Below are 72089 nucleotides of genomic sequence, written 5' to 3'. Positions count from 1 at the left end.
GCCTTAGCACAGCAGATTGTAACACATGATGTAATACATGTTAATGCCCATGCGTTACCGCACTGCAGATGTGTGAACCAAGGCTAAGAGTTAAACAACTTACAGTTTGTTGGCGGCTGGTTTCCACAGCTCAATCACTGGTCTCGTATCTTGGTTACCATGCCACCAACACAATACAATGTAACCTAGTTATGGGAAGGGAAGTGACTCGAGAGAGAAATTGCAGTAAAGCACCACAGTCTACAGAGAACAGGGAGTCAGACCAAAGGCTAACAGCTAGCTACTGTAGAACTGGATTATGTGCAGAATTTTCATTCAGTGTTTGTCTCTTTCCGTAAAAAAATATTTTTGCTCTACTAAGGTGCAAGTTCATTTCTGTCATCCTATTGATGCTGCCATGAAAAATAACATTACAAATTGCGTATTTATCTTGTGACAACTCTTTTAACATCACAAATTTGCTGCAGAAATTGCCAAGGGCCCAATGCAAGAATGCCCAAATAAGCAATCAGATAATAAATTCTAAGCTCCAATTTTCTCAAATCATATCCTCCCATGTCCCAAACCCCTGCACTTCTTTCCACGGTATTCTATCCACTCTGTTTTTGAGAGTAACCAGGAATGTGTGGGTACTGTTTGCCCTAGGTCCTATCTAAACTAACATCCTTGGCAATGATATATATTTCCAACCAGGAGGCCCACCACTACTTCTACCTGGCTCCAATTCAAGATATGCAATGTAACATTATCCACCCTGGGCTATTGGAAAAGAGCTTATACTGTACATACAGTCATATTACTACTCTGGTCTATAATATTAGGGCAAAAATAATAAATTATGTGCTCCATTAAAACCTTGGTATGGTGTTTGTACACCCACTCCCAAAGACAATCTGGTACCTATCATTTTATATGTTAAAACTTACCAAAAATCTTTTGAAAATTATATTCATGTTCTGTATAAAGTTTAACAGTAACAGAGTTCTATTCTGACATCACTAAATCTTATGCAGTCTTCATGCACGTGCACACCTGCGCATCTCCTGTCCTATAGTTGGTCTGGCTGAAAAAAGACAGAAGGCCATCCAGTTCAACCACAAAGAAAAGCACCATTATTACGCATTTATATATTTCCTCTGGATATTTGGACCCCTGTAAATCCCTGTAAGGTATCCTTCAGGCAAATTCAATGCCCTAGAGCTCATTACTTAAAAGTATCCTTCCACAGACCTTGAATGCTTGAAGTATGGTTTAGGGAAAGCAAACTGATAATGAGGCAAAAATGTTAAGTACTTTATTACCACTCGCTGGATGAAAAAAAAAATCATAAATATCCATCCACTTCAGCATACCCTTGGTTTTGGCACTGCACTTACACCATTGTGTATAATACTCTGTAGAACTAGTTCCTAATGACAATCCTCTCCCATCTATAGAGCTTGGTGTTGAAATTCACAACATACTTGGTGTAAAACATTTATTAGAATAAGTGCAAAAAACAAAGGGTGTAGATGCCTTGAGCTCTAATGTAGGACTTGATACATTTAAACTGTGAGGAAGTGTGTGTGTGTGTTTGGGGGGGGGGGGATACTGGAAATAAATCAGATCAAATATGTTATTATGTTACCATATACCAATACAACAGTCTGCATTCTGAGGCTCAGCACCTATTTGTGTTGGGGCACAGGGGAGTGGATAATATAAAAGGAAATATTGCCTGGAAAAGTAGTTTAATGTTAAAATAACTAAATCACAAATAACAAAAGATAGCTGCAAAAGTGAGTCATGACTTTGCAAAAAATATCCAATCATGCAGAATGAAAAAAAGAACAGTACGTTTGCTTGCATATGATTGGATCAAAGAATTCTGCAGAGCTTTACCTCATTTACAAACTTAAGGAAAAATTCTGACTGAAAGTTATCTTGCAAAGTGAACAGCACTATTGTCTTAATAAATCAACCCCACAGTTGAATTCTGGAGGATCCAAAATGGCATGAGCATTATATAATGGCCAAAGTATGAGACCATTTTGCTGGAGCAGCTGCACCTGAATGTGCAAACATTCTTTTCTCATGTTGCTCCATTGTTCCAGAATTAGGCACCTTCCTATAAACTGCAAAGTGAAGAGTGGTTTCATTAGCAAATGATGAAGTAAAATGTCTTTCGTGGCCTCCTTAGTCTTTACATCTAAACCTTTATGGGATGTTCTGACTCTCAGAGTGTGACATAGATTTCAACATCATTTATCGCTTGAGGAATCAGGGATTTTTCTTCTAGAAAAACAATGTAAAAATCCAATAGTTTAGAATCTGTATGACAGCATTCTAAGAAAAAATAAAGCATCACTGAAGGCAACTGATGACCCTACTTCTAATTAGGGCCTTAATATTAATACATTGTGCATTGCCTATATTACACTGCTCAAAAAAAATTAAAGGAACACTTTGAAAACACATCAGATCTCAATGGGGAAAAATATCATACTGGATATCTATACTGATATAGACTGGGTAATCTGTTAGGAATAAAAAGATGCCTCATCGTTTGATGGAAATTAAAATTATCAACCTACGGAAGTCTGAATTCAAAGCCACCCCAAATATCAAAGTAAAAAAAAAAATGATGCAGCAATCTTGTCCATTTTGCTGAAATTTCATTGCAGCAACTCAAAATGGTACTTAGTACCGTATTTTTCGCCATATAAGACGCACTTTTTCTTCCCCAAAACTGGGGGGGAAATGTCAGTGCGTCTTATAAGGCGAATATGGAGCGGCCGGTCCGGTATTTCCACCGCAGCCGTGTCAGAATACCGGGCCGGCTGCTCAGCTCTGCAGCGGGACCTCACCTGTTCCTCTATCCAGCGGCGTGCTGTCTTTCCCGGCTTCTGTAGTGTGGGCACTGGGCATGACAGCCGGGTGCCAAGTGCGCATGCGCAAGAAGCGGTGCTTTTTGTGAATGGTAAGGCGGTACCTGGGACACATGACAGATCCCAGAAGCCGCCGGACCAATCACAAAGCGCAAGTGCTTCTTGCTCATGCGCACTGGGCACCCGGCTGTCATGCCGAGCGCCATTACAGAAGCAGGGAAGACAGCGCGCGGCTGGATCGCGGAACAGGTAAGATCAAACAAAAACTCTGCGGAAGTAAGAGCGGGTACCTGTCAAATTCAGGTACCCGCTCCCCACCTCCCAAAAGGTCAGCCGTCATCTGTACTGTCCGCAGTCTCTGGTCATCCCTGTGCTGTCCGCAGTCTCTGGTCATCCCTGTGCTGTCCACAGTCTCTGGTCATCCCTGTGCTGTCCGCAGTCTCTGGTCATCCCTGTGCTGTCCGCAGTCTCTGGTCATCTCCTGTACTGTGTCTGCAGTCCATTAGTTCAGAATTTTTTTTCCTGTTTTCTGCCTCTAAAACCTAGGTGCGTCTTATGGTCAGGTGCGTCTTATACGGCGAAAAATACGGTAGTTTGTATGGCCCCCACGTGCTAGTATGAATGCCTGAAAAACGTTGGCGCATGCTCCTAATGAGACGACAGATGGTGCCCTGGGGTATTTCCTCCCAGATCTGAACCAGGGCATCAAGGAGCTCCTGGACACTCTGAGGTGCAACCTGGTGGTGTCAGATGGACCCAAACATGATATCCCAGAGGTGTTATATTGGATTTAGGTTAGGCGAGCGTGGGGGCCATTCAATGGTATCAATTCCTTCATCCTTCAAGAACTGTCTGCATACTCTCACCATCTGAGGCTGGGCATTGTCGTGCACCAGGAGGAACCCAGGACCCACTGCACCAGTGTAGGGTCTGACAAAGGGTCCAAGGATTTCATCACGATACCTACTTGCAGTCAGTGTGCCATGGTCTAGCCTGTAGAGGTCTGTGCACCCCTCCATGAATATGCCTCCCCAGACCATCAATGACTGACTTCAAAACAGTCATGCTGAAGGATGTACAGGCAGCATAATGTTCTCCATGGCTTCTCCAGACCTTTTCACATCTATCACGTGTTCAGGGTGAACCTGCTCTCATTTGTGAAAAGCACAGGGTGCTAGTGGTGTTTAAATGGCAAATACCAATCAAGCTCTATGGTGCTGGGCAGTGAGCACAGGGTCCCCTAGAGGACATCAGGCCCTCAGACCTCCCTCATGAAGTCTGTTTCTGATTGTTTAGTCAGAGACATTCACACCAGTAGCCTGCAGGAGGTCATTTTGTAGGGCTCTAGCAGTGCTCATTCTGTTCCTCCTTGCACAAAATAGCAGATACCGGTCCTGCTGATGGTTTATGGACCTTCTACTGCCCAGTCCAGCTCTCCTAGAGTAACTGCCTGTCTCCTGGAATCTTCTCCATGCTCTTGAGACTGTGCTTGGAGACACAGCAAACTTTCTGGCAATGGCACGTATTAGATGTGCCATCCTGGAGGAGTTGGACTGCCTTTGCAAACTCTGTAGGGTCAGAAAAGATGAGTAGGGAAAAAAAATGTCAGTGGCCTCCACCTGTAAAACCATTCCTGTTTTGGGGGTCATCTCATTGTTGCCCTTCTAGCACACCTGTTAAATTCATTAACACCAAAGCAGCTGAAACTGATTAACAATCCCCTCTGCCACTTACCTGATCAGATCAATATCCCTGGAGTTTAATTGACTTGATGCTATACTCTGATTAAAAAGTGTTTTTTGTATTTTGCCCACCTTAACATATATACTCACCTGGGTGGATACAGCATCGGTCTGATGCTGAATCTGTCCCCTCAAAAGTTGCTTTCATCAGAAAAGAGGACTTTGGACCACTGAGCAACAGACCAGGTCTGTTTTTCTTTAACCCAGGTAAGTCGCTTCTGATGTTTAAAAAATATGGGTGAATACTTGTGAGCTACTATGACTGAGGTGTAACTATAATTATTGATAGTAGTAAACTGCCTAGGTGTAATACTGGGTGCGCTGACACATTCACAAACTCACTTGGTATTGTGTCTAATGATCAATAAATATATATTTATAGTGCCGCGCTCCTATTACAGGTTTTTTATTACATATAGTGTGTCACTCATCTAAATAAATAAATAAATAAAATAAATAAAATAATGATAATTAATAATAAGTGGTTGATGTGACATATAAATCAATATTGGAATTATACCAATAAAAGTGCTAACTTATGTGCTCGGTCAATAATAATATTACAATCAATAGTGCAAGTATAATTCATATAGTGCATAAATAAATAAAAAAGTCTTTTTTATATATAAATTGGTGCAATATGCAATGTGCAGGTGAACTCCTTAATCCCACTTTCCAGGTGCCGTGTGATCTCAATATGCGCTCACCTTTATATTTGCCCAAATGAATTTAGGCAAATAAACTTTTTGTCCTTCCAGGACTGGTGGGATGATGCTCCTATATACGGTATTCCAAATGAGAGTGAAGGTCTGCTCAGATCCTCTTTTTATCTCCTCTCACTCCATATACATAGTCACTCATGGATGAATCTTTGGATCATATGTGAATCTCTCCTATTTCCCCTCCTGGGGACACCTCCTCCTCTTATCCACCTTTCCTCAGAATTGGTGATGCAAATCAAATGAAGAAAAGAAAAACCATGGTGTCTTATCCTTTTGTATGAAAGTAGTTTATTGCTGCCAGAAGCGGTGATATAGCAGATTATGGCACTTATCTGTTACAGATATATAGGAGCTGATAATGCTCTCTGCCTCTCTGTCTGCCTCTGCTGGAATCGCCGATCCTCTCCAATGCAACATCGTGACGTCAGAGCCCCTCCCCTACGCGTTGCGTCACAGGGTCACGTGACTTCATCAGGGGGAATATGATTGAACGAATCATATTCCCCCTGATGAAGTCACATGACCCTGTGACGCAACGCGTAGGGGAGGGGCTCTGACGTCACGACGTTGCATTGGAGAGGATCGGTGATTCCAGCAGAGGCAGACAGAGAGGCAGAGAGCATTATCAGCTCCTATATATCTGTAACAGATAAGTGCCATAATCTGCTATATCACCGCTTCTGGCAGCAATAAACTAATTTCATACAAAAGGATAAGACACCATGGTTTTTCTTTTCTTCATTTGATTTGCATCACCAATTCTGAGGAAAGGTGGATAAGAGGAGGAGGTGTCCCCAGGAGGGAAAATAGGAGAGATTCACATATGATCCAAAGATTCATCCATGAGTGACTATGTATATGGAGTGAGAGGAGATAAAAAGAGGATCTGAGCAGACCTTCACTCTCATTTGGAATACCGTATATAGGAGCATTATCCCACCAGTCCTGGAAGGACAAAAAGTTTATTTGCCTAAATTCATTTGGGCAAATATAAAGGTGAGCGCATATTGAGATCACACGGCACCTGGAAAGTGGGATTAAGGAGTTCACCTGCACATTGCATATTGCACCAATTTATATATAAAAAAGACTTTTTTATTTATTTATGCACTATATGAATTATACTTGCACTATTGATTGTAATATTATTATTGACCGAGCACATAAGTTAGCACTTTTATTGGTATAATTCCAATATTGATTTATATGTCACATCAACCACTTATTATTAATTATCATTATTTTATTTATTTTATTTATTTATTTATTTAGATGAGTGACACACTATATGTAATAAAAAACCTGTAATAGGAGCGTCGCTTCTGATGTTGTTTGTTGTTCAGGAGCGGCTTGACAAGAGGAATACGACATTTGAAGCCCATGTCCAGGATCCGTCTGTGTGTGGTGGCTCTTGCTGCACTGACTCCAGCCTCAGTCCACTCCTTGTGACAGTCCCCAACACTTTTGAATGTCCTTTTCCTGACAATCCTTTGCAGGCTGCGGTCATACCTGCTGCTTGTGCACCTTTTTCTTCCACACTTTTCCCTTCCACATAACTTTCTATTAATTTGCTTTGATACAGCACTTTGGGAACATCCAACTTCTTTTGCAATTACCTTTTGAGGCTTTTCCTCCTTATGGAGGGTGTCAATGATGGTTTTCTGCACAACTGCCAGGTCAGCAGTCTTTCCCATGATTGTGATTCCTACTGAACCAGACTGAGAGACCATTTAAAGGCTCAGGAACCCTTTGCAGGTGTTATGGCTTAATTACTTGCCAACCGCAGATAGCCAAATGACGGCTACACTGTGGACGGCCAGTTCTGGGAGGGCGTCATATGACGTCCTCCCAGAACGCGCTCTCCTGGCGCGATCTCCGTGATCGCTGTGTCCTACGGACACAGTTGATCACGTGATGTGGTAAAAGGCCAATCACAATGGCCTTTTACCATGTGATCAGCCGTGTCCAATAACCCGCTGATCACCGGGAAATGCAATTGCCGGTTCTCGGCTGCACTTTCCTCACGCTGTCAGAGCACGAGGAAAGTACTGCCGAGAACCAGCAGTTGTCAGAGCAGGGATCAGCACCGATCATCAGGGCACTGATGATCAGTGCCCTGATGATCGGTGCCCAGCAGTGCCACCCACCAGTTCCACCCACCTGTGCCTAGCAGTGCGCCCACCAACAATCAGCTCCAGGAAGATCAAAGAAGGTCTAAAGTTACCTGTGAGTACTGTTACAATTAGAAAACGCCTATGTGAAGCCAAGCTATCTGCAAGAAGCCCCCGCAAAGTCCCACTGTTGAAAAAAAGACATATGCTGAAGAGGTTACAATTTGCCAAAGAGCACATTGACTGGCCTAAAGACAAATGGCCCAACATTTTGTGGACTGATGAAAGTAAGATTGTTCTTTTTGGGTCTAGTGGCCGCAGACAGTTTGTCAGACGACCCCCAAACACTAAATTCAAGCCACAGTACACTGTGAAGACAGTGAAGCATGGTTGCGCAAGCATCATGATATGGGGATGTTTCTCATACTATGGTGTTGGGCCTATTTATCACATACCAGGGATCATGGATCAGTTTGAATACATCAGAATACTTGAAGAGGTCATGCTGCCTTATGCTGAAGAGGAAATGCCCTTGAAATGGGTGTTCCAACAAGACAACGACCCCAAACACACCAGTAAACGTGCAACATCTTGGTTCCAGACCAACAAGATTGACGTTATGGAGTGGCCAGCCCAATCCCCGGATCTTAATCCAATAGAAAACTAGTGGGGTGACATCAAAAATGCAGTTTCTGAGGCAAAACCAAGAAATAGAGAAGAACTGTGGAATGTAGTCCAATGATCCTGGGCTGGAATACCTGTTCACAGATGCCAGAAGTTGGTTGACTCCATGCAACACAGATGTACAGCAGTTCTCAGAAACAGTGCTTATACAACTAAATATTAATTAAGTGATTCAAAGGAAAGCAAAATCTTCAAACATTTTTCAGTTTATATAGTGAATGTTTGAGTTTGTAAAGAAGAATACAAACACTGCTATTTTTTTGAACAGTCTAATATTCACTTTTCTTCAATTCTTTTAGAGGAACAACACAAATTTGATATATTTTTCTTCATGTTTTGATTTGTAATAGAATGTGTAGTGTTTCCAATGCATTTGTGTGTATGGAAATAAAAGCTAGTAGAAGGATTTTGAGCTTTATTCACTTTTTTCAACACACTGCTATTATTTTGAACACAACTGTAATATATATATATATATATATATATATATATATATATATATTTCTACTAATGAATGTTTACATATCATTATTGATAGTGGAGCACAACACCTAGCTTTTTGATTTAACAAACTAGTATAAGTATGTGTATAGTGTAGGCGACCCATTCATTTATTCAATATTTCACACACCAGCTCATTTGTTTTAGATTTCATTGCATTTATTTTTATTTTTTACCAAACACATGGTGATATTTCATTAACCTATTGATTCTTTATACATCCACTTTATTTAAATTTTACTTATATTATACACCATAGTAGCTCACAAGAATCACGTTTATTATACAACCAAAAGTACTTTATTTTAGAAGCTCAATTCATGTTCATCCTCATAACCAGCAGTGACTTTGCAGCCTGGCAATTTTCTAATCTCTAAGACCTCATGTACACTGCTGCTACTAAATGCGAGTTTAGGAGCTTTTGGCATTTTTTTTTGCCAAAGCCCCTGAACTCAACTCAATAAAAGCCTATGTGTCCACGTATACATATGCTTTTACCAGAGTTTAGGAGCAGTTAAACTTTCCGCTCCTGAATGCAGAGGAATCATGTTTAGTAGAGGAACGTTTTGGCCAAATAAAGCTTAGGACTCATGTACACATGAACTCACCTAGTCGTTAAACTCTCATGGCAGCAGAAAACCACTAAACGCATTTAGCCACGTTTAGCGCTTGGGCGTTTATTCATGTCAAATGAAAATACTCTGATCAATCAAATGAATATAGATGTCCTTACACAGTTCATGATATTGCTTTGTGTTTTGATTTTTATTCACTTCTTTTGAGGTTGCTCGCTTCTTAAATGCATTATGTGATGGTTTTTATGTCGGTTTCTTTTCTCCCCTTTTTCTTTGCCTCTCACCTTGAGAGAGTCCCTCTCCTTTGCCTTTTTGTGGCCTCGCTGTACTTTTGTTTATTCCTTGATGCTCACCGTCCCTGCCATTTTTATCTATGGTTACGTGTTTGGGCTATGCTTGCTGATTAGTGGGGCCCCATAATGATATTGCCGTACAGTTTCTCTCAGTGCAAGCCTACAATTATAGCTGTCAGAAATGAAAACTCTGAGAAAGATTTTACGAAAGGAATTGAAAGAGTTTACACAAAAATAAAATTAGCGAGGATTCACTTCAATAATCCAATCATGAGCAGATGAAATAAGCAAGACTTTGTTTTCACCTAACTAGATGCATGAAGGGAAGTGTCACTTTTTTGTGTGAATATTGTCAGTTCCCTTAATAAATCAGACTGTGTATTAACTGAAGGATTTGAGAATGTTCACCCCATAAATTGTGTGAATATTCACTTCAAATTATCCCAATCATCTAAATCAAAGATTTTCTTTTAAATGATTAAAGACTAGATAACTGAAGTGAATCTTTACACAATTTATAGTATGAACATTCTCAACTGCTGTAATATCACACAAGAGAAAATCCACGCAATGGGGTTGATTTATTATGCTAAAACTGGAGAGTGCAAAATCTGATGCATCTGTGCATAGAAACCAAGCAACTTCCATTTTTTTTTTCCAAAGCGTAATTGAACAAGCTGAAGTTAGAAGCAGATTGGCTACAATGCACTATTTTGTATAGCAGTTTTAGTAAATCAAACCCATTGCAATTTTAAGAACATAATGGAAATGGAGAAAAGCATGCAATTATAATGTGAAAGCTGCAAAGTTGACCTGTTTTATGGTAGCCAATTTTTCCAAGTACCAAGGGTTACGGAGTTGATCCTCAGCCCTCCTTCACATCACAGTTCTCCCTTTAAAGCAGTCCCACAATTACCTCAGTTCCTCTTCACATCACAGCCCTCTTTACATTAACCTCTTCACACTGGTACCTCCTGACCCTTTAAGGGGTTTTTAGATGCCAGGAGGCATGGCGAGGTTTTTAGGGTCATGTGACCACCGTGATTCGCTATCACGGCAGTCACATGATCGGAAAAGGTCCCAATCACAAGGTAAGATCGAGACCTTTCCATGAGACACCGACACATGCGCGCGCGGCCAGTACATGTGTTTTCAAATGGTTTCAAGACCCAGCTGCCAATAGGCCACATATTTGCTTACGGTCAGCGTCAAGGAGTTAATGTAAAGGGGGCAGGTCACTGTGATATAAAAAGGGGACTGCATGGATTACAGGGACCTGTTACAGTGCAGTCCCCTTTACATTACAGTGCACCTAGCAGTCACAACCCCTCCTCCATAATGATGACCCCCCCCCCCTTTTCTCTCCTACATCACATTGCCCCCTTCCAAACTCTGCCTCCCCTGCACAGTCCTAACTTTGGCAAGACAGAGGCAGCTATCAGCATGTGTATCCTCTCCCAGGTCTCTCACCCCACCAATGATGTCATCCTAACAACAGGGCAGGGACCAGGAGGAGGTGCAGGTCTGGAAGCAAGGTGGGATGTTAAAAGAGCGGATAACACCCTATGAAAAGTTTCTTGCTTCCTACCCTGCTGATAGGATCTTCTTTGTGCTGAAGACTGCACTGGACTAACTGGATCAGTCACTGCTCATAGGTGGGTGGTTGCATGGGTGGGTAGGGAGCAGTCACTCCAGTCAATTGTTCCCAATGGTGGATATTGGCGGTAAAACCCCTTAGGGTTTGGGCTGCTGCCTCTCTGGTACAGCCTTGAGGTTGTTTCCCCATGTATACTTGGAATAGTCGAAAAGAAGGAGCCCCTGAAATGACAGTGGTCACTCTGTCATTTGTTTCCTCTGAAACCTGGAAAATATAACCAAGGTGGGAATTTTTCCCATTTAATAGCATGCAGCAACAACTCTGAAGAAGGGAGAGTCTTTACTCCCAAAACATTGGCTTGATGTACTTGTCATTACTCTCAATAAATAGCTCCTAATCTACCATCAAAAGTGCATTTTTTGGACATCGAGCACACCTTTTCTGCTGATAGGATGACATAGTCAACAGGGTGGGAGACCAGGGAGAGGGCACACAGGCTGCTAAGTGGCACAGCAGCAGTCCGGGTAGGACTGTCATGGACCTCAGCTGTCACTTACCTCCTGCTGTGCAGCCTGATTATCAACAGGCCACGGATCAATAGTAGTCCAAGGCCTGGGTGTTGGGGACCACTGCTTTACACAACAGAGAAATATACAATTCTGTAGAGTTTACCAGAAAAAAAAACGGCTCACAGGAGATCTCTCCAACTGAGATGTGCAGAGAAGCTGTTGACTTTACCCATGCTCTTGGTCATGTAGTATCAAAATCAATGCCACTGTTTATTTCATGCAGAATATATTTCATTTCTTTACTAAACAAAGTATAGATTTAAAAAATATATAATTTATAAATATTGTAATTTTATTTTATACCATTAACCATTTTCACAGCTCCTTTTCACATATTTTCATTTATCTCTTTGCAGCATGTTAAAATTAGCTTAACAGACCTCAACTAAAGCTGGATAATAAACTCCTATATTATACGGCTCAGTTCAAAATCTAAGTCAAACAATGTTTCAAAGCAATGTGCATTTACTTTGCTTTTTAGCTAACCCATACTGCTCTTGGAATTCTATGTAATGGAAATGTATTTAAAAAAAAAAAAAAAAAAAAAAATAATTATCGTTAAACAACTATTATAGCTTTCAAAAAAAAAAAAAAAAACACCTCAGGAGCAAGAGTGTTTTACTGTGTGAAACAAAACACTTTTTACACAATTTTAAAAGTACAAATAATAGCAAATATATGTGTATATCTTTTGTTATTGTGTGGGAGATCTTTGACATTTGCCAGCCACAATTCAGAATGGCCTGTTTATAGTTTGGAGTATTAGGTCAGTTGCTAAACTAATGAAAAATTGGGGGTGGAATGAGCCACTACTGGGTCACGTAAAATCATTTTTACCTACAACTTTCCCACATGCCAAAAAAAACTCTGCACTTTGGTTTTTTTACTGTGTTCTTTGTCTTTTTTTGTGACAGGCCAACATTACATTGAGCATTTTCCTTTTAGGCTATCCTGTTTTAGAGGACATACCATGAAGAATTATTTTACAGTTCTGTGGTGATAGTAAAATCTTTCTGATTTTTAAAGCTTTTATGTATGAACAAAATTGGAGTGGTTTTATTTTACTAAAATTTAAATGGCTCCTGAGAGTTATGAACGCTCCTTGTTACTATCCTTGACCTGGCCTTTTATTATCCAAGAATGTTAAATAGTGTAAAAAAAAACACTATTGCTGTATATTAACAATTGCATTTGCTGCTCACATTTTTTTTTAGCACTGCCTGTTTCTTGCCCTGATATGGTTTTTGCTGTTTCTTTGTCTAATGTATTGACAAAATAGCACAGTTTTTTGGAGGGTCATATTACTATAGTGTAATCCCCTGCAGGCCTGTCAAACTTTGCTGCTAATGGTTATTCCCCCATTAATTTTCCCCTTTGCAAATTAGTTTTTTTTCCTGGCAACCAAAATGGTGAAATTAGAGGCCAATTTCATTGAAAATTTGTAATGGTTGAGCAAGACCCAAAACATGCAGTCCAAAAGAGCTTGCTAGCGATCTCAGGTGTGGCTCAGTTTTTGATATCCACAATAAGAAATAGCTATGAAACTCTATTTTTCATATATGTTTATACAGCCAAAAACAGAAAGTGTAGGAAAATAACCATAGTTGAAATTTCAATTAGCAAAATGGACTCGTCAGTACAACAATCAATCATACAGATTCAACAAACTTTTATGTTGTTTGGGGAAAAAAAAGAAAAGAAGAGCAGATCTTTTTTGGAATGTAATTTTATTTATATTGTTTATCCTGAAATCCGGTAAAACACTGAGTGCAGCATATAATGTATAGATATATATATTTTTTATATTTATATATGCAGTATAACAGATATATAAAATCCAGAAAACAGAGCAGAAACACATAAATGCAGGCTTGGCCTGCCAATATCAAACCCACAAGACTATTATCGCCAGCTAGGCACCAATTTCGACACACAATAATGATTTCAGTTAAACACAAACATTTGAAAAAGACAAAACAAACCCACCCCCAATCCATGCAAGAAAAAACAAAATAAAATATAATATATATATATTATTAACATAATAATTATAAAATACATTTTATTATTTGTTTTTGAAACAGAGGAATCCTTCATTCCCATTTGAGAGAGGTGTCAACTTGAGAATCTTTATGCTAAAATATTTAGGACCTGTGTTTTGGGAATATGTCATTTTCAAGAATGTAATGCATCTATGACAAACCATTACAACATTTTTTTGTATTCATTGCATGTGCTCATTTTGAATCTTGTACCATCTTTAAAAGAAAAATATTAGATTAGCTGTAGATTTGGAAACTAGATTAAAAAATAAATTACCTAAGCATCTCAGTTACTCAGATCTTTAAAAGGACAATGCAATTGTTTTGAAATTGTCAAATTTCAACTTGTGTGTTACATAATGTGGTAAAACAAGCCTTTTCTTGTGGGTTTCCTGCAACGCACAATAACATACAAAACATGGTACAGTCTGAACGGCACCCCAAGACACAACAGTGCATGAATTCCATTCCAGCATTCCACAAAACACATAAGGTGCACCAAGATGTGTTTATAATTGCATTGGCAAATCATTTCAAAGAAAAGACTGCCCCTATTGCATTGCACCACAAATGTGTGAATCAGCCTTATGGACTCAATGTATGATCCTGCCATTTACATACAGCCTTCTTCAAAAGTCCTGGCTGCTTATACTGAGCCACAACGTATGCCCTCCATGTCCCCTGTTCCTTCCTATGGATAAGTCCATACCTATGCTCCAAAATAGAAAGTAGAGCTGTCCATAGGAATGTACAGGAATTGTGCAAATGCATTAGATGCCAAACAGGAAGGAGCAGAAAGTAACTCAGCTGGGTCCATAAAGGACAAAAGTGATGTCTCTTAAAGTGGTTCTAAAGGTATAAGGTTTTTTTACCCTAATGCATTCTATGTATTAAAGGTAAAAAAAACCCTTTCAACATCTGCTCCCCCCAGCCCCCCTAAATATTTACCTGGTTCCTCTTTCTATCCAGCGCTGTGCCCAAGAATAGCAGCGCTGCTCTCACTTTCTTCTCCCAGGCACAGAGGCAGCTTCCCAAAGCCATTGGCTCCTGCTGCTATCAATCAAATCCTGTGAGGAGGGGGAAGGGGAGGAGGAGGGCCAGGTTGTGCATGTCTATGGACACAAACACTGCCCGGCTCGGGAGTGAGCCCGCAAGTCTGCTTCCCTAGGAAATGGCTTGCTATGGTGGCAGACACCAAAGAGAAGGAGCCAGGAGAGGGGACCTCAGAGCAAGTAAGTAGAACATGTTATTTTCAGAAAAAATGCTGAGACTTTACAATTTCTTTAAATATATGTTTAACAGATGTTCAGGTGTGCATATTAACACAATAAATGGAACATGTGAAGTGATGGACATGTTTCGAGGCAGCTCAAAACTGTGGAGGATCCTAATGCATTGGATGAATGGCTTTAAAAGTTGAGCAACAAGACTGACCATCTACAGTTGGCACTGCAAATAAAAGTACTAAGAGCAAAAAAAATCTGTTAAAAAATAGCATATCACAATACAAATTAGACTTGTCAACAGGCTTTGAAAGCTAAATGATCAAAGTCCATACAGGTGGATAACTTAACCAAGATAAAAATAAAGCTAATTTTGTGTACTCCTTTTGACTAGCATATTCATAACTGGGTTGAAGTTACTATTCCTCTTCCTTCATCAGCTACCACCAACACTGCGCACCCACTCTGAATGAGGCATGCAGATAGCAGCAAAATATAGCGGTTGATTTACTAAAGGTAAATAGGCTATTCATTTTGCAAAGAAATTTTCACTTTGCTGGGGAATTTTCCCTTACTTCAGTAAATTAGGTGGCACTCTGACTTCCATTATTCAATCATATGCAAGCAAAAATGTTTTTTATACCTTTATATTTTCCTTGCCCATGATGGGGTATGGTTTGTAAAGTGAGTTTTAACCACAATCACAAAGTTGAAAGGGAAAAACCCATTGTGAAAGTGAACACCCTATTTGATTTTATGGAATCAACCCCGTAAAGTCAACTTTCATCATTGTACATTAAAAACAAATATGGCAGTGTCCTCTCAAGTAAATACACATGAAAAGCATAGGACACAGAAGAAAAACAAAATGTTTAATGTCAATACATTTCTAATAGACTGTACCCCCCTTCAAAAGGAGACATGTATTAAACCAGCCAGGTTCGAAAAGGTTCTGTACATTATGCAATTTGTGCATTACTGTAAGGTAGAATTGCACTTTAACTTTTGCAATGTCTGCAGTTTTTTTTTCCTTACAAAAATGTCACACCTGACCCCAATTTTTCTGTATATCTATAAAATATATTGACAGGATGGGCAAGCTGTACACCTTTATTTTAGCTCAGTAAAATAGCATGTCTGAAATTTTTATTATGCTCTTTTTACATTTTCTGAAGAATACCATGTGTTTGTCAATGAGATTCTTCATTTCATTCTTACAGTGCAGGAGAGAATTAAAACTAAGAATCTCACTAAAACAGACAACACAGCCCAATCCTTCAGAGTTGTTTACATAGAAAGCCCATTATAAAACTCATGTAACATGTACAAGCCCTGCAAACAGTTCTTGGTTTTGGATTATACTGTATTATGAATAACATAATTTAAAGGCCAACAACCATGTTTTCTATGCCCTTCCTAATACCGCCTTTCTATAGCTTATACGGTCAAACAGCACCAAAATGAATTCATTGCAGCAGTTAAATATTTCACAGTGAATCTAAAGGAAAATGACATATGGCATGATAAAGTGCTTACAGTTAAAGCAATAAGCACAGCCTGCACAAAAAAATAAGCAAAAACAAGATTCTATGTAACATCCATGGTTGAAATGATAGATTGCTTTGACAAAACATGGCACAGTAAATTATACAACTTGTTCAAGAAAATAAATGGTTAGCTACATGTCACTATTTGATCAGAGCAACAAAGTAAAACAGTAATAGTGACGTGTGTCACAGCTTAAAAAGTGCTCACTGATGTTATTTTATTCTATTCAGACCCACGTGACAAAAAAAAAACAAAAAAAAAAAAAACACACATGCGTGTTAGATAAAAAAAAATATTTTATCATGTGCATTTAATGAATTTTAGAACTGCTTACAAGTGCTGACTAGAGTTGTCCTGATTTCCAAGAATGTTCATAATCTTTTGTGAAGCTACTCAATTCAACACTGGGCAAAAAATTATTTAAACATGCATTTTTATGCACATGGGTTTTGCTACATTACTGAAAAAAAGCACCACACTACATTTTACATAAATGCACATATGCTAGCAGATGCATTGACCAAAAGGAATATTTAATCTGCAGTTTGCATGTGTTTTGGAACAAAAGCACTGAATAGGACATAAAATTGGTACTAGCAAGAAATATGACTGGTTGTTTGAAATCTGAACAGATCCTGGTAAAAACATCACATGCAATGGTCTACATAGCTACCAGTGCAGAGATGTTATTCATCTTATATGTCAAAGGGAAGAAGGTGCAAGTTAAGATATAATTTACTGAACCTCTGCCTTTAATAAGGAGGCATGCAGAAATTTTAATCATTGAATGAAAAAATAAATCTATAATTCTCCCTATATATCTGCATCAGGCAACAGCTTCAGTAACAGAAGTCCACTAAACTGGACAACAATGGAGTACCGAAGGCTACAAACTAATGCACTTTATAGTTATAAGAATATTTCTCCTCTTTAAAACCAAGTATATAAAAATGTTTCTGAAGTAATATCCACAGATGCAAGTCTACTGCTGAGAAATTTTACTCCAGTATATAGGTTTCCTGGGCTCAATGGCATATATTCGAAATTAGTTAATGTTACTATGGTGCATTACAAGAAACTTTTAAACAATTAAGTAGTCGGTCTTTACCAAGTTCTTTCTGAAAATGTTCATTATTTGGTTATCTGTGGCTTCAATACTGATGTGGAATAAGCAAGCAAAACAGAAAGGTTGAACTAATTGTGCTGAGTCAGAGACTGAAAACACAGAAGTCACCGATTCCGCATTATAGCCAGACAGCTAACATTTTTGAAAAGAGTAGTCAGCAATGGCAGCCTCCTCAATGGCATATTTCCCCAAGGCAGGTTTCTTTTAGCTAAAAATTTTGTATAGACTGGAAAGGCCTAACTACTAGGCTGAAATGTAATTTTTGGGTGTACTGACCTTTGAAGGAGTCTCTTCTACACTAGGATGAATTTGAACTAGCTCTGACATTCTCATGAGTGAGACTAGCAGCCTCTCTCAACCAGGGTTCTGTGGAACCCTAGGAGATCCACCAGAAGTCGTTAGGGATTCCTTGAGCAAGAGAGACTTATGGTTTCTCAGTAACCACTGACATCAAGTATCTTTTTTAGCCGTCTATAAAAGGGGAGGGGAGAGGTCTTACAAATCTGACCAATTTTATAAGTGGGTCCTTCTCCCAATGACCACCAAAGTATGGGGCCGCCGACCACCAATGTAACGGGACATTTCTCCACTGAAACCAATGCATGTGGTCATTTCAAAGTTTCACTGTTTTGCTTTTGCCCATTAATCTTTTCACTATTGATTAATGATGAGAAAATAGAGTGTTAGAGAGTGGGAGGTGGATGTTCAGAAGTCATTTCCTTTGTCATAGTACACTAGGTAAGTCACATTTTTTATTCCGATTATATTTACAACTTACCAGATGTACAGGGAGCTGTAAATGTACTACTTTAGCAGGGTTTCCTTTAGACTTAAAATTACTGCAAGGGTTCCTGTGTGTTAAAAAGGTTGAGAAATGCTGCTCATAGGGTTATGCTATTTAAACCATTACCTTTAAAAAGGTGTAATACAATGTCAAGGAATTTACTCTGAAGAAAAGGCAACTATTTTATATCATGATACCAGAAAGGCATGGGAAATTTTATATCAAGATGCTAGAATGGGGTTGGTGACTTTTCAACGGTCTCAGTTTTTCTCACGGACCTTTATCCTAGGTAAATGTGAACAAGTGTGAAAGTACATACTACATCAATAAGTGACCCTGCCACCTTGGTGCAAAAAAAAAAAAAAAAAAAAATCTCTTCAAATGATATCAGTACTGTTGCTATCTAACACGTCTGGGTGTGTTAATGTTCCTCGCCATTCACTGCAGTATGCACATATTGACACTATGTCCCTATGGCATTTAGTAATGACATAATGGCCACAGTTGGTGGAAAGAACCACAGTTCGCTGTGAGGGACAAACCCAACTGTCAACTGGGCTTCTGCTTTATCTTCAAGATATTGAGGTTTGACTTGCGACAAACCAGACAGATGAGTATTGATCCGCTTCATTTGCAATCTGTCCATGTTTAAATTCTTTTCAACAAGGCAACAGAGTCACTTTAAGTACTCACTTCAGTGACAGACTTTCTATATGAAAGTGGGAAACAAGCAGGTGTGCCAATGCTGACTGCCAGAATTCTTGCTACCCAGTGGGTATTTGAATTGTTCCACTGAACAGGCTATCAACACTTTGCTTTCTTTGGCCTGATGGAGCCTGGTTTTGGAGAAACCAATGAAAGCAAATGGGTTTCTAAAACCAGTCTGCTTTTAAAAAAAGCTAAACTCCTCCCAGCAGTATTAGTCATGGAGTTGCTTGACAGTCCTATTCAAACAGGATGGGAATGTGCTGTGGGTTTTAAAATATATAGCAACCTACTTGTGTATTTATAGATAGCATAAATCTTTGATACGAGTATGGTTAACTACAACATAGCCAAACTAAACTACAAGTACAACAAAAATAACATTTGGCTGTACAAAGCATCTTTTTGAAAGCTATAACTGCTCATTTTGTTATCTTGTAAATTGCCTTTTTTAGAAGTAAAAAAAAAAAAAATTACCGTAATTTTGTATTTCAGTTTATACTGTTGGAAAGTACATATGCAACACTAAATAATTTGCTTGTAAAATTTAAGTAATAACACTTGTGCTGAAACAGGAGAAGTACTGAAAGCTCTGATGCAATCACACCGTAAAAAATATAAGCTGTAATACAAGTTGTCTTTTTAGAAAGTCCCTTACTTGACTTCTGATACAGTCTTCAAGCAGTTTTGGTTCTTCTCTGCATACTCCAATATCAACAGCAAATCACAATACATTTAGTCATTTATTAGTTATGCTTCCATTGTTTTCAGAATACTACTAGGCCAAGGCACAGACAGGCACTGTGGCCCAGTGCAAACTCCAGCTTACTTCAAACAAACTTTGCTGGCAAACCTGGACATCTGACAACTGGAGAGTCACAAAGTGCCTAAGCTGGCTCTTACCAATAATCAGCTTCTGCTTTAGTAATGATTGACCACTACAAAATATTACATTTAGAAAGCAAGTGAACATTTTGTATGCATGTATCTGGTGCATTTCAGCTCAAAACAGATGTCAATGCTACCAAGTATTACATTTCACAAATATAAAATACAAAAGTAGAATGAGTACTATTATGTGATTAAATTCGTCAAACCTGCAGTTTAGTTAACAGACTGGACATCTGTTGATACCTGCTTGATAGATGCCAGTGTCACTGTACTAATTTATAGAAGAAAAGTGTCCAATGCACAAGTGCATATTTAATATATGATCCTTGGCCTTTTCTCAAATTTCTCTGTACACATTTTAAAATTATAATATTATAACTATGAAAGTGCACAAATGGTTCCTGCTCGTTAGACTGACAATAAGTCAGTAAAACTGCTACACTTTCCACCAAAGAAGGAGGAGGAAGAAGAGCAGGGCCAGACAAGAATCGCTTTCATAATGGACGGAAAAGTAAGTGCAATAATTTATGGTGGATAATAATCATTTATAACTAATTTCTTTCTAGGTCACAAACATGGAACTCTTTCATTGAAAAACATACTGGTAAAATTCATAATTTCCGTCATCTGACAAACAGAAAAGCAGCAAATGAAAGTCAAGTTGATAAAAAAAAAGTGCAAGTTGCTTTTCTTTTGTGTTTTAGTTTATCTTGAACTAATAAAAAAAGGGGCTTTTAGCTATCTGTAATAATGTAAAATTATTTACATAGAAAATTCTGCCATTATACATTTAAAATGCCCTTGCCGAGTCTCAAACAGTAAAATATTGGACTTCAGCTTTAAATATGCAACAGTGTAATCTGAAAGTGAACTAAAAAGGACCAAAAGCCTATATATTCTGACCCAATCAAGTGTAAGCTTTTCACTGGCACAGGAGGAGGAGAACAAAAATATTTTTTGTTGTAACATGCTAGTGATTCTTATTGGGGTTAAAAAGAACTTTCTTTATGATAATCTGAAGGTTTGATTGGGTCAGTGTATTTAAAAAAACAAAAAAAACACCACATACGCTATCATTTTGCGCTTAACACAAATCTTGGCCAACACAATTCATTTTACAGCCAAGGCAATTGTGCTGAGTGTGTAAAACATGTAAAAGTTAGCATTTAGCAGATTCGAACACAGGTCACCATGCCCGACTTATTAGCTAGCTATTTCATTCAACCCTCAAATCCTTCAAAACCTGTTGATAAAATAAAACAAAAACACACAAAAAAGGAAAAAGATACACTCAGACTTTAGCACCAAGAAAGGCAAGGGTTTTATAGCAATTTCCCTTGCAAAACCATTTCATATATTTCAGACCTTTAGGTTAAACAGAAGATTAATCTTAAGTATCCAAGTTAAATTTGTGCCCATTTGAAAAGAACAGTAACACTATTCTTTATCACTCTCTGCATACTCAGCGATGTGGAAATCAATTTTTTCTTCAATGTCTATCAATGCAAAAGTATACTGGGATGTTAGCACCAGGTGTCGTCTTAACTTCCTATTGCTGAAAAATCGTAGGAAGCATTGCAGAGCAGAGTCAGTTTATGGCTAGAAGCAGGCTAACCATTTTACCCATGCAGTTTACAATCACCCATTACAGATATTTTTTAAAAAAAAGGAAATAAATAGGTGTTAGCACCAGTAATTCTATAACACCATAGACCTTGAATTCATTGCAGAGATAACATTATATGAGATTCCCCATATCAAATGTTAAATAGCTAAAAGATGCATTCACTCAAAAGCTTGTTTTCAAGTTTTGTCTCAAAGAGAAGAAGAATAGGACTCTTTAAGACAATTAAAAAAATAATGAATTCTGAACTTGAACAAAAGGCTATGATCTACAGAACCATTACATAATGTTTCATTTTAAACACAGTACTAGTAATGTTCTTGTGTTTGTGAATGAAGGCTGAAAATATAAAATCGAAAATTTCAATAAAAATATTTTTAGGTATAAAATGTGATGGAACAAGCTATTACTTGGCCAAGGCTATGCCGTATTATTTGTCCTTATAACCCAGTCTGTTGATAGCTTAGTACAGTGGGTCAGAGAGAAGAGACAGAATCATGAGAAGGGAGGCACATGAGATCTGGTGGGCTGAAAGTGAGAGCCAAAAAGTGGACCATTCAGTAACTTTACAAGCCTGTGTAAATACATTTGGTGTATTGCAATATATTGCAATGAAACAATTTTTCAAACTGTCCTTGAACTCCAGGTAAGTGATTTTGCTTAGGCTGAGATGATGTCATCAGTCTGATCCAGGTAAGAGGGGGGGGGGGGGGGGGAGCGGGGGAAGCTTTTCCTTGGTTTTCTCTCCCCCAATGATCACACTACAATTTTGTTGTAGGTCACAATTTCAGAGGCTACAGGGGCTAATCTATGTGAAACTGTTGTGAACACAGCATGGAACTGCACAGGTACAAGGATTTATAGCATTGTGTCATCTGTGAGCCAGCATATCACTTCAGAGATGCTGACAGACCTAAAATTGAGCTAGCCTTCTTGAATGAATAGCAGATGACGGCATTGTCAGAAGGAGTGCTGTGATCTCTGTGATAATACAATATATAATATGATGCTAGCCCCAAATTAAACACATCATTGTGTTCAAATTGCTCAACACCTCATTTACTTGCTAGCTAAGGTACACAGTGTACAGGACAGCACAGCACAGCATAAAATTATATTCTGAGAAAGGGTGGATGCATATATTATCCCTTATTCCTAAAATGCCATATATGCAAACATTTTTTTATAACAAAACCCACATAACTGAGAACTCTGATCTTTCTGCAACATTCGCCTTTGTGCCTTATTCTGCCCTCCTGAAGTCATGACTTGTGTACTTCCACAAACCATTGATCTGCTCATTTCTCTACTCTGGTATTGGAATACCAACAGAGACTTCTATATACCCCATTCAAAGCCAGAGCAAGGGTTAAAAAATAGGGGTTAATGAAGTGCATCAACAGGGGCCTTTAAATAGTGCTTTGAATGCTATGCCTGCTACCCTCCTCCCCCCATCCCCACCAATTAATTCTGCCCTCCTGCTAGGATCAGGAAATATTGTCAATTTCATAACTAATCAGCTCTTTCCACAGAATGGAAAACTTTAAAATGAATATGCAATCTATGCTTAATGTGTTAGAAAACCAACTGGGAGTAAGTCTTTGACAAAATAAACTATTTCAGCAAGTAGGCCTTAATAATGCAAGTGTGCGTATGTATGCATGATATAAATTAATTGTGTAAATGTCAGCTTTAATAGCAACCTATCCCTCTTCATTAGTATACATGCACAATTCATCTCTGTGCTTAGCAGCCATATCAATATAAGCAAAATAGTAAATATACTAATTTCGCTTTCTTTGTGCTATGCTATGAAATGTTAAACTAGATATGGAGTTGAGAGGGCATATATAGATCCTTGGACCAATTGTCATCACATTCTACATTTAATCTTGCCACATTGGGCAATGAAGCTTAGGTTGTACTGTCTTTTAGTACATCCTTATACATGATCAGAAGGATGTAGAAAAAGGATATATAGAGTGGTGCATCACAAGCTTTAGAGTGAAACAATCTTTAAATTGTTGTACATATTTCCTATAACTCGCCCTTCTCCTATTCTATTTGCCAACTGCTGCTACTTTCTCGAAGTCTTGTGCATTGCAAAACTCTTTTATGGTGACCGTCAACAGGTTACTGGTAACATCAGTCACCACCACATTGGAACATGGTGACATGTCTGGACGCCAGTCTCCAGCTTCCTCTTCTGGTTCAGATTCTTCAGGCTCCCCTTGTCCACGTTTGCTTGCAGAGGATTCTGGTGGTATAGATAGATCCAATGCCTCAGATTCCCTCCAGTCAGGAACAGCAGGACTAAGAGTCTCAGGCAGCAATTTAGGGGGTCGATCATCTGATGGAGCTGGAGAAGGACACCCAGATGTGGCAGAGCTTTCATCCTCTAAGCCTTGGTGAGTGCTTTCATTATCTGCTTTCTCTTCACCTGGGCCTCGAAGGGCTGGCTTGTTGTACAGTGAAAATGACCCATATTTTAGGTGACGAATCTGATTGCGCAACATGCTCTCACTGTACTTTTTACTTTTACCAATCACTCTATTTCGGGAAGGAATTTTGGGGCGTCCTAGAGGTGGCTTTGCAGCTTTATCAATGACCTTTAGATTGAGAATAATTCGATTGCGCTTTGGCTCTCTAGGTTTTGCCTTGCGATTGATGATCCGCACAGTTTCTGAAAATGGTGACACAGGGGGGCGTAGACCAGAACTAGTACCAGAAGGTGCAGACGGGTCTGGACGGGGAAGAGGGCGACGAGACATGCTATGGCAACGTCGAATGTCCTTTTTTAATCGATGCACAGCAGCACTTGAGTGCAATTTAGGGGAGCCACTGGAGCCTGGTTTAACTCCATAGTGGATATCATTAATACGAAGTGCTTCAGCCTGGGCTCTGGCCTGTTAACAATGGCAGAACATTAGTTAACAAGTAACCATACTTCTCTCTCCTGAACTTTGTCAATGTTGCTAAACATTTTCAGAATCTTATTACTGTCTGTAGCAGATATGACCTGCTTTACATTTCACAATAAAAAAAACAAAAAAAAAAAAAAACACAACACACAACATACAATATGTACTTTCAGGCTGCACATAATTTACATTATATTTCTTATTGTGTGCAGTACTGGTAAGGGGGGGGTCTGATGATTTGCATTAGAGATGGATCTGCTAACTGGTATTCTGAATAGATTACTGCTAAGAAAACTGGTGAAGGACACAAAATAGGATTCACAATTATTTCCTTGCACCCACTACAGTTATTCTCCTGTCTGAAATCTTAGTGTCCAAAAATTGTACAAACTGAAGTTACATTGGTGTGGCCCTTCTACATAACAAGTCCCTTTATGGATCATTCTGCTTAACTCAGCCTGCTGCTTCATTTGAATTTAACAAGCCAGTTCTACTTTTTTATGGCTCGAATGGCTGCTTCACCCAATATTCACCATACAGTCCCCAACAAAAAAATCTGCCTACCTTGCAAAGCACATCTGAAGCCAACTTTTGTCTTTATATAAATATTCAGATTTTTTTTTTTTAATCCTTACTCAAATATGGAGATTCAGATTATTTTAAATTGGTAAAAGCACTGTTCATTTGCATTCGTATTCACTGCAGTCACCCACTACCATGAGATTTGGCTTCTCCCTCTGAAGCATAACTGCCAAACTTTATATAAATATCAGTAATGTAAATACAGTAATACCTCAGTTTACGAATTTAATTCGTTCTGCAGGACTTTCGGTTTAGCGAAAAATGTGTAAACCGAAACGCCGTTTCCCATAGGAATGCATTGAAAAACAAATAATCCGTTCCGGAGGTCAGAAAAAAAGTAAACACTATTAAAATGTCTAAAGACATGTAAATGGAAAATAATAAATATAATGAAAAATCCAAAGTGATCTGATCTAGTCGGGATCTATTTGTGACACACAAACATGACACAGAAACGGGAAATAACAAATTGGTCCGTACCCAATATGGTGAAAAAATCCAAATGACACCAACAAAAACCCGCAAACCCTAAATTGGGATCATTAAATCAATGTAATATGAACTAGTGCAATCGACAGTGAATCCCCAAAAACAGGGGGATAATCTACCTAATTGAAGTGATAAGTGATTTGTTTTTTGTGTTTTCTTACTGTATTGTCTCATGTTCTGTCCCCTACTATAATGTACTGCGCTGAACAAACCTTTTAGCACTATATAAATACTGTATAATAATAATAATAATAATAATAAGTGCTTAAAATACCCCCAAAAAATATAAAATAATAATAAATATGAAATCACTCAATCAAAGCCCTATACAAATACAAAAAACAATGCTCCAATATGAATACTATAAAGTGAAATATATGTCAAATATATATAAGCCCCTGCCCTTGTCCCCCACAACCACCAGCCAGGGTTGTGGGGAAGAGGCCCTTGTCCCCATCAACAAAGCACCTCCCCTTTCCTGACCTGCCAGGCTGCATTCTCAGATAAGGGTCTGGTAAGGATTTTGGGGTGGACCCCCCCATTTTTTTTTTATTTTGGCGACGGAGCTCCCCTCAAAATCCATACCACACCCGAAGGGCTTGGTATGCATGGGAGGGGGGACCCCAAGCCATTTTTATTTATTATGGTGCCGGTTTTTAAATGTAATTACCGCTTTTTTTTTTTCTTCACTATAGCTCAGAAATTCAGCTAAAAGAAAGAAAGTTGTCTTTTAGTTTATTTCCCAGAGTTAAGAGAAACAATGTTTCCTTTTAGTTTCTTAAAAGAAATAAAGTTTCCGTTAACTCCAAGTAAAGTGACAGCTAATTCTGTGAGCTATAATGAAGGAAAAAAAAAAAAAAAAAGCTGGCAATTGCATTTAAAAATCAGCACAGACATACACTTCGTATTGCGAAGAAAATTCATAAAACATTTGTAAACTGAGGCATTCTTTTCAATGGATTTTCATTCGTAAACCGAAAAATTACATTAACCGAGGCGTTTGTAAACTGAGGTATTACTGTACTGAAGAATTCAGACAGGCAAATGTGTCTGGATTCCCTCAATATTTGTGACTACTGCATCATGAAATGACAAGTCAAACAAATAAAATTAACATGCTGCAAATGGCGAGTACATTAAGGCTACGTTCACACTAGCGTTTTGTGCAGGCGGCAGAGAGGCTTTTGGGAAGCGTTTACAAGTCTGCACTTTGCAGCACATGGTGCTGTTCTAACGTGAGTGTTAGCATTGCGGCAAAACGGATGCCTCTGGTCAAGTCAGGAGGCGTTGAAGCCTCCTATTCTAGTCTATGGTGCGGCTCCAAACACGCCCGGCTGGCGTTTGCGGCGCGGTTGAAGAGCGGTAACACCATTTAAACTTCATTATAGGCGGTAACGCCATTTAAACTTCAAAAAACGCTCCGCAAACGACAGACCAACGCTTGCCAAACGCTATTGGGGCGTTTCGCAAGCGTTGGTAAAACAGTCAAGTGTGAACGAGCCCTAAAAGGCCAAGTCCATCTTTTAACATGTAAAATGGTCTAAAAAGGTGAAGTTAACCTAGAAGTAACAACCCCCCCAGAAATGTTACACACACACACACACACACACACACACACACACACACACACACACACACACACACACACACACACACACACAGTGGGGATCGAAAGTTTGGGCACCCCAGCTAAAAATTTGTATTCATGTGCATAAAGAAGCCAAGGAAAGATGGAAAAATCTCCAAAGGGCATCAAATTACAGATTAGACATTCTTATAATATGTCAACAAAAGTTAGATTTTATTTCCATCATTTACACTTTCAAAATAACAGAAAACAAAAAAATGGCGTCTGCAAAAGTTTGGGCACCCTGCAGAATTTATAGCATGCACTGGCCCCTTTGCAAAGCTGAGACCTGCCACTGTCATGGATTGTTCTCAATCATTGTCTGGGAAGACCAGATGATGTCAATCTCAAAGGTTTTAAATGCCCAGACTCATCTGACCTTGCCCCAACAATCAGCACCATGGGTTCTTCTAAGCAGTTGTCTAGAAAACTGAAACTGAAAATAGTTGACGCTCACAAAGCTGGAGAAGGCTATAAGAAGATAGCAAAGCGTTTTCAGATGTCAATATCCTCTGTTCAGAATGTAATTAAAAAATGGCAGTCATCAGGAACAGTGGAAGTTAAAGCAAGATCTGGAAGACCAAGAAAAATATCAGACAGAACAGCTCGCAGGATTGTGAGAAAAACAATTCAAAACCCACGTTTGACTGCACGATCCCTCCAGAAAGATCTGGCAGACACTGGAGTTGTGGTACACTATTCCACTATAAAGAGATACTTGTACAAATATGGTCTTCATGGAAGAGTCATCAGAAGAAAACCTCTTCTACGTCCTCACCACAAAAATCATCGTTTGAACTTTGCAAATGAACATATAGACAAGCCTGATGCATTTTGGAAGCAAGTTCTGTGGACCGATGAGGTTAAAATTGAACTTTTTGGCCGGAATGAGCAAAGGTACATTTGGAGAAAAAGGGGCACAGAATTTAATGAAAAGAACCTCTGTCCAACTGTTAAGCATGGGGTTGGATCAATCATGCTTTGGGGTTGTGCTGCAGCCAGTGGCACAGGGAACATCTCACGAGTAGAAGGAAAAATGGATTCAATAAAATTTCAGCAAATTTTGGATGGTAACTTGATGCCATCTGTGAAAAAGCTGAAGTTAAAGAGAGGATGGCTTCTACAAATGGATAATGATCCTAAACACACCTCGAAATCCACGGGGGATTACATCAAGAGGCGTAAACTGAAGGTTTTGCCATGGCCTTCACAATCTCCTGACCTCAACATAATTGAAAATCTATGGATAGACCTTAAAAGAGCCGTGCGTGACAGACAGCCCAGAAATCTCAAAGAACTGGAAGACGTTTGTAAGGAAGAATGGGCAAAGATACCTCAAACAAGAATTGAAAGACTCTTGGCTGGCTACAAAAAGCGTTTACAAGCTGTGATACTTGCCAAAGGGGGCAGTACAAGATATTAACTCTGCAGGGGGCCCAAACTTTTGCAGATGACAGTTTTTTGTTTTCTGTTATTTTGAAAGTGTAAATGATGGAAATAAAATCTAACTTTTTTTTTTGGCTTCTTTATGCACATTAATACAAATTTTTAGCTGGGGTGCCCAAACTTTCGATCCCGTGTGTGTGTGTGTGTGTGTGTGTGTGTGTGTACATACACTTTCAAATAATATATATGTGAACAAGTTTATTACCTTTAATAAGAAAGTTTTTGGTTTTGGACCCCTTTTTTTTGGTCCATAAATCTCCTGTTCTCTCTCTCTGTACAAAAAAAACAAGGATTAGATCAAAACAAGATTAGATCAAAAGCAAGTCATGGTAATGATAATCAAGAAATCTAAAAAATACAGTTCAAATGATCCATTCCAAACAATACACAAACAAGCTTCAAAACATTCAGAAATATGTGCCGCTTTCCAGGTCACTTATACAATTTCTATAAAGCTGCTTTCACACAAAATCAATTTTTCTGCCGCTTTTGAGTTAAAAAAGCTGAAGATAAAAACGCATGACAACGTAATACGATGGAACTCTTCACACTGATCTGTTGCGGGTCCGCTGCATTTAGCAAAATCCTGCTTGCTGCATTTAGCAAAATCCTGCTTGCTGCATTTTTAGCACAGGTTTGGTGTGGTAAAAAAAAACCAAAAAAAAAAAAAAAAACCCACACTACACCAAAAATGCACCTGCCCGTTGCACGGAAAATACATCAAAACACACGCACGTTGTGTTTTTTATGCAGTTTTTAAATCACGTCCCATTTAAAAACGCACCACAAACACAGTAAATCCATATATGTTTTTGCTATGGATCAGTGTGAAAGTAGCATAAATACACCTTGCCCATTTTAAAAAACAGTTACAAAACTCTGCTTAGTGGACAATGGAAATCATACATAATGCCTAAGGCCTGGTTCACACCTATGCAGTTTGCATTTCATCTGTTCTGCAGTGCATTTTTGCATATGCGTTTGATGCAGGTTTTTTTTTTGTGGTTATGCATCAAAAACTAATTACATGTGTTTCTGCCTAGATGTGTACCCATTGAAGTTTAATGAACCAAAAACACACCGTGTTGCGTTAAAGAAATTCCTTCACCCTTTCCAAAAACACAGCGACTGAAAAATGCATAAATGTGAAAGTGTCCCATAGGAAACCATGTTTAATGGACTGAAGTGCGTTTCTGCAAAAACACACTAAAAAAACGCAATAGGAGCGAACCAGGCCTAAATCACCGGTGAAGAGCCAGGACCCAAGAAATGTGTGTTATAGATTTATATTTTGTCACAAATAGGAAGAGACAAACTCACTTTTGCTCAAATGCCACAATAAGTCGAGAATCCAGAATGTTCTCTTCTGGTTCCCAAGTGCTGTACCTGCAAAACGTTACACATCAAAATGTTAACAGCTTTTAGTCCCTCCTACCTTCTGAACATTTGACTTTAAAAAACATGCAGTCAGGCATTTAAGGGGCGCATCAAAGCAAAAATAAAAATAATGTATAGATTACACACACATATATGCAGGTACACCTCTGTAACATATGAACATTTGCCTGCATTTTATCCTTGAAAGTACAAAAAAGTACCTGTTGATCTGTCAAAAAAAAAAAAAAGCACTCAGCCCTTAATTATCTATTATGGGCTGACAACACAGCAATTTCATGGACAGAGTGGTGTCAGCCCTGCCCAATGTCTTTTGCTAAACTGCCACCATATTTTATCTATAGCATAAGTAATAATTGATTGTAGTCCCCAATAAGAACAAAGAGGTCTACGTAGCCTTTTGAGCTTATAAAACTGATTCTTTCAATGGTGTATTTACCAAAAAAAGGAGAAAATAGTTTTTTTTGTCAGGCAGCTTATATGAGATCCTCCTTCAAGCTTTGTTTAATGTGGGGCATACCTTCAATTGAAGTTCTTGGGGGTCATGGAACCTATAAAAACAGTGCAACTGCAGGATACACAGGCACAGCAGAATGAAAGCAGATAGGATAGGTGGTGCTTATGTGCATCAGCCTTGGTTCTCAAATGCATTTGTATATGACAGATGCTCAATGAACTAAACAGGCAACTGCATAGAGCTCTGTTCTGCTTTTTTCAGAAGAAGGCAAAGTAGATGACTGCGGTTAGGTTCTAAAATCTGCTCTACTCCAGCTAGAGTAAAAATCACTGGATTATTAGGCTCCATGTACACGGGGCGTTTTAAGAACGATGGTAATGTTAGCTGTGTAAAGTCACGTTAAGGTGAGGTTTTCACCTTTCTTTAGCGTTAGAGTGTTTTTACAGCTAAAAAACTCCTCTAGAAACCCAATAGTTCTGTTTTTTTTTCCCAGCCAAAACACGCCCTTGCCAATAAACGCTGATTACAGTCTATGTGCACATGGACACATAGGATAACATGCTGGGGAGTTTACTGGCTGTAGAAAAAAAAAACCCATCAAAAGCCAAAAACAGCAGCTGTAAAAATGTCCAGTGTGCATGAGGACTGCGGGCTGACTGAATGAAGGTGATGTTGAAAAACCCTTTGTAATATAAACGTAAGAGTAGGGTAGTTGAGATGTGAGGTGATCAGTAGAAATATGTAACTGTAGATCTAGTTTAATTCTGTGTTATTAGAGATAAGGATTCAGTAATATGTTCACAATTAGTACCTGAAAGGACAGAGCAAGCTTCTAGTCTAGAATTGTCATCTAGATGCCAATAAAACGTTCACACCTATATAGCCAGAGTTTGCCACCTTCTGGAAACTAAAAAAGAATAATCCTAGTCAGTTCGGCTAAAGAATCGGCAGGAGACCTGGAGAAGGCTCTGAAAGGTCTGCCAGCTTTGAGTTCTACAAACAGATCAGAGGAATCTATTTCATTTCTCATTAAAACTAAAATATTAGTTGCAGAGAGGTGCAAATACTTCATTCTGATTGGACACACTGTAGGCTACATGTACATGTAAAACTGTATTTGTAGCCTCTGTAGAATCCCGGAGAAACACATAAAATGGTTATATGGCACCTGATTGTGACAGCTGAACAATAATTGGTACTGCCGCAATCGGACTGACACGCTGGTGATGGAAATCCTATTCCTGACCCAGTGATCCAAACCGTTTCTGGCCCAATCGAGAATGGCCACTTCAGAACACAGAACGTCCTGTGGGCTGGTACAGGAACACCCCCCAGGGTTGATTGGCCAAGGGCTAAAGTCCATCCCACATCCATATTTCAATAAATTGAGGACCCTGAGATATGGACGGTGGTGATTGGCATGGAGATCGCCATTTGACTGGCGAATCGTGGACTCTTTGACTTGCTCCAGTCGCAAGATAAATCTTGGTAAAAGTTTTATTTCTGTTTTTATTCCCTTTTTATTTCTTAGTGAATAGCCAATTGTGTGTCTTTTTGTCTTTTGCATTTTCTCTAAATATTTTTTTCTTTGTATATATTTTATGCTCCACCCACTTTGGGATATTAAATCATAAAATTAATAAGTGATTCTGTGTACTTAAGCTTGGGCTCAAATCTCCGGAGATTGTTGTATTGTAATGTCTATGTGCTTGGTCTAAGTTCATTGCCAATCTATATGCAATTGTACTGCGAGTTGGCAGATTGCATGCAGATTGTAAAGTAGCCAGATGGAGATCTAGGTCTGTGGTGAACCAGCAGACCAGTCTGTGGACAAACTGTTGAGTGGTGGCAAGCTACCGTTTGTTGTGTGTCTGGTGTGGGGGTGTATGGACAGTGGAAGAGTGATTAACACCGGGGTTCTAGCTTGTAGGATAGCTGGAGGAATCCTAGAAGGGGGTGCCAATTGCTAGACTGCTCCCAAACCCTTAGAGTTCACCAGACTGTATATAAGATTTGTAACTGCCTGCATGTGGTCAGCCAACTAGATTGGAGTGGAGTCTCAATCTAGTGGTGGCCAGAGGTAGTGCAGGCTGTGAAAGTGTATCATGGCCAGTTTTATATATTCTCAAAGTCCCCCTCATTCCCTCTCCCCCCCCCCCCCCCCCAGTCACGTGCACACCTCGGTTAGCTAGTCACTGTGGGCGTGCGTTTTATCCATGACACCATCCTTTATCAATTCAGGTGTGGCAGTCAGGGCCAACCATGGAGCAGACTTTGAACGACTCGTCAGCATTCAGCTTAAAGTGTTACTAAACCCATGACCCTGCATTCACTATATCTGGTCTGCCACAGTAAAAAACATGGAAATGCAATTATTTTAGTAAATATAAAACTGCTAAATACCTCTTATCAGCAGTTAGAGCAGTCTTGTGACTTCTATCAGTGTCCACAGAGCACTGGTTAAAGCTTGTAGGAGGAGTTTTCATTCCCACCTGATTGTCCTATGGCTCTGCAGGACCCCTGACTCTCTGTCTGGACAGCACTGATCCCATGCACACTCCCAAGAAAGAAAACAAAAATCTCTAGCAATACACCCCAAACTGAGCATGTGCAGCTTGCCCCCCTCTATCAGCAGATGGATTGGGGACTGTGTAAGAAGGGGAGGATCAGAGAGGATAGGATTAAACATCCACTTTACACAATGAGAATAACAAGCATGCTTTACTGCATATACAGATTGATGTTAGGTTTGGCTCTTGTGGGTTTAGCAACACTTTAAATTTAATGCATTTATGGCCAGCTTAAGGACTTGCTGCTTTCTGTAGTTTACTTAAAATCCACCTATAACATTTTTAGCCTATTGACCTTGAAATTGTAGCCAGAACAGCAGTGGATTCAAGAATTCCCCTTGTCTAACTATAGACACAAGTCTCTGGGGGTTTCTAAGGTGGTCCCAGGCCAACACGGAGATGTACTGTACCTCCTCCCATCTGGATATATAGTTTCAAAGAGCGCTTGCCGGAGCAACTTTGAAAGAAGTCCAAACAACTTCAACTATTTCAGTATGAAACCATTCTATAAAAGATATCCATTTTAAAAGTACAATATGAAATAAAGCATCTGTCTGCTAGATGCACCATGTCTTTGTTACATGCATACAGATGAGGCAACTTCTTATACATTACCGGAAAACAGGGCTTTTTTTCTCAAAAAAAAAAAAAAGGGTTCAGGAATCCCCCCCCCCTATCGGAGTCACTACTTGTCTCCACCCCCCTACCCACCTCCAAGCACCAGCGTTGGTTCCACCCCCTACCCACCTCCCAGTACCAGTCCTTTTAGAGAAAACAGAGCCACGTATCATTTTGTGGCAATAAATAATTTGTATGGAATTTGTTAATAACAAGAACAAAAAAACAGATCCCCCACAGCCAGCAGCATTAGACCCCCCCCCCTCCCCAGCAACAATAGATTCCTCCGGCAACAGTGGAACCCCCCCCCCCCCAAAAAAAAAAATTTGCACGCTAGCAACAATAAACCCCCCAACAGCTATAACAGATCTCCAAGCAGCAAGCATTAATAGACTCTCCAACAGCCAGCAACAATAGACTGGTCTCTCAATGGTAGATCCCCACCAGCAATAATAGATCCCCCCACAAAAAAATTGATCCTCATCAACCAGCAACACAGATCCTCCAGTACCTCTTATCATTACATACTTTCAGTGCTGGAGGTTCCCCCACGTTCCCGCTGGAAAAAGGCCCACCCTGTAAACACGTTCCCCCCTTGTGTTTATGACCTTGTACTTTTAGAGAAAGACTGCAGAAAATGCTTTACTAAAGTGGATCTTCAGTGTACCAAAATATGAAGGCCTCATGCAGTCTGGATGTTTTTGAAGCTATTGCTAAGGGTGTCAGGCAATTTTTTTTTTTCTGCCTCTAAACTCCCCTGCATGTTATCCTATCCATGCACACACAGGCTTTTAGCAGCACTTTGTGGCAGGACAGTTTAGTGCCAGAAGACAAAACCCACTGCCAGGGCATCCTGGAGCAGCAGCTGGACACGCTTAAAAGGTGTGTAAAACACGTCTAAACTTTAGGTGCATTTATCCCTTGAGTGCCAATTTATCGTAATGGCCAGCATTATTTATTCTAGGTAATGAAATTAATAAACATCCAAATGCTTGATGCTAGTAAACGTTGTACACACTTTTACAAGCACCAGGCCTTTTCTTGGACAAAATGCTGCTGGCTTCTAGTGGAGTTAAAATTAAATGCCAAGTTGCATGGAGCCTAAAGGTCAGCAGCTACAAATACTGTAGCTTCTGACTTTTAATATAAGGACACTTACCTGTCCAGGGATCCAGCGCCGTCCTCACCTGAACCAGTTCTTCACTGATCTTCAGGTCCCTGTTGCTGGCATGTTTACTAATTGAAGCCCACTGTCAGTTCTAGTGGCTGCACAGCCTACTTCCTGATGCACATGCACGAGGCGCTCTGTGCTTTGTGAATTGTTCTAGAAAGCTGGGGGGTTTGGGTGGAGTCTCCCCCAGAGTGTCCCCAAAAGTGTTAGAGGAGCGGGGAGCTGGCAAAAAAAAACTTCCCCTTTTGGGTAAAGCTGCAGGAATCCTGCAGAAATTGGGTAACTCCTTTACCAGTTTCTAGGCTTTATTTCCCAGAAATATTATATTACAGATACACAGTCATAAAGATAAAAAGGTACAGTTTAACCACAAAAGGTAAATTATGATGAAAATAAGATCTAAAATAAGTTCTTACTTGATAGCCCAACCTTTCCATTTCACAAGGTATTCGATACGACCCTGAAATTAAAAAGAAAATGAAAAAGTGTAAGAAATAAATGCACAGTTAAAACATGCTGCTGTGGATTTCCTCAAGGATTCACAGATAATAAAAATGAAAAACAAAATCTCATTAGAAAGTATCAAGCTTCCAAATCTGTTTGAAAAAACTCATGACCAAAAACTTTACAAGCCTTGCAAACAGGGCGGACTGACCATTTGGAAACTCGGGCACTGCCCAAGGGCCCGGGGTCAGTAGGGGGCCCCATGAGATGTCCCTGGTACCTTTTTCATAGGCTTTGAGTTTGGGCAAGGACACAGGGGCCCCATGATCCCCTATTGCCCGGAGGCCCCATGAGTTGTCAGTCCACCCCTGCTTGCAAATTAAAGTAGACCTTTCCTAAGAGATATATTGGGTCTAACATTTCTAATACTCCTAGTTGCCTAGCCATTTGCCTGACCCTCTGAAATGCATTCCAACTCACTGGTCCAGAACAAATCCTCATATCAGATAAGTCAGTTAAGTTGCAAGGTCCTTTCCGCACACTTGTTCTGGCTTAATGACTCGGAGGCATGATTGACAGCATTTTTAGAATGAGAATTCGCCAATGACAGGAAAGGATTCCTTTAAAGCAAACCTGTACGTTGCCCATATGTGGTGCACAGAAGGCACCTTTGACAGGTTGTACTTTCTTTACCTATGCCCCACCACCACCAGAGCCCTGAGACATACCCAGTACTTCTGGCTATAGAAGAATAGGAGACAACACCTCCCCCCCCCCCCAACATCTACTTTCCAAAATGTATTGCTTGATGTACTTCTAATCAAACACCCCGTTTGACCACCGTCACATGTACTACCCTTGCACAACAATTTTGACACAATCTAGCAGCAGAGTTGGATGGCAGGGAAGGACATAAGAAGGTACAGCCTGCCTACCCAATGTCTCCTTTGCCTTATAAAAGCAAAGAGCAAGTTGGCTTTATATAAAGCAGTCACAGTAACCTGAACGTATAAACACACAGTGAAGGTACATATATCAACAATCAATGCCATCTTCCATGCCACTCATTGATGTATTCTACTGAATGGTAATGTATTATTCTCCTGCTCTTCTGTTTGTTGTACAGTTAGGAATTCAACTTGCCAAGCCAGTTTGCATTTCAAAATCTGAAAATATAAACACTGCAATTGCTGATCGATGATCCACACTTCATTGCCATTATGTTTTTCTTTTGTGATTTTTCTTTTTTTAACCATTTAATACTGGGTACTTTCACCCCCTTCCTGCCCAGGCCAATTTTCGGCTTTCAGCGCTCCTACACTTTGAATGACAATTGCGCAGTCACGCAACACTGTACCCACATGAAACTTTTATAATTTTTCTTCCACACAGAGCTTTTTTTTGGTGGTATTTAATCACCAGTGGGTTTTCTATTTTTATCCTAAATAATGAAAAAAAACACAGAAAATTTTGAAATAAAATAGAAACCTTTTTCGTCATTTCGGTTATAAAATTTAGCAAATAAGTAATTTTTCATCTTCACTCATGTCTGGTGATGAGGCTGCACTGATGGGCACTGATAAGGTGGCATTGATGGGCACTGACAGACAGCACTGATGGTCACTAATATGCTGCACAGTGTAAATATTCCCTATCACAGGATAGCCAGTTATCCTTTACTCTGATAGCTCCCCGGAAAGGAAAAGCCCATACCTGGCAATTGTTTACATGGGGTTCTGGGAGGACGTCTCTTGGCTACAGCATGGTTGGCAAGTGATTAAATAGCACAAACCCATGAATGAAAAGTGTGTCCCATGTCCTAGTGGTTGCAGTGTTCGATTGAAATCTGAAGTCCTCCATCCCCAGACATTCTTTCAGCAGTAATCTTCCAGTGCTGCTGGGGTCAATACGAGCAGCTGCTGTTGCCAACAATGCCCACCCTTTCCACCACTGTGCTCCATTCATAAAAGTCGTACCGTCAGTTCCCACAATAAAAAGAGCCCCATTAATGGAGGAGGTGGTATATAAATATATTACGGACTGTGCCACAATCCTTACAAAAAATAAGGGGATGTTATATACGATTATGCACTTTGTTTATGTGAACTTTATAAGTGAGGGCAATTGATGACCCTCTGCACTTTAGATCAGTGAATGCTGATCATTTACTGCACTTATTACACTTTGAGTACATTGCAGTTTTATTAACGTATGGGGGTGTTATACTGTATATGTTTTGCATATTGACTATTTGTATGTTGAAGGATATTTTTTGAAAGTACTGTAGACAGGGATAGAGACTGGAGTTTTGCACATTATATCTTTGAGAGTGACATACAATGAGTTGTGGTTTTAGCGCAGGCAAGCGCTGTTCCATAATTTATTAGCAATGGAGGAGGTGGACCTTTCATTCATCCACCCGTCCTTCACTCATAAATTTTGGAAACTGATCGCAGGGCTTCTATGAATGGCGCATGGGTGGAAAGGGCGGACCTACTTGACACTTTTGATGAGTGCCCATCACAGCTGCATCCACTCATTAACCAGCTCAGCACTGGAAGATCATTGTTGCAAGGGCATCTGGGAGCAGAGGAGTGAGCTTTTCAACCTAACAGTAACCACCAGCACACATGGCACGTTATATACCATCCCTGGTGGCTCTTTCTTCAAAGTCACTTCATACATTTTGTAAATGAATGAATGTCATTACAGCAGACAGACTTCAAAAGGAACACAAGACTGTACTTTAGTTCACAGACACTGCCTCCAGCTCTGTAACTGAATGTCCGTACCAAGGTACAGCCTTAGAGCTGGAGGAAGAGCCCGAAGGAGCCTGTGCAGGTTAATTTGCAAAAATAATAAATGCACTTTTTTTTCTGTAAATATTTATTATGTTTATTGCAAAAGGTGTACTTTGACTTTAAAGCAATATTAAACCCAAAATCAAAAATGTAATATGCATTCCAGTTTACCACTCACTAGATGTGATGGCTGGATTAGTTTTTTTAGTCTTTCCCTGGTGATCCTGCCCAATGACACCTCCTGTATTAGTCCTCATGCATACTGGACGTTTTTACAGCTGCTGTTTTTGGCTTTTGGCATTTTTTTTCTACAGCCAGTAAACTCCCCAGCATGTTATCCTGTGTGTCCATGCACACAGAATGTAATCAGTGTTTTTTGGCATTAAAAAATCCCCCCAGAATTCGTGGGCTTCTAGGTTTTTTTTTTAGCTGTAAAAATGCTACAACACTGAAAAATGCAGCAAAACGCAGTAAAATGTGGCAAAAATGTGGCAAACCAGAGTTCATGGACTTTTTCTGAGCAAAAAAAAATTATTTTGGTAAAGAAAAAAAAAATGCTAAAAAAACGCAAACAAAGCAGCAAAACGCTACTAAATGCTAATGCAATAACACTAAAAAAAAAAAAAAAAAAAAAAAAAAGCTGCAAAACTCACTTTTTTAATGTGACTTTTTAATGCGACTTTACACAGCTAACATTAATAGCATTATTAAATTAGTACACCCACTCTGGATGAAGAAGCATGAGGGGCACAGCAGCACTGTCAGTCTGGGGGGAGTGTTAAATATACTAGCAGATTCAAATACACTAATAAACTGAAGCTGAATTCCAGCTAACTCCTTATAAGACGTTACAACATGTTTTTTTTTGTCCCCCTTTTGGGATAAGGCTAGGTTCATATATGTGCGACTCTGTGAGCAATGGTTTGCATGGGCAGGGCAGCCCATTCATTTGAACGGGTTACCGTGCCTCCTAAAATGCATGGAAAAGGTCCCTGTAGTATTTTAGAAATCACAGCATGCACGGGAACTGCAAATTCAGTGCAAGAGCGATTTCACGTGTGTGCGGTGTTCCATTAGCATTAATACACCTGCAAACAGCTCCTCCGTTTTTCTGTGCAGGTGGTTGCGGCTGCAGAACAGGTGTGTCATCACGTCTAAGAACTGGTAAGCTGCAAAATAATAAAGTGTTTGCTTTTGGGATTAATACTGCTTTAACCGCTTCAACACTATAGAAAGTACCCATACATCCGGAAGCGGGGATACTGGGTTCATGGCTGCAGCTACAGACATGAATCTGGTATCAGCGTTTTCAACCAGCAATGTTGAACACTGTAAAAGCAATCTGAGCAGCTCTCCTATCCCACCGGGGAACTCAAGATTACATCTGGCGGTTCTGCTGGCTGACCATAGAGATGGATCAAGGACAGGAATGTCTTTGATTTGTATTTTGTCACTTCCAGTTTCAGCTTTGTGTTTACTGGCCAATAACCAGCCAGTGAAGCAGCCGATCAGACTGATCTGTGTTTGATCAGCTGCTTTGTAGGCCAGAAGAGATCTGAGATCTAATAGACCCCAGATCTCTCCATAAAGACGACCTGTCACGTTCCTTGCTATCACAAGGGATGTTGTTCATTGTCCCTTGTAATAAAAATAAAACCGATTTAGAAAAAAAAAAAAAAAGGTTTCCACTAAAATAAATAAATTTAAAGCGCTCCCTCGCTGCCGAATGCATATGTAGGTCGCACAGACATATATAAAACAGCATTCGCTCAACAAATGTAGCAAAAGCACTAATTCTAGTATCATACCTCCTGTGTAACTCTAAACTGGAAACCAGTAAAGGCTTTTAAAATGTTGACTAGGGTGATTTTTAAGTACAATAGTTTTTTGCCATTTCACGAGCGTGCGCAATTGTAAAACGCGACATGTTAGGCATCTATTTACATGTTCTACCATCATATTTTACCAAACAATTGCGTATCATATTGTGTTTTTATGCATTAAAATTAATTAAAGTGTATTTTTCAAAAAATATTTACATTTGAAGAAAAAAAAAAAAATGCTGAGCAAATACTGTGTGACATAAAAAATTGTAACAACCACCATTTTATTCTCTAGGGCTTCTGCTTCAATAAATATATAATTTTTTGTGGTAGTTTTCTAGCATGCTTGTGAATTTAAAGTAAAAACAAAAATTCATTAGCCATCAGCAAAATTTGTAAAAAAAAAAAAAAAAAAAAAAAAAAAAAAAAAAGGGGGGGGGGGGGGGAGCTAAATAGAACAAAGCACAGAAAAAAAATCTGTCGTGTGCTCTTCTTTCTTCTTACTTGAAGCTTTACCTATACCATAATTACCTGTTCTGTCAAGGATCACCATTTATCTCATTCCCTTGGGCTATAAAGGTTTATGGGCCTAACAATTCTGGTTTCAAGTCTTGCACAATAATAAAAACATGGAGGAAAAAAAGTAATCTAATAATCCCATTAGACCAAGGAGACAACCGATGTAACCTTTACTTTAGAAAATCTGCTTCTTGTTAATTACTGCAAGCCCATCATTTGAAACATGTCTTGAATTGCAAACATTCCAAAACTAAAAATACATGTTTTAACCCCCCCCCCCCCCATATGTTTAGAGAGATTCCAAAAACTGTGTGTGAGATATATATATATATATATATACATATACATATATATATATATATACACACACACACACATACACACAATTGCCAAAAGTATTGGGACACCTGCGTTTACACGCACATGAACTTTAATGGCATCCCGGTCTTAGTCCATAGGGTTCAATATTGAGTTGGTCCTAAGACAGCAGATGAGAAGGGATCGCTCTTACATCGGGCTGTACCCTGACTGTACCTGCCCCCTACCCCGGTGTTCTGCTGCTGGGAGATAGTTTGCAGGTAAGGGAAGCGTGTGTGAACGATCCAATGTAATAGCGATCCCTTCTCATCTGCTGTATAGAGGAGCGCTCTAATGACAGGATGGGAGAGTATAGCGCGGCTCACACCTCTTGGAGGGTTGGGGAGTGGACCTCATGGCAGGGGAATTGTATACAATGGGGAAGTGGGGAATTTATGCTAGAAGGGAGATTGGGAGAGGGGAGGATTTGGACTAAGAGGGGTATTTAAGCTTGGAGGGGGAATTTGTGCTAGGAGGGAAAGATTTGTGCTATAAGGGGGTATGGGGGGGGGGGAGGGTGTTGGTTTCTGCTAGGAGGGGGGATTTGTGCTAAGAGCATTGATTGGAGGGATTTTTACAAGGAGGGGGGGTTTGTGCTAAGAGGAGGGATCGGAGGGATTTATGCTTGGAGGGGGTATTTGTGGGAGAGGATTTTAAGAGAGTACTTGTGCTGTGCGGGTGTTTGATTTGGGGTGAGGATTTTTGCTGGGAGGGGGGATGAGGGGGAATTGGTCTAAGAGGGGGAATGGGGAAGCTGAGTGAGGAAGGGGTGATTTTTTTGAGAGGCCTTGTGCTGGGAGGGCAATTGATTTGGGGGTGAGGATTTCTGCTGAAAGGGGGGACCCCAGGGAACTGGTCTAAGAGGGGGGTTGAGCTAGGAAGGGGTGGGGGATTTGGGCTAGGAGGGGGACATTTATGCTAGAAGGGGGAATTTGGAGGGAGGATTTGTGCTGGGAGGAGGGATTTGCGGGTAAAGATTTGTACTAGGATGAGAAAATTTGAGGAGAAAGGATGTGTGGGGGGAGGCGATTTTTTTTTGGGTGGGGTAGTTTAGTGCTGGGGGGAAATTGGGGGGGGGAGATTTGAGCTAAGAAGTGGGATGGGAGGGGCAAAGATTTGTGCTGAGGGGGGATGTAGTGGAGGAGGAGGAATTTTTGCATTTTTTTGGGGGGGGGGGGGAATTATAGCTTGCAGAGGTAATTTTTGCTTAGGGGGTGAGCGTACTGATGAGTGCTGTTTTTTTTTTTTTTAATGCTGAGACATAATGCTCACACATGGGGGGGGGGCACAGTTTGTTTTCTTCGCTGTAAACACTAGATAACCTTTACAGACACAGCCTCCATCTACACAGTGTATAGCTGGCTGATATATTACCGTTCTAACCTGTGAAATTCCCTGATTAGAATGGCAGGTAGCTGTAGTAACAAGCTACACATGGAGCAGATCAGTCTGTAAGAGAATCTGGTCTCAGCTATATGCTGTGTGGAGTTTATAAAGGAGATCTGCTGAGTGCCCAGGCTGTGAGCAGTGTAGGGAAGGAGGAGCTCTGCCAGATGTGATCCTGTCCTTCCTTTCTGCCTTCCCCTGTTCTCTTACCTGCTAACCCCCTGTAGCCTGCCCTGCTGACCGTTGTCCTCTGTCTTACTGACCCGTCTTCCACCCTGCTGACCCCTATCCTCTGCCCTACTGAGTCTTGTACACTGCCCTACATCTCATCCTCTGCCCTTCTGAGCCACTGCACACTGCCCTGTTGCCTCCTATACACTGCTTTGATCACAACCTGTACACTGCACTACAAACTGCTGGCCCTATCCTCTGCCCTGCTGCCCTCGCATCCTCTGTCCCCCTGACATTTTTTACTGCACCTCCACAGCTGACAGGCTAGATCTGGCCCTGATTCAATATCTGTTTTGCCAATTCAACTCCTTAATGAATCATTAAACCCTTAATTTATTTTAGTAACATTTTTTTGAGACAGACAGCGCTTTCCTTTGGTGGTATTTAATCACCACTGGATTATCTATTTTTTGCTAAACAACTGAGAAAAAGACAGAAAATTTTTTGGGGAAAAAAATGCGTTTCGGTTATAAAATGTAGCAAATAAGTAATTTCTCTTCATTGATGAGGTAGCACTGATGGGGTACAATGATAAACAGAATATCAGTGTAAACAAAGTATTCACTGTGCCCTGTCAGACTTGCCGGTTATCGGCTCTCCTTTCCTCACACAGAGACAGCATGTAAGGAAAAGAATACCGATAACCGGCAAGTCTGTTTACTAGTGGTGCATCAAAAAGACAATTCTGGACCGAAACTGAAAATTCAGGATGCACTTGGACGAAAATTGAAATTGACAGTTTTTAAAAAATATATTTCTTTTTATATAGAACTGTATTATATTGGACTTTCATTAAAGTCATGAATTTAAATGAAAGTGAACTAAAAAAATGCAATCCAGTAACATAACTTTTATTGAACGCAACACAAAAATTTGACAGAAAATAAAATGAAATATATATCAACACTTAAAAAGAGGCATTTTTGCATTGAAGTCAATAAAGGGTGTTTTTGCATTGAAGTCAGTGGGATGCGATTTTACATTTCAGTCAATAGGGGGTGATTTTGCATTGAAGTCAATGAGACAGAATTTTGCATTGCAAAAAGTCAGTTACAATCTGCACCTCTTTTTTTTTTTCCTCCTATCGGCAAAACGCCAATAACCCTATTTTTGGGCGATAATTTTCGGCGGCCGATATAGCAGTGCATCACTACTGTTTACATGTGACCAGCTGTGATTGGACACAGCTGATTACATGATAAAGGACCACTGTGATTGGCCTGTGAACAGCGGTTTCCAAAGGAACATGCATGACTTTGTGAGTGCTCCCGACCCACACAAGTGTGAACCTATCCCAGAGGTCTAAAATTCAAGTTGTATTGTGCTCACGAATATATTCACTCTGTGAGATATAAACATAAAACTAAACTTCAGGAAAACATAAAACTATACTGTTGAAACACATAAAAACATGCATAAGTTTTAGTCAGTCTATACATTCACCTTTGTGATTACATAATCACAAAGGTGAATGATGATAATAAACCTCTGCTGGAAAGACTGATAGGTAATACTTTACAGGAAAAGAATATAGTAATGTTCACCCTCCTCCCGCCATCAAGCATTCTACTGATTTTATATAAAATGAGCAACAACAAATTTTATGCTCTGCTCACTCTTTTTTCTCCCATCCACATATTTTCATGTGTATGCAGTTGAGCCTGATTATTTCTTTTAGGCATTATAGTGCCACCGATTTATACAGCATTTTACATACTATTCATTTACATCGGTCCCTGCCCTTAAAGAGGTCCCTATCTTATATACACACTTAATAGGGGCAATTTAGTTGGAGGCATAGTCTTTGGAGTGTGGGAGGAAACCCAAGGAAGTACAGGGAGAACATTCATATTTCATGCAGGTCATGTCCTGGACGGAATTAAAACTGTACTGCTGTGCAGGAAAAGACAGGAGGCTGATGTCAAGACAATATCATCACGGTACTTCAAATACACTTAATTTTAGTGGCCTTAACCACTAGACCCCCAGAAGGTTTTACCCCTTCATGACCAGAGTAATTTTTTCTATTCAGCACTGTGCTATTTTCTGGCAATAGCTCTGCTAAATATACTGCTCGCTCGTTCCCCCACCCCTTTCCTGACCTGCCAAGGCTGCATGCTCGGATAAGGGTCTGGTATGGATTTTTTTAAAAATGTTGGTGTGGGAGTTCCCCTCAAAATCCATACCAGAACAAAAAGAGCTTGGTATGGATGGGAGGGGGGACCCCACGCTGTTTTATTTATTATGGTGCCAGTTTTTAAATGTAATTACCAGCTTTTTTTTTCACTATAGCTCAGAGATTCAGCTGTCACTTTCCCCCAAGCTAAAAGAAAAAAAAGTTTCCATTTAGTTTATATCCCCAAGTTAAATGAAACAAAGCTTCCTTTAACTCCGAGGAAAGTAACAGCTAATCTTGTGAGCTATAGTGAAGAAAAAAAAAGCCAGCAACAGCTTTTAAAATCAGCACCGACATACACTTCATAATGCGAAAAAAGTTCCTAAAAAAATTTGTAAACCGAGGCATTATTTGCAGTGGATTTTCATTTGAAAACTGCAAATTACGTTATCCGAGGAGTTTGTAAACCGACGTAAACCTGTACTAAAATAATTGCATTTCAATGTTGTGTGTACTGTGGGAGACCAGATAGAGTGAATGCAGGGTCCTGGGTCCAGTAACACTAACTAAGGTGGTGGCGTTTTTGTCACATGGAGAGGATTTACTGGATAGTGGAAGATCTTCTTTACTTGAATTAACAGAGACTTCACATTTGGCATGTTTAATATGTGTTATTATTTAAAAGATTTTTTTTAATATTTTTGGAGATGCATTGTGTGTTCTGACATCTTTCTATGGGAACCAACATTAATGTTTTCACCAAATTTGAGCTACAGTAGCTCTTCTATTGGATTGGAGTACACAGGCCAGCCGTCGCTCCTTGCCTGCATAAATGAGCCTTGGTTGCCCATGACCCTGTTGCCAGCTTTCCTTCCTTGGATGACTTCTGATAGGTCCTGACCACTCCAGACTGGGAACATCCCACAACAGCTGCAGTTTTGGAAATGCTCTGACCCAGTTATTTAACCATTATACTTTGTCCCTTGTCAAAGTCGCTCAAATCCTTATGATTGCCTGTTTTTCCCGCTTTCAACACATCAACTTCAGGGACAACATGTTCACATGCTGCCTGATATATCCCACCCACTTTCAGGTGCCTTCACCTGTCAGTGGTCATAATGTTATGGCCGATCGGAGTACAGTAGCTCTAATAGGTCCACCTTAAAAGGTCCACCTCAATGATGCCACAAATCTAAACCAACCAATAACTTGATATTTATTTCTGTTACAGACAAAAGTGATAAGCATTGGTGTAAAAGTCTAGGTTCACGGCTAAAAGTTTTGCAGAAACGCATTACAGTCCATTTAACTTGTTTTCCTATGGGTCATGTTCACATCTGTGGGTTTTCAAACGGTGCATTTTTTAGAAAGGGTCAGGGACTTTACAAGCAGCAGTTTTCATTTTTGGTGCATTTCCATTAAAGTCTATGGAACTAAAAAAGTGTTTTTTTATGCGTTTCTTCTGTGTCTTTCACTTGCATCCAAACAAATACCTCCCTCTAACAACAAATGTACCAAAAATAAATTAAAATAAATAAAATAGCAAAATGCACGTCTTCAAAAATGAAAAACGCACCACAAAAATGCATCAGTTGCAATACATAGGAGTGAACCTGGACCAAGGGCCAGTTCACACTACAAAACTGCACTATGGATGCATTCCGGACACTTTTTTGCTTACAGTTCACACCACATGCAGTTTGACATGTTCCAGTATGGTTCTGTGCCGAAAAAAAAAATGCAGCATGTTCTGCTTTATTTTCTGCACCAGAAACAGACTGCACTAGTGTGAACTAAGGCCATTGGAATACATAGAAAACACTGTGTATGCATTTTTGATGCAGAAAGCTGCATCTAGTGTAAACTAGCCTAAAAAGTGACAATTTGAAAAATGTGAGAGTTAAACTGATGTAAGTCATGTGGTGAAACATCTACTGTGTCACTACTATTTTATACTTTGAAAAAGCAGCTAGCCCAAGTGCAGAGAGCTCTCCTAACAACCATCCATTGGGGGGGGGTTAGAATGTGTGCTCTTAGCTGTCATACTTCTCAGCTCTGACAATGAACAGACATGACATCTCCCCCTCCCTCCCAATCTACAAAACTCATTGCACATCACCAGGCTACAACTTCCATTTAGGGATGTGCACAAATGAGCATAAACAAAACTATAGACAGATTTATTTTCACAAACAATTTGAACATTTTCAAGTAACAGCAGCTGGTGTCTGAACTGCATTATGTCTGCCACAAGCACATAGTGTAACAGTAAATATCCATACACTAACCCTATGCAGTGAAAAAAAAAAAAACAATTTAGAGAGGAAGTGACCCCCCCACCTCCAAAAAAAAAAAAAAAAAAAAAAAAAAAAAAAAAAAAAAACACACCTTATAGAGTGTCTGAAAACACTGACAACACCTGTACAATATTGCATACTTAGGTTTAAAACACTATGAGGGTTATTGATGTGCACTCAAATTTTAGTAAATAACCCCCTATATATAAAGCTGCGGTCTAGCGTCTAGTAAACATATTTGTGGGTATACAGAGCCAGTCACATATCTTACACCAATGAAGAGTATCCTTTGTCCTGTCTGTTGCTGGTTACTATAAACTCCTCTTCCATGAGTCCACATCTACTCAACCCCTGCTGTGCCATAACATCACTGTTTTAACAGCAGGGGAAGCAACAGTGAAAGAATTGCACTGTTTGCCCTCCTCTTCCTCCCCCTGCTTCATTCACAAAAATGTTTAGTATTTTGTGTATAGACAAGGGGAGAAAAGGGAAGATGAATGACAGGATCTCCCCTTGTCCACTCACAGAAAGCCTTACAGTGAAAAGGGTAAAACGACAGTTCTTGTGAATGAAGGGGGAAAAAACAGGAGGGCAAACAGTGCAATCACTTCACTGTCACAGTAGCTGCTCTTAAAGTGGAACCAGACCCTCATATCCTATATCCAAGGAAGCCGGCATCTTAGCCTTTGTTTGATCTGCTGTTGCCATGGTGCTGTATTTGTGACCAGTTATGACAACAGACTTGATTGCTTGAGAACACAATCAGCTGTGACATGCCTTGACCGTAACTGGTTTAGGAGATCATTAAAGCGGAACTCAGCAATACTTACCTTAGTTGCTCTGGTCTGACACCTGCAAGTCTGCGCTAGCATCTTCTCCCCAGTTTCTTCCAGATGCCGTTCTTTGGTCATACTGATTGACCAGCATGGGCTTATTACTATTATTATAAAGGATTTATATGGCACCAACAATTTGCGCAGCCCTTTATAACACGAGGGGACACAGTAGTTACAATACAATTTCATAAAAGAGGAATTGGAGGGTCAAGTGATACAAAAAGGTAATAATTGTGGGCAGGGGTGTATTTATCGCATGGCAAACAAGGCGTTTGCCTAGGGCAGCATATTTAAGGGGGGCAGCAACACGCCCCAGCAGAAGTGCGGTAAATTCCAGAGCCCCAGCCGCTTGCTAGGGATTTGGGATTTTTTTTTTAAATACTTGTCCCCCACAGCAGGCAAACTAAAAATTCCTGATCACACACACACACACACACTGCCAACCTGAAAACACCCCTCCCCCATACACATGCACATATCGCCAACCTGATCGCAGCTCCTCTACATGGATCCAGGATGATTAGCCATGTATTGGGCAGTCAGGAGAAGATCTTTAACCAGGATCACAGGTCGCAGCGGCAGCTGCAAAGAGCAGGGAACCTCCTCCTCCACCCCACGTCTGCTGCCCACACGCTGCCATTCTGGAGCTTGCCTGACAGCGGGACCTTTCCCCCTCCCTGCATGCACCTGGGATCCGCCCACCGCTCCATCCTCCTCGGATCCGTTCTGACAGCAGGGTAAACTCACTGTCCTGCTGAGCATCAGTGTGCTCTCCGGCTCTCCCTGCAGCTTACTAAACTTCCACGCTGTGGCCAGTAGGACAGAGGGCACAGGGTGGAAGTTTAGTTTGCCGGCTGTTTAGTAAGCGATCAGGTTGGCGGTATGTGGGGGGGTGAGGTTGGCGGTATGCGGGGGGTGAGAAGGCTGGCGGTATGCGGGGGGGGGGTGAGGAGGCTGGCGGTATGCGGGGGGGGGGGGGGGTCGAGGAGGCTGGCGGTATGCGGGGGGGGGGCCGAGGAGGCTGGCGGTATGCAGGGGGGGGGGGGGGTGAGGAGGCTGGCGGTATGCGGGGGGGGGGGGGGGTGAGGAGGCTGGCGGTATGCGGGGGGGGGGGTGAGGAGGCTGGCGGTATGCGGGAGGGGGGGGTGAGGAGGCTGGCGGTATGCGGGGGGGGGGGGGGGGTGAGGAGGCTGGCGGTATGCGGGGGGGGGGGGGTGAGGAGGCTGGCGGTATGCGGGGGGGGGGGGTGAGGAGGCTGGCGGTATGCGGGGGGGGGGTGAGGAGGCTGGCGGTATGCGGGGGGGGGTGAGGAGGCTGGCGGTATGCGGGGGGGGGTGAGGAGGCTGGCGGTATGCGGGGGGGGGGGTGAGAAGGCTGGCGGTATGCGGGGGGGGGGGTGAGAAGGCTGGCGGTATGCGGGGGGGGGGGTGAGAAGGCTGGCGGTATGCGGGGGGGGGTGAGAAGGCTGGCGGTATGCGGGGGGGGGTGAGAAGGCTAGCGGTATGCGGGGGGGGGGTGAGAAGGCTAGCGGTATGCGGGGGGGGGGTGAGATGGCTGGTGGTATGTGAGTGGGGGGGTGAGAAGATTGGCGGTATGTGGGGGGGGGGGGGAGTGATCAGGTAGGCGGTATGTGGGGGGGGGGGGGGAGTGATCAGGTTGGCAGTATGTGGGGGGGGAGTGATCAGGTTGGCGGTATGTGGGGGGGGGGGGGGGAAGTAATCAGGTTGGCGGTATGTGGGGGGGGGGGGAAAGTAATCAGGTTGGCGGTATGCGGGGGGGGGGGGAAGTAATCAGGTTGGCGGTATGCGGGGGGGGTGAGAAGGTTGGCGGTATGCGGGGGGGTGAGAAGGTTGGCGGTATGCGGGGGGGGGTGAGAAGGTTGGCGGTATGCGGGGGGGGGTGAGAAGGTTGGCGGTATGCGGGGGGGGTGAGAAGGTTGGCGGTATGCGGGGGGGTGAGAAGGTTGGCGGTATGCGGGGGGGTGAGAAGGTTGGCGGTATGCGGGGGGGTGAGAAGGTTGGCGGTATGCGGGGGGGGTGAGAAGGTTGGCGGTATGCGGGGGGGGGGTGAGAAGGTTGGCGGTATGCGGGGGGGGGGTGAGAAGGCTGGCGGTATGCGGGGGGGGTGAGAAGGCTGGCGGTATGCGGGGGGGGGGTGAGAAGGCTGGCGGTATGCGGGGGGGGGGTGAGAAGGCTGGCGGTATGCGGGGGGGGTGAGAAGGCTGGCGGTATGTGGAGGGGGGGTGAGAAGGCTGGCGGTATGTGGAGGGGGGGTGAGAAGGCTGGCGGTATGTGGAGGGGGGGTGAGAAGGCTGGCGGTATGTGGAGGGGGGGTGAGAAGGCTGGCGGTATGTGGAGGGGGGGTGGAGAAGGTTGGCGGTATGTGGGGGGTGATCAGGTTGGCGGTATGGGGGGGGGGGGGAGTGATCAGGTTGGCGGTATGTGGGGGGGATGATCAGGTTGGCGGTATGTGGGGGGGGGGGTAATTGGGTTGGCAGTATGGGGGAGGGGAAGTGATCAGGTTGGCGGCATGTGGGGGGGGGGGGGGGGAGAGTGATCAGGTTGGCGGTATGTGGGGGGGGAGTGATCAGGTTGGTGGTATGTGGGGGGGGGGTGATCAGGTTGGCAGTATGTGGGGGGGGGGGGGGGGAGTGATCAGGTTGGCGGTATGTGGGGGGGAGTGATCAGGTTGGCGGTATGGGGGAGGGGAAGTAATCAGGTTGGCGGTATGGGGGAGGGGAAGTGATCAGGTTGGCGGTATGTGGGGAGGGGAAGTGATCAGGTTGGCGGTATGTGGGGAGGGGAAGTGATCAGGTTGGCGGTATGTGGGGGGGGGGGGTGAACAGGTTGGCGGTATGTGGGGGGGGGGTGATCAGGTTGGCGGTATGTGGGGGGGGTGATTAGGTTGGCGGTATGGGGGACGGGAAGTGATCAGGTTGGCGGTATGTGGGGGGTGACCAGGGGACTGAATAGCAAATATGAAAAAGAGACAATAACAAACAGCAGCTCCAAAGCAGTGATTAATCATTGACCATTTTGAAATTGGGTAGGGAGATTGAACATTAATGCGGAGTTCCAGCTGAAAAAAAAAAAAAAATAAAAGTTGGCACCTACAAGAACTGTAGCTGCTGACTTTTAAAATACAGACACTTACCTCTCCCTCGGTCCAGCGGTGTCTTCACCGGCCGTCTTCTCTCCCTGGCCCCGGCATCTTTAATGTGGGCACCCGACTGTGACAGCTTGTGGCTTCACAGCCAGATGCCAACTGCGCATGCGTGAAAAGCGCTGCGCTTTGTGAATGGCCCCATAGTCTTTTGGGACCTGTCACGTGTCCCAGAAGACTATGGGGAGAGGGGGGTAACTTCCGCTCGCCTTAGGCGATCACAGCGGATGTGGGAGCGAGTACCTGTCAAATTCAGGTACCCTCTTCCCAAAAGGTGACAATCCTTAATGGGGAACAGGAGAAGAAAAAAAAAAAAGACAGACTTAAAGCGGAACTTCCCCTTTTGGGTGGAGCTCTGCTTTAAAGCCTTTGTAAAGAGCAGACGACAAGAATGTGAAAAAGTAGAACATGCATGGAAGACTTCGGGAATTTGGATCACTAAAATGCACTTATCTTCTACTACAGCTGCCTGGTAAAACCAGCTGTCTACTAGTGTGTATCTAAACCCCAAAAAGTAAATGTATTTTATTACAGCTTACCAATATCTAGATTTGGTGTCTGAAATTGTTCTTGTTTTCAGGTTTTTTTTTACCTTTCTGCTTTTACCTGGTGATCTGGTCAGTAACACTTCCTGTTTTAGGCCTTGTTCACATGGGTATACCGATCTGTACATCCATAGAAAGGGACCATCTTCACCCACATGGAATACACACACATTCCACGTGAGCTGCACAGGCAGCCTGTTCAAATCAATGGCAGGCAGCAAGCTGCAAGGACCTGTATGGATTTCAACACACATCCTGGAGTGTACATTTCTTGCAGGTCCCATGCACCAATCAGAACGCTGTCTCTCCATACAGGAAGCCACTTGTCATTGATTTGAGCACTAGTTTGCATTGGACATGGCCCCTTTGCACAGACGTAAGTATTGGTACACCAGTGTGAATGAGGTCTAACAGTGGCTACACTCACTCCTCCATTCTATTGAGAGCAACGGAGCCACTCCTGGACAGCAGCATTGTCATCCTGTGTAGAGGGTAGTGTGTGACAACTAGTAGATTTAGATGGGCTTTCAAATGTTAGTCAGATATGTAAAGTCGAACTCCTGCTAAAACATTTTAAGCAGTTACAAAAGCTAGTTCCTTTTTTCCTAAACGGTTTACATCAATGAATAAAAGCTGATCATTGAAAGAACCCCATGCCAGGGGTAACTGTTTTGTCTCAGCCTTCTAACTGCCACTATTTCTGGACAGTTTGGTCCTTTAACTAAATTAGGACACTGGTCATGCTACACAGACCTAAAAAAGGTCTTCAAAAATACAGGGCATGTGTAGTACATCCACTCTGTTGGATGTTTCCCAACCTCCCACTTGCCAGCAATTCCCAGCTCTTAACCACTTGCTGACTGCGCTATGGCCGAAAGATGGCTACTGCATGGTTTTCTAGTTCTGAGAGGGCATCTGCAGACGTCCTTCCAGAACCCAGCCCCCCTGTGCGCCACCAGGGCGTGCCCCATGATCGCTGTGTCCTTTGGACACAGCTGATCACAGATTGAGGTAAAGAGCCAATCAGAGGCCCTTTACTATGTGATCAGCTGTGTCCAATCACACGGTGTGAAAAAGGAAAGCTGATAACTGGCAATCCTGCGACAGCACACATTTACACTGATAATCAGGGTAGTGATAGTCAGTGCCCTGATTATCAGTGCAGCCCCATCAGTGCAGATTATTAGTGTCCATCAGTGCAGCATATCAGCACAGCCCATCAGTGCCACCTCATCAGCGCACATCAGTGAAGAAGAAAAATTACTTGCTGTGCTGAAAGCTAAACATTGGCCTGGTCAGGAAGGGGGTGAAAATGCCCAGTATTGAAGTGGTTAAAATGAAACCGGGACTTGCTGTGTTTAGCTGCTGCTGTTTAAAAAAACAAAAAAGAAAACAAGAAAATGAAACTGTAGCTGACTTTATCAACATTGTTCACATATAAAATAGAGAGAAACAAAATAATTTTGCTACTTTTGTATGTACTGTGTTTCATTTATCTGCAGATCAAACGGGTGATCTTCCATCTGCAGATGATGCCAATTAAAGCAACTAGTCAAAAAAAAAGAAAAAAAAATTATAAAATTTTTTAAAACTGTTAATGTTTAAACTTTTTTTTTTTAATTTGTCTTGTTCAATACTTTTCTGTGTTAAATTAAAAAAAATAAAAATAAAATAAAAAAATAAATGGAAGGAAAAACAAAACAAAAAAACACAAACATCAATTCCATTCATAATCTTTCAGTTCTTTTGTACCAGAATTTCAGTGTCATGTCAAACAGAACAAATTACAAAAAAAAAAAAAAAGTTGACTTATCTCTCGTATCACTTTAAAAAAAAAAAAAAAAAAACTGGTCAAAAAAGAAAAAAAAAAAGTGCATAGTTTTAGTTTTGCTACTTTGTTTAATCCAAGCACTGCATAAAAAAATACATTTTAGCAAAAACAATATCATGAAAAAAAGGCCTTGGTTGACCATAAAAAAAATATATATATGCGTTACTTTAATATTTCAAAATGACAAAGTTTTTTCTGAAAAAACAGGTCCATAGCAGAAGTGTAAAAATGGCTAAGATCTATAGGGGATGTACAGATTTGAGAGCTGAATTGGCTAAAGGAAGTTGAAAAACAGACTTAATTGCAATATTGACTGATGAAGGATCAAACGAGCTTAGAGTGATGCTAAAACACACAATGTATAATTAACAGTATCCCATCTCTTTCTGTACAAGTATGATGGCACAGTAAATATTTTAATTTAAAAAAAAAAAACAAAACTAAGGACCCTTTTCCAAATCAGTATACAGCTGTCACATGACCCAGCTTTTTCCCAGCCTGCATACAGGGAACAGTGGCAGGAGGAGCTTCCAGTTCTCTGCAGCTGGTCACATGTAAAAAAAAAAAAAAACCCCACCTTTGGGATACAGAGTAACAAAATAATATCAAGCAACGGTTTTAAATGGTCATAAAAATGTACAGTTTATTTGAAATAAATTATTTAATATTTTTTGTCAATGACATGGTGTGGGCGGAATTCTTCCAGTCACAGGCTGTGTTGCACTCCTCCAGCCTGTGTCGTAGAAAAACAGGGAGGTGAAGCCTCCATCAATCAAGATGCAACATCTCTCCCTCTACTGAGAGTAGCTGGTTAGTGGGCATGGAGGTGGAGGGAGTGGGCATGGGAGGTGGAGGCAGCATTATAGTTGTCCCACTTTTCAACATATCACAAACAGATGCTCTTTAAAGTCCAATTCCAGGAAATATAAAACAAGATCCATTGCAGTAGGACTGTGTCTGCATTGCAAGAGTTAACTGCTCATTTAGCGGGCTGTCATTTACCAGAGTGTATATGCCTACATGTGTGACTCTATAGTCACATGGGCTGCTCAGGTTTGAAAGGGAGAAAATACTCAGGGTAGAAAATACACTGAAAACTGAGCATGTGCACTAGCTGCCAACACTGCTTTGCAAAACTCCCAACTGCATTGGGGACATGGACAGAATGGGGAGACAGAACAGCAGCATTAAACAGTTTTTTTTTGCAAAATGCAGAAAACAAATGGATGCGTTTAATAACAGTTTAACCCCTTTATGTCAGCTAGTCCCCACAGTCTCTCCTCTCCTATGATCCATTAGTTGGATGCCCCTGACATCAAGACTTATGCAGGACCCAAAGTCCTGAGAAGGCACAAGGGACAGAACATTGACAGAGTGTAAAGAAGCAGAGGATTGGGTAAGTAAAACTGCTTTTCTGTCCCCTAGACCTAAATGAGCAGTTAACTCTTGCAATGCAGACAGTCCTACTGCAATGGATCTTGTTTTACATTTCCTGGAATTGGACTTTAAAGAGCATCTGTGGTGATATGTTGAAAAGTGGGACAACTACAATGCTAGAGTTTCAGACATAGCAAATGATTCTGCATGAAAAGCCCTACCTGTGGTAGGGAACAAAGCTTTGTAAGGAGGACATTGTAATGCTTGGGGATGCCTTTGGCAACAAAGCCAGTAAAAGGTGAACTAACCCTTTAAAATCAAATACTTTCTTGAGACACAAATAAAGCTGTTCCTAAGAACTTCAACACTAAGAATTAATAGACAGGCCGCTAGAAACCGAGGCAAACAAAAGCAATTCATGGACTTGGCATAAACCTAAGAATACAAACCCCACTAATGCAGCATTTCTCCTATGTAGAACCCCTGTATAGGAATTCCCAGCATGATCCGCACACAGCGAACAGCAAAGGACGACTTACAAACCAGTGCTGACATGGATGCTCGGATCTCAGTCACAGCCAACAATGATACTCTATTAGTTTTGGCAAGTTACCAGAAATGATGTACTGTTTACTTCTGTACGCTGTATAACATGAGCAGGAATCCAGCCTTGTCCTCGGTTTAACTTTGTCAGGGGTAACAGGCGCCAGCAGATGTTACAAAGAGAGATTTCTATAGAATGACCACAAGACCCCTATATAATGATCACAGGATCCCTCTATATTGATCAGTATGACTCCCATATAATGATCACAGGATCCCTATATTGATCAGCATGACTGGTCATAGGATTCCACCAAATTGATCAGTATGACTCCTATATAATAATCACAGGATTCCTTTATATCGATCAGTATGACACCTATATAATGATCATAGGAATCCTCTGTATTGGTCAGTAGGACTCCCACAGGATTCCCTCTGTACTGATCAGTAGGACTCCCACAGGATTCCCTCTGTACTGATCAGTAGGACTCCCACAGGATTCCCTCTGTACTGATCAGTAGGACTCCCACAGGATTCCCTCTGTATTGATCAGTAGGTCTCCCACAGGATTCCCTCTGTATTGATCAGTAGGTCTCCCACAGGATTCCCTCTGTATTGATCAGTAGGACTCCCACAGGATTCCCTCTGTATTTATCAGTATGTGACCCCCACAGGATTCCCTCTGTATTGATCAGTATGTGACCCCCACAGGATTCCCTCTGTATTGATCAGTATGTGACCCCCACAGGATTCCCTCTGTATTGATCAGTATGTGACCCCCACAGGATTCCCTCTGTATTGATCAGTATGTGACCCCCACAGGATTCCCTCTGTATTGATCAGTATGTGACCCCCACAGGATTCTCTCTGTATTGATCAGTATGTGACCCCCACAGGATTCTCTCTGTATTGATCAGTATGTGACCCCCAATGGATTCCCTCTGTATTGATCAGTATGACCCCCCTTGGATTCCTCTGTATTGATCAGTATTACTACCATATAATGATCATAGGATACCTCTGGATCTATCAGTATGACTGTTATAGAATGATCATGGGATTCCTCTGGATCGATCGACACTTAAATAATAAAATGGTTGATCCCCTCCAATAAGAAAAAAACAAACATATTGCAGAGTTGACAACCCATTCGATCAATATATAACACACAGAGAAGTGGATTGCAGTTGACAGTTACAATACACTAACAAATGACTGACCACATCTCTGTTTCCACTAAGTAATCCATTCCCAAATGTGACTGCAATCATGAGCAAAGTATCTCAATGCCGCGGATTGATCATTTTCCGCCTTGGCCCTTCCACTCAGTTTGATCAAATCCGATGAATTTCCAGTCTAATCGACTGGAAGGGAAGTTATGGCCATGGGATAGTTCGAGGATTCCATCAATATGAACACACATCGATCAGATCAAAAATATGAATAAAAAGCGTGTGGCCAGCCTTGAATCCGATCTTGTGGCTCCGGGAACAATGAGGAGCCGGGCCGGCACAGTCCCAGTGGTGGGATGTGATGGAAGGTGACGGTCGGGCATGCTATGAATGGTAAGAAGTCGCGGAGCTCCGTGGGAAGGGGGGTCTGGGAGAGCAGAGCTGGGGGGGGGGGGGGGGGTCTGGGAGAGCAGAGCTCCGAGGGGGGGGGGGGTCTGGGACCCCCCACCTCCCGAACCCCCGGGTCTGGCGGAACGGAGCTGTAGGGGGTCTGGAAGAGCTGAGCTAGGGGGTGGAAAGGAGCTCGTGGGGAAGGAGGTGGGGGTCTGGTGTGAGAACGAAGCTGGGGGGTGGACGGGTCTGGCTGAACGGAGCTCCGGGAGGTGGGCTGGGAGAGCAGAGCTCCGGGGGCATGTGAGGCCACTGACTGATCCCAGATGAGGATCTGAGCCGTGTGTGTGCCAGCAATTCACATTTCATCGGGGAAATTATTCCTCCCACCCTCTTTATCGTACATGGAGGAAATCAGGTCACAAGTCAGCTTTGTGACGTCATGAACTGCTGATGACGTGTTCACCATATTCTTTAGACCGTATATAGCCGTCTTCAGAGAGGCGATGATCTCTCGGGAACACAATCAGATTATCACACCGATTGACTAATGATCGGATCGATCTGTCCTCCCAGGGTGGGGGAGGGGGGTCAGTGCTGGCATTCGGCCGCATTAACAATCCCCCGCCACCGCTACTATTAAGCACGGGGCTGAGGTGACAACGTCAGAAGAGGTGCAGAGCCGCCATGGCGATGGTGCAGGGGCCTGTCCGCTGACTGCGCACTTCGGAGCTAAACAAGGAGCCGGCTGGGGAAGATGGAGGACATGACGGTCACTATGCGCCAAGCCGGCTTCCGTGCTGGGCAGCGGCCCACTCAGCTCTCACCTTCCTTATGCGCCGTTTAATGATAGATTCGGCGGCGAAGACCCGCTCCCCGACTGCAGACAGCTCCATGTTCAGCGCGGCCCCGGCAAAGACTAGCAGACAGCTCCTCCCTCTCCGAGCTCCGCTGTCACCTCGCCTGGGGCCACGCCTCTTTCCGCTGTCAACTCGCTAACCCCTCCCCTGTCCTTGTCAGTGTCTTAGTGCACCTCCCACTCAAGCGCGTCTGGGCCCGTGCCCGCCAGACGGAGATGGCGCGTGCACGAGGCAGATGAGGTGTACGCGGAGTGTCCGTGCCCCTTGGCGGGAAGACTGTGTGTGTGAGCAGAGAATTCCCTGTCAGGAGTCCACACTGTCCTGTACACATCTCAGTGCAATGAGGAATAATGTATCCAATAAAGACTTTGGGGCCTAAGGCTAGGCTCACACTATCCTGCACACTGGAAGCCATGCAAGTCCCGCAGCGCAATTTGCAGCAATTTCTGCACCGCATCATAATCGCACCTCATTCACACGAACCACTGCAATTGTGTATTTTAAGTTAATGACACCCTGAAATCAGTTCACAAAATGCGGTGCGATGGGCAGAATCGGATCCCATGGGTGTGAATATCCATGCGATCTGATTCTGGTGCGAAATAAAAAGGGTCCTGCACTTTTTTGGTGCGGATGCGGTGCAATTTGAGGCCTACAGAAGGTATGGCACAAATTGCACCGCACAGAAATTGAATGTGATTTGCACAGGAATGTGGGCGGTTCCTGTGCGAATCACATGCGATGTGCCATATCAGTGTGAACACGGGCTGAGAGACGCCATTATGAATGGCAACCCCATGCATCTCCTACCGCAGCATGATCGCAGGTGCAGGAACCGCAGGATCATAAAGACCATGCGGTTTCCATGCGGATGCATTTTGTATTGAGGGCTCAAGGCAGCCTATGAGTTGGCATATAGCTACAGAATTAGTGCCTTGGATAACAGGAGGTTCTGCAGGGTATCAGCATCTGTGTATTTATCCTGCAATGTGTGCTCCTTAAGGGGTGTGAAACTGGTGGCCCTCCAGCTCTTGCAAAACTACAAGTCCCATCATGCCTCTGCCTTTGGGAGCCATGCTTGTAACTGTCAATCCTGCAACGCTTCATGGGACTTGTAGTTTGGCAACAGCTGGAGGGCCGCCAATTCGACACCCCATCCTTTAAAAGGGCCACTCTTGATCTTCTGCTCTTCCTGTTCTGCATATTAAACCCAGGACCCTGCATTCATTATATCTGGTCTCCCACACTTCACACAACATGGACATTAAATTATTTTAGTAAATATAAACTGTTAAATACCTTTTTCCATCAGCAGATAGAGCAGTCACATGACTTCTATCAGTGTCCAGCAGAGCACTGGTTACAGCTTGTAGGAGGAGTATTCATTCTACCCTGATTGTCCTATGAGGCTGCAGGACCCCTGACCCTCTCTCTGGCCAGCACTAATTGGCCCTGTGCTGATCACATGTACCCCCTCAAAGAAAGGAAAAAAACCTCTAGCAATACACACCAAACTGAGCATGTGCAGAGTACCTCCTAGAGCTCTGTTCTATCAGGAGATGGATTGGGGACAGTAGAAGAAGGGGATGATCAGAGAAGACAGGCTGAAACAGCTTTATTTTACGCATTGCAGAGGATTAAACCTTTAGGTTCTACAGTGAGTATAACAAGCATTCTTTAGGGCCAGTTCACACTACATGAGTTTCAGTTGCTTTTTTCTGCAACCAAAATGCACAGAAAGGGGGTTATATGGTTGTCAATGTCATAGTTCACATCAGTGCTTGCAGTTCCAGTGTGTTCCGGTTGCAGAAAAAAAGTAGAACAGGCTGCATTTTTTTTCTGCACGGAACTGTACTGGAACGCGGTAAAATGCATTAAAAACGCACCAGATTGCACTGTAATGCACCAAAAACGCACATGTCCTTATTTAAATTGAAAAAAAAGGAGGGGGAAAAATTAACTGGAATGCATAAAAAATGTGCATGCAAAACGCTTCTGGAACGCATCTGGACTGCGTTTCTATAGTGTGAACTGGCCCTTACTGCATATACAGACTGATTTTACTGTTGTGGGTTTAGTAACACTTTAAAGCATTTTTCCTATAAAAGGAACACTTTTACTGGGTTCACAGATAACCTCTTTCGGTCACAGTGATGGCCCGCTGATTCTCCCTTTTCCTTTCTCTTCTTTTCCACTCCCTATCACTTACCTTTCCTCTCTTTTGTCTGTTTATGGCCCGTTGGTAATCTTGAAGGGGAGGTTGGGACCATGAGTCGATAGACGGTTCCAATTCTTCTTCTTCTTCTTGCAGGTCACGGCTCATGCGCAGATTTTTTATTGGTAAAACGATCGGCCAATTTGCACATCATTGCCGGGAAAATCGTCTGATCGGCAAAATCGGCCAATTTTTTTCCAGTTTTCCAGTTTTACCGTTAAAAAAACGTGCCAAAACCCAGAAAAACTGCCAACCAATTAACCCACTAACGGTGCGAAAATCAGTTGAATTTTTTTCAGCCGAAAAATCAGCCGATTTTTGACCCATCTATGGCCTGCATTAGGCTATAAATTGGAATTTTGTATGACATTGGACACAGCTGATTATGTGATAAAAGGCCCCTGTGAATGGCCTTTTACCACATCACGTGATCAGCTGTGTCCATAGGACATAGTGATCATGGAGATGGCCGGTTGTGCGCCACTGGGGGCGTGCAGAAGGGTGCATTCTCGGATGACGTCATATGACGCCCTCCCAGAACTGGACAACCTTGCTATAGCGCGGTTGCCAAATGGTTAAACTAATCCCTGATCTAAACTGGGTCTGACAATTCACATACCTATCGCAAGCCTGGACCACTACTTAACCACTTGCCCTCCTGAGGATTTACCCCTCTTCCTGACCAGGCCTCTTTTTGCTACTCGGCGCCGCACTAATTCAACTGATAATTGCGCAGTCATGCAATGCTGCACCCAAACGAAATTTACGTCCTATTTTTCACACAAATAGAGCTTTCTTTCGGTGGTATTTTATCACCTGTGTGATTTTTATTTTTCACGTTATAAACAAAAAAAGACCAAAAATGTTGAAGAAAAACAATATTTTTTTCTTTCAGCTATAAAAAATATATAGTAAACTCAAAGTTAGTTATAAATTTAGGCCGAAATGTATTCTGCTACATGTTTTTGGTAAAAAAAATCTCAATAAGTGTATATTGATTGCTTTGTGTGAAAGTTATAGCGTCTACAAACTATTGTATAGATACTGCAATTTACTCCATTTGTTTGCTATAGAGCGCTGTGCTAGTTTAACGGATAATTGCGCGGTCGTGCAATACGGTACATAAATGAAATTTATGTCCTTTTTTTCACACAAATAGAGCTTTCTTTTGGTGGTATTTGATCACTTGTGCACTTTTTATTTTTGGCACTATAACCAGAAAAGTTTTGAAGAAAAAAACATTTTTGAAAAAAACAATATTTTCTCATTTCGGTCCTAAAAAATATCCAAAAAAACTAAAATTTCGTCATAAATTTAGGCCAAAATGTATTCTGCTACATGTTTTTGGTGTATATTGATTGCTTTGTGTGAAAGTTATAGCGTCTACAAAATATGGTATAGATAATGGAATTTACACAGCTTTTACTTTCTGAATGCCCATCACATTTCTTGAGGTGCTAAAATACCAGGATAGTACAAACACCCTCAAATGATCCCTTTTTGGAAAGTAGACACCCTAAGCTATCTGCTGAGAGGCATATTGGAAGATTTATTCTTTTTTCCACAAGTTTCTGGAAGATGACAAAACATTTTTTTTTCTTTTATACGAAGTTGTCATTTAAATGATTTATTTCTCGCACAAGTCATGGGTATATGTGGAATTACACCCCAAAATACATTCTGCTACTTCTACCGAGTATGGGGATACCACGTGTGTGAGACTTTTTGGGAGCCTAGCCACATACAGGAGCCTGAAATCCAATGACCACTTTGAAAGCCTGAAGGTGCGTAACTTCCTCATTACACTTCCTAACTACCTATCACAGTTTTGAAGGCCCTGACATGCCAGGATAGTACCAAACCCCCCCCCCCCCCAAATTACCCCTTTCTAGAAAGAAAGGAATTTAAATAGAGGCATGTTGAGTATTTTGCAGATCTTATTTTTTTCTCACAAGGTTTTGAAATATAAAAAAAAAATAGAAATTTTTTTTTGTTTTTTTTTCTTCATTTTCCAAAAACTTGTGGCAACAAATGAGATCTGCAAAATACTTACCGTGCTTTTTATCAAATTCCTTGGGGTGTCTACTTTCCAAAAAGGGGTCATTTGGGGGGGTTACGTGCTATCCTGGCATTTCAGGGCCTCCGAAACGGTGATAGGTAGTCTGGAAGTGTAATGAGGAAATAAAGCCCTTTAAAAGCCTGAAGGGGGAGTATGTAGGGGGGCGCTCGTGAGCAGCAGCCAGGATGGCTGCTTTTTGAATTTCTCCCTGGGCCGCCGGACACAGCCGATTTCTGACCCTCAGGGGGGGTCCCCCTGCTTGCTCGCTGGCCCCTTGTCCTCCAGGTGCCCCAATGGGCAAAAAAACACCGGCCGCCCACGCCTCCAGCACCCGGCGGGCCGCGCCGGAATTTGCGGCTGAAGCCGCGGCCTCGATTTTGGGCCGGCCGCCGGAGGCTTCCAGGACCCCGGCCGTGAGTTCGCAGCTCCCGCCGGAGGCCGTGAATGAAGCCCCGGCCTCGATTTCGGGTCCCCCGCCACCACTACCCACGGATCCTAGCGGTATAGAAGACCTGGCAGCAGAGACATCCCTGCAGTCTCCCATTCCATCCTAGCGGGATGCTGAGCTCCTGCGCCGCTTCAAATCCATGCTGCAGGTGGAACTGTCCTCTGCTACCTCCAAGCTGGCCAACCGTCTTGCGCGAGAAATTCGGGAGTTGGGCAACCGGACGAACGATCTCGAGGATAGAATGGACGCTGCGGCCACGTCATTGAAAATCACGAACAGGATTTGTGCGACCTCAAGAAAGAATTGGCGGACGCGATGCTAAGGCTTGAGGATTTCGAAAATCGTTCCCGCCGTGGCAATTTGCGGTTAAGGGGTATCCCGGAAATGGTCGCAGATCTCACTTCCACCGCTACTGCTCTGTTTCAGGAGCTGACGCCCGCTATCCCCATTGACTGGCTTGAATTTGACCGCATACATCGTGCATTGGGCCCCAGGCGGCCGAATGGGTCCCCAGGGGACATTATCATCAAGTTTACTTATTACCGCACTAAGGAAACTATCCTCTTGGCGGCCAGAAACAACCCTGATCTCAGCTTCCAGGGGCATCGCTACCAGCTCTTTGCGGACCTCTCCCAGACCACGCGTCAGAAGCGCCGTCAGTTGAAGCCCTTCACTTCGGTCCTGGTAAAACACAGTACTAAATACGACTGGGGCTTTCCGTTCCGCCTCACCTTTAACTACCAGGGCCGCAGTCACTCTGTTGCTACGCTGGAGGAGGCCCATTCTCTCTTGGAATCTTTACACCTTCTTTTGCCGGAAGCTGCTGATCAGAGCCCAGCTCATTCATCTGGATCTCCTGCGAGGCCGCTTCCTCCGGGCCACATCTGGGAGCGGTCGTCCAACAGGAAGAGGGCCCTCCCTCAGACCCCTTCGCGATAAAGTCCCTCCTGTTCTTCTCCAGGCTGAAGATGCATCTTGGACCTCCCACGTATCGTTTCACCGATTGACTTCTCTGACGGGACCATGAGTTTGGCCCTTGGGCCTTCCCGGTTTGTTAGCATTCCAGGTTGGGACTTATCCAGCTTGCTCCCTTGGGTTCCATCCCTGGTTGGGGGGGGGGGGGTGGCCTCCTGGACTTAAGGCTTATGACTTTCTGCTGTTGCAGCCTATTTTGGGTCCGGGTGATGTTATTCGGGTCTCCGTTGGTGGCATAGGGTGAGGGTTCCCTCGGGCTCCGGGGTGGGAGGTTGACCTAGTAGGCCCGGTTGGGTGGGAGGCAGTTGGCCCCCATGGTTCTCCAGGGTTCTATGGGGAGGTCATCACGGAGGTTCTCGCTCCTGGGACTCATAGTGTTCTTATTTGGTACCCCGTTCTATTATGTTCATTGCCCTTATTGCCTTTTTGCCCCCTGAGGGCTTATGTTTTTGATGTTTCCATTTGCAGCAATGTGTCCGGTGGTAGAGCCACCCCTAACTGGTATCCTTAGAGTGTAGGATGCACGTCACCACTGGCGTGACACGATTGCACTGTTTTATATACTTCTTGTGTCATTTTCTTTTCTTTCTTTGTTTTTCTTCTCTGTTTTTTTTGTTTTTGTTTTATGCAGGGTTGCGGGATGCCACGGTCCGATCGCCAGTGGGAGTAGAAATTGTTGGCTGCTTTATGCTTTTTTTGTTGAGCGTGCTATGCTGATGCCGCCATGGCCTCGCCCCTTTTGAAAATACATTCACAAAATGTTCAAGGCTAGAAGCGGGCTAAAGTTTTTCATCACCTCAAATCGCAACAAATTGACGTGGTATGTTTACAAGAGACCAGGTTTTCTCAGTCCTCCGCTCCACGTTATCTTTCACCTCACTATCCCACCTTTTACATGGCCTTGGCTCCTGAGAAGCGTCGGGGTGTACTGATAGCATTCAAACGCAATCTCCCTTTTGTCTGTGCTCAGAAAATAGCGGACCCCACGGGCAGGTATTTGCTTCTGCAAGGCACCCTCTGGGAACAGGAGGTTACTTTTGTCTCTTATTATGCGCCTAATTGTTTTCAGCATAAATTCTTTTCGCATCTTTGCACCATTGTTTCCCGACACTCCAAGGGTCTTCTTCTTGTTTTGGGAGATTCAAATGTTACCTTGGATTCCACATTGGATAGGCGCTACGCACGGAGGGCGGCTCCTTCTCACGACTTAGTGCTGGAGGAACGTATGCGCTCTCTCTTGCGGACGTCGGGGCTGGCGGACATCTGGAGGGAACTTCACCCAACTGAGCGCGAATTTACATTCTATTCCAATCCTCAGGACAGTTTTTTTGGATAGACCATATATTCATGCATGTTCAGCAGCTTCCCTTGGTCCGGCAGATCACTATTCCCTCCTCACCCTGGTCAGACCATGATCCCTTGGTACTCCTCCTTGCCCTCTCTGGGTCAGAATGGCGCCCTTTTCATTGGCGCATCAATGACTCTTTACTGACCACTCAGACTACCTGCCAACAAATAGAATTTTTCTTACAAACATACTTCACGGAAAACTCGGGATCGGTCTCTTCGGCTATGCCCCTATGGGAGGTGCATAAGGCCACGGTGCGGGGTCATGTTATACAGCTGGCAGCGGTCCAGAAGCGGGAGTGCCGACTTTTGGAGCTTCATTCTCTCCTGGCCTCTGCGGATGCGCGTTGGAAGTTATCTCCATCCGCGGCCCATAAACACGCTCGGGACGCTCTGGTGGCAGAGTTGGACCTACTTGCCTCTTCGGAGGCGGAACGGGCCCTGCGTTGGAGAAACACAAATTTTATTCCTGTGCTAATAAGCCGGGCCTGATGCTGGCCAGGAAACTCAAATCTGTGGGGAAATCCCATAAGCCGATCCGACTGCGACTTTCCACAGGTGGCTGTACTTCTAATCCCCAGCATATTGTTTCCCGTTTCTCAGACTTCCTTTCGCGCCTCTACGCTAAACCAGATCCCTTCCCCGTGGCTCAAGCAGAGGCATACTTTCAAGATCTCCGACTTCCTGGGTTAACTGAGGCAGCACAGGTGGCCCTCAACGCCGGTGTCACCGTACCGGAAGTGCTCCAAGCTATCAAATCTTTACGGTCCACCGCAGCCCCAAGTCCCGACGGATTCTCCGGTCTCTATTATAAGAAATTCTAAGCCCTGTTGGCGCCCTTTTTGGCTGACTACTTTAATTAGTTACGACAGGGCTCCTTCCCCTCTCCAGACGTGCTTAGAGTGCATATCGCCATGATTCCTAAGACGACCGATGATGTACAGGAACCGCAAGCCTTCCGGCCCATTTCTCTTCTTAATGAAGACCTGAAGATATTGGGCAAGATCCTTAGTTTTCGCATCAATAAATATTTGCATAGCCTGGTCCACAGGGACCAGGTAGGATTCGTCTCTGGGAGGCAGGCAGGTGATAACGGGTGTATAAGGTGGTCCATCTTATACATTTTCTGCAACAGCAGAAAATCCCAGGATTCTTACTGTCCTTAGACATATATAAAGCCTTTGATTCTCTATCCTGGGAATATCTGCGGTTTGTGCTGTCTCGTTGGGGTTTTGGGGATTCTATTCTTTCTTGGATTCAAGCCTTGTATTCTTCTCCTTCGGACTCCGTTAAATACACTGGCTATTTATCAGATCCCTTTCGTATTGGGCGAGGGACGAGACAGGGTTGCCCCCTGTCCCTGGCGCTCTTTGTCCTGGCGCTTGAGCCACTGGCTTTAGCGCTCCGGACCGATTGCAATGTATCAGGGGTTCCTTACGTGGGACAGGAGTTCAAGCTGAACCTTTTTGAGGATGATGCCCTCCTGACTCTTACTAACCCCCTGACGACACCTCCTAATTTGCAACAGGTTCTTGAGCGCTTCTCCTTGATTTTGGGTCTCCGTATTAACTTGGATAAGACTGTTGCTCTCAATATTACTTTGGCATTAGATTTGGTTTCGCGCCTACAATCCCACTTCCCTTACAAATGGGCTTCCTCTTCTCTTGAATACTTAGGCATTTGCTTGACCCCCACCTATGACTTCGTTTGCTGCAAATTATTATCCATTGCTTAGCTCTCTATCTTCTCTTATGCATTCTTGGCAATTTCCGCACCTGTCTTGGATAGGACGTGTTAATCGGTGAAAATGACCATCTTGCCGAAATTGTTATATTATTTTCGCACACTCCCAGTGCGGGTTCCCCCTCATTTTCTTCGGTTGCTTCAGGCGAAGTTTATGCGTTTTATCTGGGCCGATAAGCACCCCAAAGTATCCAGAAATACACTCTTTGCTCATAGACTCCAGGGTGGTCTTGGGGTGCCTAATGTAACTAAGTATTATCAGGCGAGCCAGATTGCCCCTCTGTCTATGTGGCACGCCTCTTCTGATGTTCCCCTCTGGGTCCTGTTGGAACTACCTAATTGTGCCCCTATCGCAATGTCGACACTTCTATGGCTTCCCCCTGCCCTGCGCCCTATGGCACTGAGTCCGATGTTGCTCCATAGCTTACAAGTCTGGGACTCGGTACGTTACTCCAGTGGCCTGATGTCACCTTTTCTGCCTTTGGAGCAATAATTGGGAGCCAATTATTAACAACCCTCTTTTTCCACCAGGTTTAGATCACCCAAGGGCATTTTCTTGGTGGGTGACTAATGGTTTTTCGCAGGTGCGACACTTTTTGATTTTTCGGTCCTTCCCCACCTGGAATTCTCTTCAGGAATCCCGGGATGTCCCCCCGGCGGAATTCTTTCGATACCTTCAATTGCGGCACTGGCTGCTCTCGCTGCGGGGCACTTCTGCTTTCCCGTACCAGAAATCTGCCTTTGAAGAGCTTTGCCAGCAGCTTCCGGGCACCCCAGGCCTTATATCCCTTCTTTATGCAGCTCTGAACAGACGCTCGTGGCATACTTCTCTTTCATATGTTGTTCAGTGGGAGCGCGACCTGGGAGTGGCTGTGGATCCGGAGGACTGGAATAAGGCCTGGTCACTCATAGCTAAATGCTCATTTAATACGACCACGCTGGAGGCAGCCTATAAGGTATTGTTTCATTGGTATTGGGTTCCGGCTCAGTTGGCCCAGGCTAACCCTGCCTGTAGTGATCAATGTTTTTGGGGTTGTGGCCATCGTGGAGATGTATTGCATATCTGGTGGTCATGCCCGAGACTGTTTCGTTTTTGGTCTCGTGTGTTTGGCCTCCTTTTCACCTTGTTCCATCTCTCCATACGCCGGGATGCTCGGTATGCCTTGCTTCATTGCCCCTCTTGGCTCACCAGCAGAAGTTGGCTTCCTATTTGTTTTTATCGGCCACTAGAACAATTGCTCAGGCCTGGAAGTGTCCGTTTGTCCCTCTTCAGGGGGTGCGGGATCGTATGACCACTATGATGCTCAACAAACAGATGTCGAGTATCTGCAACGACTCCCAATGTAAATATTTGAAAATATGGGAGCCGTGGTTGCAATATGCCTTTCCCACGCTCCTCCCGGCTAGTCTGGAGATGTAATGGCGTTCGGTATTGGAGCTCCTTTTTTTTTTTTTCTTCCTTTCTCTCTCGGTTTGTTTTTGGTGTGACAGTGGACAGCTGCCTTTAGTTGTTATAGTCAGTTACATTAATGTTTTGTAACTTATGTGCCATTGATAGCCCCTGCGTGGGCGTACCTTCTGCCCTGTTGGCGTTAGAGCACTGTTTTTTTTTTTATCTGTGCAATTGATAGCCCCTGCGTGGGCGTGTTTTGTTGCCTCTGTTTTATACTGTTTAAAATTTAATAAAAACCATTTATATATAAAAAAAAGCCTGAAGGTGCTTATTGGATTTTGGGGTCCTGTACTTGGCTAGACTGCCAAAATGTCTCTCACATGTGGTACCCCCATACTCTGGAGAAGTAGCAGAATGTATTTTGGGGAGTAATTCCACATATACCCATGGCATGTGTGAGCAGTAAATCATTTAAATGACAATTTTGTGCAAAAAAAAAAAGAAAAGTTTTTTTTGTCATTTTCCAAAAACTTGTGGTAAAAAAATAAATTCTTCTATTGATTCAAAATGCCTCTCAGCAAATAGTTTGGGGTGTCTACTTTCCAAAAAGGTGTCGTTTTGGGGGGTGGGGGCATTCTATGCCCAGTATTAGAAGTGTATGCCACACATCACTCACTCTTCTAATCACCTGAAGATCAAGCCTTTTCTGCCACTTTTTGTTCACATGAAAAAAAAATCAGTATTTTTTTTACACAGGGTCAAGGCTTGTGCACACAGGTGTGCGCACATGGGAGGGGTGAGTTTTTTTTTTTTTTTAGTTATTTTGATTCTTTTTACATTTGTACCTTTCATTTTTTTTTTGATCACTTTTAATGCTATAACAGGGAATGCAAATATCTTCTAAAACTTCAATGGGTATTGTCATATATTCTTTTTTGAGAAAACTGGGGTCTATCAGGCTCTAGATATCTCCTCTGCCCTTACATTATCTAATCAAACCAAAATCGGTGTGATCAGATGCTTTCCCAATTTACAAATGGTGCGGTTTATATCCTGCGAAACTGAAGTGATGAAATGCTTGTAGCTTCTGGTCTCCAATCAGCTCTATGGTCAGCTGGCAGAAACACTGGCTGCATTCTCAGGTTCCCCTGATGGCACAAGACTGCCTGAGAAGGCCGTGGAAGGCAGCGGGGTAATCATATCCCGCTGCTTGTAAAAGCAATCCTGCAGCTAATTAGCCACTAGGATTGCTTTTACATGAAAGCCGATTGCCGGCTGAAAAAAACGATACCAGGATGATGCCTGCAGCTGTAGGCATGATCCTGGTATAACCAAAGTCCAATGATGTACCAGTACGTCGCTGGTCCTTGTTGGGTATATATGCTATGTTCTTTTTTTTTTTGTATGCAGCCTGTGGACTGAATGCCAAAAACTTGAAGAAATCTCTGCCAGAAAAAGTGTGCGGTATGCCCACCATTAGAATATACCGCCCTGAATTCCACCCACTTTTAATGGTGGGCACACATTAGGTCATACTTTGCCACAAGCACCAGTTCCAAGATTGAACACGTCTAAATAGTGGCACGCTTGAATAAAAATTGCCCACGCATAAGTGGTACCCCATATGGAAAAGTCCCAAACTATCTTGCCACTGCTCTCCATGTAGTCTGGGCATGCAGGGGGCTCCACGTGACTATCTTTTCCCTCGTAAATCCAAAACTTATAAGTATAGCCTGTTGCCCTCTCACAGGTCTTCAATATCTTGACCCCATATCTGGCACGCTTGCAGGGGAGAAATTGTTTGAATGCAAGGCAGCAAGAAAAATTAATAAGAGACTCATCAACACAGATGTTTTGCTGGGGAGTATAGACATCTGCAAATTTTTGGTTAAGGTGATTTGCGAGGGGCTGAATTTTGTGGAGCCGGTCAAATTCAGGGTTACCCCGAGGATGACAGAGTGTATTGCCGTTGAAATGCATAAAACACATTATACTCTCATCTATACTCTATCTATGCTTGGCCATGGCAGCAGAGAACACAGGCATATGATGAATCAGGTCTGCGGACCAATACAACCGCAATTCATTTCTTTTAGTAATGCCCATGTTGAGGGTTAGGCCCAAAAAAAATGTAAATTCGAAAACCGTAAGGAGTTTCCATGTGACTGGTCTGGCAAGGTTTGAATTTGGGTTGGCGGCGATAAATTGTTGTGCATATAAATTGCTTTGATCCACAATCAACGCATACATATAATCTTTGAAAAACAGCTCCAAAAATCAAGGAGGTATGTGAAAGACCAAGATGTACTAGACCGCTGGTACTCGCCAGTTCACCAAAAGGTAGAGTGGCACTAGTACTGGCACTCTGCTGCATATGAGACTCATCAAAATTTACCGGCAAGTGCTAACAGAGATCAGGCCTGATTCTGCGAACATTGCGGTTTTGTGTGCAATGTATCAAGTGACAGTGACCTACTGACACTGCACTTGCTGGGGGAGAAGGGGGGGGTAAGCATAGGGATTAACACAGGTACCGGGGCTGATCCCGCTAACGCTGCATTTTTGGGGACGCTATACTATTGTGAACGCTGGTATAGTGCTGATCTGATCAAAGATATTGACCCGTACAGACACTATACTAGCAATGGAGGTTTATTGTGCATGAGCCTGCTCCTGGCAATCAAGGGGTTAAATGTGATGACTGGTGTACTAACGGGCAATCTGACGCTATCTGGGAGGGGCGTGAAAGCCACGGGAGCGCGAATCACATATATATATATATATATATACACACACACACACACACACACACACACACATACATATACACACACACACACACACACACACACACACACAGTGGGGATCGAAAGTTTGGGCACCCCAGCTAAAAATTTGTATTAATGTGCATAAAGAAGCCAAGGAAAGATGGAAAAATCTCCAAAAGGCATCAAATTACAGATTAGACATTCTTATAATATGTCAACAAAAATTAGATTTTATTTCCATCATTTACACTTTCAAAATAACAGAAAACAAAAAAATGGCATCTGCAAAAGTTTGGGCACCCTGCAGAGTTAATATCTTGTACTGCCCCCTTTGGCAAGTATCACAGCTTGTAAACGCTTTTTGTAGCCAGCCAAGAGTCTTTCAATTTTTGTTTGAGGTATCTTTACCCATTCTTCCTTACAAAAGTCTTCCAGTTCTTTGAGATTTCTGGGCTGTCTGTCACGCACTGCTCTTTTAAGGTCTATCCATAGATTTTCAATTATGTTGAGGTCAGGAGATTGTGAAGGCCATGGCAAAACCTTCAGTTTACGCCTCTTGATGTAATCCCCCGTGGATTTTGAGGTGTGTTTAGGATCATTATCCATTTGTAGAAGCCATCCTCTCTTTAACTTCAGCTTTTTCACAGATGGCATCAAGTTGCCATCCAAAATTTGCTGAAATTTTATTGAATCTATTTTTCCTTCTACTCGTGAGATGTTCCCTGTGCCACTGGCTGCAACACAACCCCAAAGCATGATTGATCCAACCCCATGCTTAACAGTTGGACAGAGGTTCTTTTCATTACATTCTGTGCCCCTTCTTCTCCAAACATACCTTTGCTCATTCCAGCCAAAAAGTTAAATTTTAACCTCATCGGTCCACAGAACTTGTTTCCAAAATGCATCAGGCATGTCATATATGTTCATTTGCAAAGTTCAAACAATGATTTTTGTGGTGAGGATGTAGAAGAGGTTTTCTTCTGATGACTCTTCCATAAAGACCATATTTGTACAAGTATCTCTTTATAGTGGAATAGTGTACCACAACTCCAGTGTCTGCCAGATCTTTCTGGAGGGATCGTGCAGTCAAACGGTTTTGAATTGCTTTTCTCACAAACCTGCGAGCTGTTCTGTCTGATATTTTTCTTGCTCTTCCAGATCTTGCTTTAACTTCCACTGTTCCTGATGACTGCCATTTCTTAATTACATTCCGAACAGAGGATATTGACATCTGAAAACGCTTTGCTATCTTCTTATAGCCTTCTCCAGCTTTGTGAGCGTCAACTATTTTCAGTTTCAGTTTTCTAGACAGCTGCTTAGAAGAACCCATGGTGCTGATTGTTGGGGCAAGGTCAGATGAGTCTGGGCATTTAAAGCCTTTGAGCTTGACATCACCTGGTCTTCCCAGACAATGATTGAGAACAATCCATGACAGTGGCAGGTCTCAGCTTGGCAAAGGGGGCAGTGCATGCTATAAATTCCGCAGGGTGCCCAAACTTTTGAAGACGCCATTTTTTTGTTTTCTGTTATTTTGAAAGTGTAAATGATGGAAATAAAATCTAACTTTT

The 72089-nt window shown here is 42.4% G+C and overlaps 1 protein-coding gene across 1 annotated transcript; it reads right to left on the bottom strand.

The window, feature by feature from the left end:
- Positions 1–21283: 21283 nt before the first annotated feature.
- Positions 21284–57686, bottom strand: CBX6 (chromobox 6). Its single transcript, XM_089674293.1, has 5 exons — positions 57541–57686; positions 35297–35340; positions 29990–30055; positions 28875–28941; positions 21284–24510 (listed from the first exon to the last, which is right to left on the bottom strand). The coding sequence occupies exons 1-5, from the start codon at positions 57607–57609 to the stop codon at positions 23665–23667; spliced, it is 1092 nt and encodes a 363-aa protein (XP_089530419.1). The 5' UTR covers positions 57610–57686; the 3' UTR covers positions 21284–23664.
- Between the last annotated feature and the right edge of the window lie 14403 nt (positions 57687–72089).

This window comes from Staurois parvus, unplaced genomic scaffold (assembly GCF_062004578.1).
Source record: "Staurois parvus isolate SC_StPar_1 unplaced genomic scaffold, SC_StPar_1.0 ptg000149l, whole genome shotgun sequence".
In the NCBI taxonomy this organism is placed as follows: Eukaryota; Metazoa; Chordata; class Amphibia; order Anura; family Ranidae; genus Staurois; species Staurois parvus.
Note: the sequence above shows the minus strand (reverse complement) of the source record. Positions and strands in the feature narration are given on the sequence as shown.

What these genes read in the sequence shown, in the direction of transcription:
- CBX6 (XM_089674293.1), bottom strand. Translation starts at nt 57,609, where the DNA reads ATGGAGCTGTCTGCAGTCGGGGAGCGGGTCTTCGCCGCCGAATCTATC. An exon ending in TTAAACGGCGCATAAGGAAG is followed by an intron (nt 35,341 to 57,540) that starts GTGAGAGCTGAG and finishes TTTTAATTTCAG; the next exon opens with GGTCGTATCGAATACCTTGT. An exon ending in TGGAAAGGTTGGGCTATCAA is followed by an intron (nt 30,056 to 35,296) that starts GTAAGAACTTAT and finishes AACGTTTTGCAG; the next exon opens with GTACAGCACTTGGGAACCAG.